This window comes from Microtus oregoni, unplaced genomic scaffold (genome assembly GCF_018167655.1).
Source record: "Microtus oregoni isolate MIOR12 unplaced genomic scaffold, Mior012 000003F_ref0000135, whole genome shotgun sequence".
Lineage (NCBI taxonomy): Eukaryota > Metazoa > Chordata > Mammalia > Rodentia > Cricetidae > Microtus > Microtus oregoni.
Genome location: NW_024543062.1, coordinates 67,190,995 through 67,263,083, shown reverse-complemented (window position 1 = coordinate 67,263,083; position 72,089 = coordinate 67,190,995).

Below are 72,089 nucleotides of genomic sequence, written 5' to 3'. Positions count from 1 at the left end.
GACAGCCCTGTTTCGGACTGCTGGATGTCGTCACTTCTTTCCGTTCTACTTCAGCAGTGTTCTGAAACAACTTTCAAAGGACGCATAGCGATCCAGAATTTGTGCTGCGACATCTTTTTGAGGACTCTTGGTGCACTTAGGCAACCACATCCCTCATGCGCAGAACTGGCACCCAATCCGAAACGCACGGTTTACCAACTGTAGAGAAAGCGGGACTAACTTGGCTTGGCAAAAGAACACAAGATGCCTAACATCTACACTCATTCCCACGAATTGCCGAGAACACTTAAATTGACCTCATAGGGGGCCGTTAAAGAGCGTTTCCATCCAGCTTGCCTCCCAGTCAATACCTCAGGAATATGAGGGCTGTTCCCTTGAGTTACAAAGTAACCCCTCAGTGAGACTAATTAGATTTTTTTCCCTAAAAAAACCCCACACAGGTTATTGATTTGAGAATTGAAAATAGTATTGATGTACAGTAGTTAGTCATACTTGAATAAGAATTAATTACAGAATTTTAACTAGGAAAAATAGGATGTATCTGCAAGAATTTTAAGATAAAGAGATTTATATGAGGTAAAACCTTTTAAAAATCCAGAGCTTCCAAAATCAAACATTATTGTACTAATTTTGTAAAATGCCTTAAAATTTAGATTGAATGCATTAATTAGTAGGCTGAAATATTGGTTTTTGTTACTGAAACTAAAGGCTACAATATTCTCCAGGTGACACGTATTCCTTTGAAGGTTTATAATTATTATAACTTGTATTAGAACTGAGTCTACATGTATTCCACCAATATTCATTCATTCAACAAACATTTATGAAACAACACTGGTGTGCGTGCCCCTGTACAAAGACACTTCTCAGTAAAAATGCTGCCATGAATTGAGAACACATAGAACCCTGGCATAAGACAGGCACTTCGCTCTTTCAACGCTGCCGTGAATGGAGAACACACGGAACCCTGGCATGGGACAGGCACTTCGCTCTTTCAACACTGCAGAGAATAGAGAAGACACAGAGCCCTGGAATGGGGCGGGCACTTCACTCTTTCAACGCTGCCGTGAATGGAGAACACACGGAACCCTGGCATGGGACAGGCACTTCGCTCTTTCAACACTGCAGAGAATAGAGAAGACACAGAGCCCTGGAATGGGGCGGGCACTTCGCTCTTTCAACGCTGCCGTGAATGGAGAACACACGGAACCCTGGCATGGGACGGGCACTTCACTCTTTCAACGCTGCCGTGAATGGAGAACACACGGAACCCTGGCATGGGAGGGGCCCTTCACTCTTTCTCGTACCCGACTTTGTTCCGATGTCATCTTCTTAGAAGCAAAGTGTTGGCGCCATCTCTACTTTTCAAATGAGCAGTAAGAGGATCCAGTAGTCTGAGCAAGAACTCCCAGCTAACGCAGACGGCTCAGAAACAGTTCTACTTGTCTTTCTCCCTTTCTTCCCAATTCCTCAAAAAGTAAAGACACTCAGATTCAGTGCTGAGCCCTGTGTCCTTTCCTCTCTCACAAATCCTGTCTGGTCTCTCTGATCATGGAGACCGAACCAAACACAAGAGAACAGCGTTGTTGGGACATTTGCCTATAAGTTGTAACAGCAAAAATATTCTCTAGCCTGAAATGTGGTTTTAGATCTATTTTCTAGTGAGGAAGACTGATAACGCTCCAAGCTGACATAGTTGCCTTGAAGGCATCTCAAGCTTCGGGTAACTTCTGTCTACATCTGTGGTCATCACCCTTCCTTCCTCTAAAGAATAGCACTTTCTTCTACTTGATCTAAAATATCTGAATCCGGGGACTTATTCTGGATGCCTTTACTTTCCTCATTGTGTTTGTATCTTGTTCACTAGCAAGCCGTGTGAGCTACATCACCAGAATGCTTTTCAAATCTATCTGCTCTCATCTGGTTCACGTTCTGGGTCCAAACTAGTACTGTATTTGTGGTGTTACTTTCTAGTTTTTCCCCCAACATCTTTAATTCAAGACTGAAAGGGAAACATCTTAGGGACTGAAAAAAAAGATGGTAGCCACTACAACCAGTTGAGAGTCCAGGAAAACAACATGAAGGATATTCAAATAATAGGTAAGTGTCACAGCTTCTGCTTCAACTTGGCACAACCCAGAGTCACCTTGAAGAGGGTACCTCAGTTGAGAAACTACCTAGATCAGATTGGCTTCTGGCCATATCTGTGAGATGTTTTCGTAATTCCTAGTTAATTTAGGAGACCCAGTCCACTGTGAGCAGTAGCATCCCCTAGGCAGATAGGACTGCGCTATATAAGAAGCTGAACAAGTCAGTAAGTAACACTCCTCCATGGTCTCTTCTTCACTTCCTCCCTCTGATATCCTGCCTTGATGTCCCGCCTTAATGTCCCTTGGGAAGAAACTGTTACTTGGCCATGTACGAGAATAAAAATCCTTTCCTCTACAAGTTATTTTAGTCATAATATTTATCACAGACACAGAAAAGAAACTAACAAAACAAGATAATACATAACGATGACAACTAAGAAAAATTTATGTTAAGAAAAGGCAATATATTTTCAGGGAAGAATAAAAGGAAAAAAAAACAGAATGAAACAGGAACTTCTGAGGTCTGAAGTGTTTCCCTTCCTGGTGTAAAGAGCTTAACTTGTATAATTAACTGTTGTTAAAAACAATTTAAGATTTGAATGGTGGTGGCACATACATTTAATCCCAGCACTTGGAAGACAGAGACAGGTGGATCTCTGTGATTTTGAGACCAGCCTGGTCTATAAAGCAAATTCCACAAGAGTCAGGACTGTTACACAGAGAATCCTGTCACGGAAAAAAAGAAGGAAAGAAAGAAAGAGAGAGAATTTAAGTCAACATTTTTAAACATGAGTCAGCTGACCTTAAAATTCTGTATGTCCATATGTTCAGCTCTCAAACCATCTACAAAGATTCTGTAAAAACAACTTTGTTTAACTCAGTTACTGGGCAGCTAAATTTCTTCTCATAGCATCCTATCAGCTTCCTCCCGGTTTGTGACAGCAGAGGACATATTCGCATACCACATTCTAGCTCAAAAGGGAGAGGTCTGTTTTCCTCATTGCAGGCGACACCAGCAAATTAGATTGCACATCATGGATTTATGAATGGTTATTCTCGTTACTCTTTAGACCAAAAAATAAATGACGCAAAACAGGGACCGCTCCCTTAGGCTTTGAATGTCATAGGTGACCATTCAGAAACAAGGCGGAACTAAGCACTCTCCCTCTTCACTGAAGACAGTCGTCTAACTGCTGCGGTTTCACCGGGAAGCATAATGTCCAAGGAAAATCGCCATATCAATCACTTTGAACACCACCTTCCTGTAAAGGCAATGGCCAAAAAGTAGAGACAGAAACTCCATGATAACTCCTTTATGTCTGGAGTCTAGCAAAAGTGCTGATTTTCCTCGGCTGAATAGGTAATCTCTCTCCCAACCAAGGCACTTTAGGCAAGGAAGAAAGCTTGCAGAGAAAATAATTGTCAATATATTAAGCATAACTGTCAATAGATTAGACATCAAGGAGAGGCAGCGGGACTTGCTTGTAAATTACAAAGATACAAAGTAATTAAATAAATCTTCTACCCACACCCATGCATACATCTTTCAGAGATATCAAGATACCTAGAGAAGCATTATTTTCTGGGATAAAAAGAACTACAAAGCGAGATAGCAAATGTGTTCTTGTAAACAATAAACGTGGTGCAAAGGACCCGTTTCTACCCAAGCTAAGAAATTATTTTTTTGAGCTTTTCTTGTGATGAAATCCATAAGCCAGGTGCTTGACCCCTAGGCCCCAAAGTGTGTTGTAGAGATTAGCAAAATATCGTGTGGGATGTAGCTTAAGCTCCTAAAAAAAAGTATAGATATGTAAATATATTGTTGTTAGAATTGATTAGATCGGCCTCAAAATTGAGAGCACTTGCAGCGAATTTTCAAGGAAAACTCCCAAATGAATATCTCAGGCCAGAGCGCATTTCTCTTGAAGCGTATGAATATTAGCCAACTCTGCACCTTAATGGCTTTTGAGTGCTCTGTTAGATTAATAAAGAAACCAGTTCTAGCTCACTGACTGAAGACTCACGAAGTACATTGTGAGCGTGTTGGGGGTTTTGCTGTGGGTGTGGCGAGATGCGCAGAGTTCCTGTAAGACCCAGGCTAGGTGCTTTTGAGGAAGAGTCTTCCAAAGCTGAGAGTGGTGACCTTAAACCTCAAGAGCAGTCCCAGTTTCCTGACTGAGAACAGCAACAGGCCAACAATCACTCAGTCAGAAATGAATTGCCAGCATAGACAGAACTGGAAGTGTTGGCGGTTTTCATACATTTACTGGCACGTGTGATTCCAAGTGGGTTATCTTCTTTAGGAGCCTCTAATCCAGAATTGAGGAAACAATGACTTTAGCAAAATCCTAGAAATCCTTTGTGCTGGCTAGTCTCATGCCAGCTTGACACAAGCTCGAGTTGTCTGGGGTGGGGGGACCTCAATTGAGAAAATGCTTCCATAAGATCCAACTGAAAGGCATTTTCTTAATTAGTAACTGATGAGAGAGGGCCCAGCCCATTGTGGACGTGGCCATTCCTGGGTTGTGACCCAGCGTTCTTTAAGTAGGCTGAGCAAGCCATAGAGAGCAAGCCAGTAAGCAGCATTCCTCCATAGCTGCTGCACCAGCTCCTGCCTCCAGGTTCCTGCCCAACTTGAGCTCCTGTCCTGACTTCCTTTGATGATGAACATCAATATGGAAGTGTGAGCCAAAAAACCCTTTCCTCCCCAAGTTGCTTTTTGGCTATGCTCTGTCATCCCAGCAACAGGCACTCTAAGACATGCTTCTCACTTTATTTATGTTATATGTGAGGGGCTACAGGGCAGGAAGTCATGGATTATTACTCAGTGGAAGTGTACCGTTTTCTTCCTTTTTGGTAGATCCATGCAAATGAAGTACTGCCACCATGATCTAGGCTTATAATGTTGTATTATTCTGAAGAGATCTCCAATGTCTGTTTATTGTATTTCAATGAAGGTTTTATTAGCATTTTCTTCTGATGGATGGGATGTCAGAGAATCATATAACCTGGCCTTAGAACCGCCTCATGAGTCAAATAAGATATTACCTGATTGATTAACGTCTTTTAAAAAATGAAGCAGATATAGCCATGCATGCTTGTAATCTCCTCACTTTGAGGCTGAGACACAAATGCCATGTTTCAGGCCAGCCTGGAACACATAGCAAGTTCTAAGCTAATCTGGGCTACATAATTCTCTTTCTCTTTGACATATTTTGTGTAAATTTCCTACCATACAGTAGATGACCAGAAAATGGCCAAACAGTATTCTAAACATCTGAGTTTAGATGGCCTGTGGAACGACTGTGTGTGCCATAGAAAACCGTGTGGTGGCTGCAGAGTGTCAACAAAGTAATCTAAACGGCTGGATGGGGTGGACTCGAGGGATATGATCTGCAGGAGCAAAGGGGTCTCACCTGCACAGATCAGTAAGAAGGAGCCTCTCTGGGAATCCACAGAATGGCTTGTGCATTAAACTGTCTACAGCACACTAATGCCTTGCTGTAAATAAGTCAGCTATTTATTTCTGAGCTCATTAGCTCATGGTTATGACCGCATGCACATATCCAAGCCAAGTAGACCAGAATACCGGGCATCAGTTATTTTTCTTCTTCCTGTTGTTAAGGGTAATGTCCTCTTAGGTATCATAACTGGCTCTTCAAATTCAGGGGGAAGGAAAGTAGTTGAAACAAGCTCTTATTCTATAGCTCAAGTTGACCTCCAAGTTATGGCAATTTTCCTGCCTCAGCTTCCTGACTACTGGGATTATGAATATATGCCACCACAGCAGGCTGCCAGATGTTTTCAGTTTTAAGAGAACATTATGAATAACTTTATGCCAACCAATTAGAGAATTGAATGTTCTGGAAAAAATTACAAAAAAAATCATCTCAAGAACAAATAGAAAACATAAGTATGCCAATAGCAAGAAACTGAATTAATAATTGAAATATTCCAACAAACTCAGGCTTCACTGAGAATTTTCTAGAACTGTATGAGGAAGAAACAGTACCAATGTCACATAGGCTCTTTAAAAAGCCAAGCTTTCCAACTCCTTGTGTTGGCATATGATTCTATCAGAGCATAAAGCTTGGGGCAGAGAAGCAAATCCACAGTGGTCTGGGGTGGCCTAGCACAGTGGTTGATAGCAAACAGGCATTGGAGATCTCTTCAGGATAATAAAACATCATAAGCCTAGATCAGGGCGGCAGTACTTCATTTGGAAGGATCTACTGAAAAGGAAGAACACTGTACACTGTAATACTTCAGGTGGAGTGCTTTTTTTTAACTATCTCTGCTTTACCAATTTCTATAACTTTCCTCTGACTTTATCACTATAATTTAATTTTGAAATAGAAAACCTCAAAGAATTATGGATCTGATACTCAAATGTTTGTCTTACACAAGCAGTTTCATTTCTTTGAGCGTGTTTGTTTATAAAAAGTAGACAATGATATCTATTCTAGTTCAGCTTTTTTACACAGCTGATGTTTTCAATTCTAATCCAAACAAATGTGGCCCTTATTTTCTCTGGTTCCCAAGTCTATTGTGTTCACTGTCCTACATCAGGTCTTGAGTCAGTGAGGCCAGACAGAGGATCTTTGGTCTGGGCGTTGCCTACAGAAGACATCATGTACAAAAGTTAGCTATATCTATTGGCTTCCTTTGTCTGTCTTTATTTGTAATTATGTGTAATGTTCATATATTTGGAATAAAAAGAACTTCCAAAAGTAATATGAAAATTCTATTCCCTAAATCATCCCCAAGGTGTAGTATCTATGCTCTCTCTCTCTCCCTCCTGCCCGTGTGTGTGTGTGTGTGTGTGTGTGTGTGTGTGTGTGTGTGTGTGCGTGTGCACAAGTGTATAGTATTTTTCTGGCCTAAATTCACTATAGTAGTTTGAATGAGATGTGCCCCATAGTTTCAGGCATTTGAATATTTGTCCCCATTTGATGACTCTGAGGAAACCTTTTCTCCTTGAAGGACCATTGACAGTTAATGGTGTCTGGGGGACAGAGTACCACTTTCTTGAGTAATATTGCTGTAGAATGACAGGCCTGCTTTGTTGGGGTTTCTGTCCTGCCTGGTCCCCACAGTCGTTAGATTCCAAAGAAAATCACACATAGAGTCTATATTAGGTTATAAACTGATTGGCCCATTAGCTCAGGCTTCGTATTAGATCTTATAATGTATATTAACCCATTATCCGTATCTATATTAGCCACATGGCTCAGTACCTTTTTCAGGGGGGCAGGTCACATCCTGCTTCTTCCATGGTCTGGGTGGGACTGGGAAAGAACTTCTTTCTTCCAAGAATACTCCTGTTCTCATTGCCCCGCCTATACTTCCTGCCTGGTAAATGGCCAATTAGCGTTTATTTAAACCATGATTGACAGAATATAGACAATTCTCCCATACCATATTGCCACTGTTAAGGTACCCCATACTTCATTAAGTGACCTTTCTCCCACATTCCAGGAGAAACTGTGTTGTGGAATATTAATTGAAGATGTGTTACATTCATTTAGGCTGTGGAATGTTTATTTAATGATACAAAGATATGCTGCATTCTTCTATGTTACATTTGTTTAACTCTGTGAAGCTGTATTACTTTACCTGTCTAAAACATCTGAGTGGTCTAATAAAGAGCTGAACGGCCAATAGCTAGGCAGGAGAGGAATAGATGGGGCTTCCAGGCAGAAAGAATAAATAGAAGGAGAAATCTAGGCTAAGGAAGTGAGAAAGGGAGGAGAGGAGCATGCAAGGAGCCAGTCACCCAACAACACAGCCAGACACAATAGGAAAGATGAACAGAAATTTTAAAAAAGGTAAAAGCCCAGAGACAAAGGGTAAACAAGATAAATTAATTTAAAAAAATACAGCAAATGATAAACCAAGCTAAAGCCATTGTCAACATTGACAAGAAAGTTCTCACTGACTCTGGGGTTCTTTACATATTCTAGATATTAATCCCTTGTTTATAAATAGCTGGCAAAGATTTTCTTCGATTCCTCAGTTCATTTTATCAATATATTAATTTATTAATTGTCCCTTTTGATCTATACAAACTTCTTAATTTCATGTGATCCCATTTGTCAAGACTTGCTGTTATTTCCTGAGCTACCAGAGTTCTTTTCAGAAGGTCATTGCCTAGACCTTCTTGAAATGTTTCTCCTGCATTTCCCTTGGGTATTTTCTTCAGTTTCTGGCCTCACATTAATGCCTTTGATCATTTTGAATTGATTTTGTATAGGGCAAAGGGTAAGATTCACATTTTTCAAAGTCTTTTACACGTGGCTATCTAGTTTATCAAGCACAATATTTATTACTATATATTTATCAATTAAGAATTACATACATTTATACAACGTATATTGATCATATTCACCCTTTTTCATCCTTCTAACTCCTTCCAGATCCACTCCCCATCTTCCCACCCCTCCAACATTCTGCCCTCTATTTTAACAAAGATTTTATTAGTCCTCTGACTGCTTCAAACAATGTGTTTTCATTATAATTACTCCCCATATCCTACTCTTCCCCTTCCATCACTTATCCAACTTTGTGTTTGTTTATTTGTTTGTTTTTCTAAAGCCACCAAGACCAATTTGTGCTGCCTAAATATTCTTGCCTAAAAATTCTGGACCACGGGACTGTGGTTGACTTACAAGGGCTCAAGTCTTTAGAAAACTGTTTCTCCCTCTCCCAGCAGTTAACAACTCTCAATAGCTCCATGACTAGAAGTAGGATGTTATGCCCAACTCCCATCTCCATGGTCTTGCTTAGACTTAGACACATCTTGTGTGTACAAACTACTGTGAGTTCTTATGAACAGCTGCCTTGCGATGTCCAGAAGATATTGTTTCCTCGTGGTCATCCACTGCCTCTGGCTCTTACACTCTTCCTGTCCCTCTTCTGCTATGATCTCTGAGCCTTGGGAGTTGTGGGGGACAGGGGGAATACAATATGTATTCTTTTAGAACTGAGCATTCTACAGTCTCTTACTCTCTGTACCTTGGCCTATTGTGTGTCTCTGTGTTCATCACCATCTCCTGAAATAGGAAACTTTTCAGATGAAAGCTAAAAGATGTGTTACTTATGGATATAATAATATGTCATTAGAAGTCAGTTTAAGACTACATCCTGTAGTCTGAGTCTACGCATTTGTTTCCTGACCACTCTGACCCAAATAATTACACAGAAACTGTATTAATTACAATACTGTTTGGCCAATAGCTTAGGCTTCTAATCAACTAACTCTTACATCTTAAATTAACCCATTTTATTAATCTGTGTATTGGCACAAGACTGTGGGTTATTGGTAAGGGTCCAGTGTCTGTCTCTTTCAGCAACTATATGGTATATCTCCTTGACTTTGCCTACTGTCTCTCTCTCTATCTCTCTCTTTGTTTAGATTTTCCATCTGCCTTTGCTCTGATAAGCCATTAGACAAAACAGCTTTATTCATTAACCAATGCTAATAAAACATATTCATAGCATACGAAGGGGAATCCACATCAACATCCAGCTGGCTGTGTCAGCACGTATCTTTAATCCCAGTACTCAGAAGGCAGAGTCAGGCAATTCTCTGGTCTACAGCCTGATCTACAGAGCAAATCACAGTACAGCCATAAATACACAGAGAAACCCTGTCTTGAAAAAACAAACGAACATAAACAACTATGACCATTTATCAGAACAATAGTAGTATATTTTCTCCTCAAGGGCCTATAAGCTGTCTAGCCACAGCTTCTTAGTACAATAATGGTGCCAGGTATGGGTTTCTCTCCAGAAGTTGACACTAAAGCCCTATTGCTGCAGACATCACACTCTCATCATAGAACATGGAGAAAGCAAAATATTGATCTGGAAGTATCATCCCTACTGGCTAGCTTTCATAGTGATGGAAGGTGATATGCATGCTACCATGAAGAAAAGGAACAATCAATCACTACCCCCAATTGAGAATCCTGTGAGCTGCTTGACAAGGCATTCCAACTGGTACAATAGTGGCATGAACATCACAGTAGTAACCAACTACTTTCTGATTGGATTTAAATTCTGATTTACATGATGAAACACAGCACAAATTTTCTGGTTAAATGTCATTTCTCTACAGCATGTCTTTGGCACTTTTTTACAGAATTAGCTAGCTGTTGGCACGTGGACTTGTTAGTGGATCCTGTATTTTATTTTACTGCTTGATGCATCTATTTTAATGCCAGTACCATGCTGGAAAAAGATTACTTTTTAAAATCCCCACTATTTTAATTGAATTTATTTTGTCCTTACAAGTGCATGTGTATGGGTTGCATGTGTGTGTGTGTGTGTGTGTGTGTGTGTGTGTATGCATGTGTGTTTCTGGTGACCAAATCCAGGACTGTGCATGTCAGGCAAAAGTTCTACCACTGAGTTATATTCTCAATGATCTGAAAACATTGAAAGCTTAAGAAATTAACAAAAGATGCCATGTAGCCATCCAAGAAGCAAGATGTGAGGTAACAAACCTCAAGCCTTGTGGTAAAATATAAAATAATAGAAACGGGTTAATTTTAAGATATAAGAGCTAGGTCGAAATAGTCCTGAGCCATTGGTCAAACAGTGTTGTAAAAGAAGAAGAAGAAGAAGAAGAAGAAGGAGAAGGAGAAGGAGAAGGAGAAGGAGAAGAAGGAGAGTTGTTAACAAAAATTCTATTTCTTTTTTACAGAACACAGCAAAGCTAGCTCTACATCCAGCAACTATAATCCAGCTGCAGCTCTGCAGAGCAGACTATTGCACAGCTTGCTTCAGCTTCTTTCATCAATATGCATCACTAATTCAGTTTCCTGTGTGTCCAGTTTGTATCTCTCCAGCTTCCTTATTGCCTTCTTTTGAACCTTCGAGACCCAACTCCTGATACAGCCAAGTTACGTCCTTTCATTGTATATTTAAAATTTGAGAATAATAAATAGAAAAATTCTCAATTATAGTTATACACAAATATATTTACATACTCACATATGCACATATGTGTACATGCATGACATATACACACTCCTTACTATTAACTATTTATAACCTTGTTATTTTGAGGAAAAGTTCAAGTTCTTATTTCAAAAATTAAGTTTAGCAGTGTCCCCAATCCTCATATGTAAAACCAGAAGAACTATAATTTATTCTCCACAAACTTTGACATTTTTCTCCCATTCTATTTTTTCAAATAATAGTTGTAAAGACATGCCCTGTTTCTAAGAAAGTAGAATAGTCTGGATTTAGGAAGTTGAAAAAACTTATTTTTTTAATCATTAGTTGGTCCTGCCGTTTTCATCTAGGGTTTCCCGCTTCTTTGATTTTATTTCATACTTCCCCAAAGGTTTTTCCATTAATATTAACAGCTTTTGGAATCTCATTACTCTGATTTATGCCTTTTCAATTTATTTAAGGTTGTGTCAATATTAAATTATCTGTCCCTTGTGAGCAACTTCAATAATGTTTAGATGCAAAATCCTCTTAAGCATTACCTAGCAGGCAAAAATCCATGTTGTTACTTACAATGCCCTCCTCCCTCGCCGAAGCAACTAATAATTAATGAGGGTTATGTTAAAAAATTCAGAGACAACCCAAAATAGTATGGCAAAAATATTATAAGTAATTCTGAAATTTTTGCTTAATTCAAAATGTTCTTGTGTAAAAGAGAATGGGGACTTTTTTTTAAAAAGGCAGATTCTAATGTCTAGAAGTTATAAATAAAATTAAGTTTGTCTTCAGAATAAAACTTCTATGTTAGGAGATTTCCATTTCAAAAAAGATGACACAAACATACACCAGTTTTCCCTATTTCCCAGCAATATGTACTAAAAAATCATAATACATAAGCTCCATGAGCGTGATCACAAGACAAGCAAAGCCAGATGTGGTTGCACACACAACCCACAGCTGAGTATTACTTTCATTATGAAAAATGAAATCTTTTCATGCTGACTGGGGACAAGAAGAGAAAACCCGTGGCCACAGTCGGACTCTCCGTAGCACTAGAGCTCTAAGACCCTGAAGTTCAGCCATAAACAGAAAAACAAAATAAAGCAAGTGAAAGAAAGAGCACCAGCGTTCCCTTTGCTGGGGATGTGATTTCCACACAGAAGGGTTCAGGAAATCTAGGATAACATTCCCAGAACCGATACCTGAGTTCAGCAAGGTTTCAAGATTCATGATGAATACAAATCTCAATGATTAGCAGTCGAGATGGCTCAGCAGATAAATGGCACTTGCTGCTAAACCTGACGATCTGAGTTCAAGACTCACGGAAGTGGAAGGGAGAGAACTGGCTTCTGAAAGTTGTCCTCTGACCTCTACCCTAACCCTAACCCTAACCACACACACACACACACACACACCTCACTGTAAACAAATAAATGTAATTTTAATTAAAGAAAAGTATATCTATACATTATCAATAGACACACGGACATTTAAATTAAAACTGCATAACCACTTTTCTCACTCCAAAAGATGAGCTATCTGGGGCTGAGGAGATGGCTTGGTTGGAAAAGTGTCTGCCAAACAAGTATGCAGTTCTCACTTCAAATCTTCAGCATTCATGTGAAAGCCAGGTATGGTGACATGCATCTATAATCCTGAGCAGAGGTGAGGAGCAGAGACAGATGCCCAGAGCTTGCTGTACAGCAAGTCTACTCAACTGGTCAGGGCTGAGGTCAATGAGAGCCATGTCTTAAGGTAGAAAGTCAGAGAAGAAGATATCTAGCTTCTACATGCATGAAAGTAGGTACATGGGCACACACATGCACACGCACGCACACACATGTGCGCGTGCGCGCAAACACACACACACACACACACACACACTGGGAGGGGGTGTTGCTAGGCAGACCTTGTAGCACATGCTTGTATCTCAGTATCCAGGAGGCAGATGCAAAGAGGATTATTGTATGTTTGAGACTAGCTTGCTCTACCTAGCATGTTCCAGACAAGACAAAACTATGCAACAAGTCCGTACCCTCCCCCAGAATAAAAGAAATAAGGAAACAAATGGCTAAAATAAAGACACTGTCCCCATGAAATGCCGCATGCAGAATACCTCCATGACTCCACCTTGCCAGTGGAAGTATGAATGGACACACTCAGGAACACATCTTACTGGTTTCTTAGACAACAACCGTGAAACTACAAAATGAGCCAGGAACTACACACTTAGCTATTTACACCACAGAAAAGTCAAAGCAAAAGTGCCGCTGCTTATTGCAGTTTCTTATGACAGAAAAAGAAAAGCAGGAAAAACAGGCACCGTAACATGAGGGAGTGGTCACATAGCTGCAGGACAGTCCCGCCTTGGCTCACCAGTCAGAATCAAAGGGAACAAGCAGCAGACACTACCCTGGATAAATCTTCTAAAAATTGCCATCAATAATAGAACACTCAATTCCAAAGTGTTACATACATGGGGGCAATTGCACTTATTTTTTGTTTATTAAGCTATATATTTTCTCCACTCCCATCCCTTCCTCCCCCTTCTGATTCTACCCTCTCCCATTATCCCATGCTCCCAGTTTACTCAGGAGATCTTGTCTTTTTCTACTTCCCATGTACATTAGATCCATGTATGTCTATCTTAGGGTCCTCATTGTTGTCTAGGTTCTCTGGGATTGTAAATTGTAGGCTGAGTTTTTTTGGGGGGAGTAGAGGTTTTGGGGAGATTTTGTTTTGTTTTGTTTTGGTTTTGGTTTTATGTCTAAAAGCCACTTATGAGCGAGTGCATATTTGTTCTTTTGGGTCTGGGTTACCTCACTCAATATGATGTTTTTTTAGATCCATCTATTTGCCCACAAATTTCAAGATGTCATTTTCCCTCCACCCCTGCTGTGTAGTACTCCATTATGTAAATGTACCACATCTTCTTTATCCATTCTTCAGTTGAGGAGCATTTAGGTTGTTTCCAGGTTCTGGCTGTTACGAATATTGCTGCTATGAACATAGATGAGCACATGTCCTTGTGGTATGATTGAGCATCCTTTGAGTATATACTCAAAAGTGGTATTGCTGGGTCTTGAGGAAGGTTGTTTCCTAATTCTCTGAGAAATCGCCACACTGTTATCCAAAGGGGCTGTACCAGTTTGCACTCCCACCAGCAATGCAGGAGTGTTCCCTTTACCCCACAAACTCTCCAACATAAGTTGTTATCAGTGTTTTTGATCTTGGCCATTCTGACAGGTATAAGATGGAATCTCAGAGTTGTTTTGATTTGCATTTCTCTAATGGCTAAAGATGTTGAGAATTTCCTTGAGTGTCTTTCAGAGGAATTTTAGATTCCTCTGTTGAGAGTTCTCTCTTTAGGTCTGTACCTCTTTTTATTATTGTATTATTTGTTCTTTTGATGACCAATTTCTTGAGTTCTTTGTATATTTTGAAGATAACTCTCTGTCCGATGTGAGGTTGGTGAAGATCTTTTCCCATTCTGTAGTCTGTCATTTTGTCTTGTTGACCGTGTCCTTTGCTTTACAGAAGCTTCTCAGTTTTAGTAGGTCCCATTTATTAATTGTTTCTCTAAGTGTCTGTGCTGCTGGGGTTATATTTAGGAAGTGGTTCCCTGTGTCAATGTGTTCAAGTGTACTTCCCACTTTCTCTTCTATGAGGTTCAGTGTGGTTGGTTTTATGTTGAGGTCTTTGATCCATTTGGCCTTGAGTTTTGTGTATGGTGATAGATATGGGTCTATTTTCATTCTTCTACATGTTGATATCCAGTTATAACAGCACTATTTGTTGAATATTTTTTCTTTTTTCCATTTTTTATTTTTTGCTTCATTGTCAAAAATCAGACGTTTGTAGGTGCAAGTAATTGCACTTATATGACAGTTTTGAAAACATAAAATTATAGAAATAGAGAGCAAATTAATGATTTATGGGAATTAAGGAGGGGTGGGAATGAATGGCAGTAAGTCTGGGCATAAAAATACAAAGGAAGAAGGAGCCTTTGCAGTGGTGGAAATGGAGCACCTTGAATCTATGAATGTCTGTTTTGGTTGAGACATCTTATTAGAGTTTTGCAAAATGTCTCCATTTGCAGAAACTGGATGAGGAATGCATTAACAGCACTAGAGAGATGACTCAGTAATTAAGATTTTTGAACTGCTCTTGCAGAGAATCAGAGTTTTGTCAACTATGTAGCTGACACTGGCCTTGAACCCCTGATTCCCTTGTCTCTTCTCACTAATGCTGGGGTTGCAAGTGTGGGCCACCATGGCCAGTTTAAAAGCTGTCTTGTAAAGTCTTTCTCCTTCCTCTCTTCTTTCTTTCCCTTCCCCCTCCCCTTTCTCCAATCACTCTTTAAGAACCACTGTTCTAAAGAGGACTCTAAGAGAGATATACATGCATCTAATCTACATGGGAAGTAGAAAAACACAAGATCTCCTGAGTAAATCGGAGCACAGGGATCATGGGAGAGGGTAGAAGGGAGCAGAAGGGAAGAGAGGAGAGAAAAATAAAAATAGCTCAATAAAAACAATTGAAAAACAAAAAGAACCACTGTTCTTCATCAAACAATTGAAAAACAAAAAGAACCACTGTTCTTCATCTTATCTGGGGCAAATACACAATTATAATTTTAAACGGAACAAGAAGGTGTCATGAAAGAATAATGGATCAAGATTTAAAATAGGAGGAATGAAGCCGGGAACTGAGAAAGCACTTCAGTGGAGAAAGAGAGGTGTGTAGAGAAAGAAAAAGCGTTCCGCCACACAGCAGCTTGGCCTGTACACATGAAGCCCTTGTGAGGGAGACCTGGAACATATGGCCTAGGATTCCCAAGCTGGTGCCCACTGTGGGCCATCTACCTCAGGAGAAATCCAGAGCACCAACAAAGGAAAAAGGAAAGGAAGGGGACAAGCTCTCCACTGCACTGATCCGTGGGGTGCTGTGTAAATACTTGAAACTCAATATTAAAGATATTGTAGGAAACCCCAAAAAGGAGAGGATGAATCAGAAAAGTTTTGTTTCCTGCTATAGTTTGCTGTCTGCCCATACCCAAAGGACACCTAGACAAACAGACATGTCCTGTGCCACCCGCTGCATCTGTCTCTACGTCGCTAGCATCTGAACATCATCCCAGTGATTATGACTCACCAAGTTCATCTTCCTGTTGCTGGCACTTCCTTTCTCAGACTCTTTTGGCTTCCTGCTTCCCCAAGCTTGGTTTTGGAGTTTTGGTTTGTTTTCTTTTTCTTTTGAGGCAAAGAGAACTTTTCAGGAATGTCCTTTGCCCCCTACACAACACAAGAATAATAACACAGAGTAAGTTGGCAAGAGAAATAGATCTTCCTTGGCTCTTGACCTTCTGCCCAGCCTTATTGTGAACCCCAAGTCAGCAACAAGTGTGTTTCCCTCCCATTCTATGTATTAATAAACACAAGGCATGCACGTCAATCAACAAGGTATCTGAGGGGAGAAGAAAGTAACCCCAAATCTTTTTATCTGCCCAGAAATTGTAACATAATCTACATTCATCATTTTCTGTGCTCAAATGAGCTATGTGTCCGCAGAGACCACTTGAAGCCTTTCTTGTCATGAACAGGTGGCTTATTTTGAGGATCTCTTGATTATGTTCAACACAAACATAAACAGGCGAGTAGAGGAAGCTTATCCCACGAGCTTCTAAAACAGATGTCAATTATATTGAAGTGTTCCAGAAGGGGCACTAACTTTGTTATTGACTCCGTAACAGCAACAGCCAGCTGCTGTAATTAGCCATCGATTTGACTAGTATGTAGATTTGTAGTCTGACGGAAAGGACTTGGATGCCACTCATAAGGAGTCTATACAGTGCTCATCTGTATGGTTCACAGCACTATGTGCTGGGGGGGGGGAGGATGCTTTCCAAAGTCAAATGCTATTCATACCCTAGGAGGTAGAAGTCGAAGGATCACAAATCTGAGGCTATTCTGGGCTATAAAACCAGACCCTATCTCAAGCAAACAAAAGTGTGTGTGTCTGTGTGTGTGTGTGTGTGTGTGTGCGCGCGCTAAGTAAGCCTCTTTCTTTATAAAGTTGGCCTGTCTCCACTATTTCATTCTTTTCTTTTCTTTTTTTTTTTTTTTTTTTTTTTGGTGTTTGAAGACAGAGTTTCTCTGTTTAGCTTTGGAGCCTATCCTGGAACTCACTTTGTAGACCAGGCTGGCTCAGACTCACAAAGATCCAGCTACCTCTGCCTCCTGAGTGCTGGGATTAAAGGCGTGCGCCACCACTGCCTGGCAGGTGTTTCTTTACAGTAACACAAAGCACCATCTAATAAAGATGCCTGGCACTCATTGCATTACTTTTTAGTGAGATGCTCAAATATTGAGCCCAAACTAAATACTAGAAAGCTTTTGAAAAAGGAAGAGATTGCACACAGAAAACATTTCGTACATATAGGAAAGACTTTTTAATTTACGTATATCTTTGTTGTTTTTGTTTTTGAGACAGTGTTGTAGGAGCTGCGGGCCTCTTCCCACAGCCCGGCTCCTGGCCGCCTGGCTAGATTATACCCCGAAATAACAACACACAAAATGTATTCATTTAGACACTGCATGGCCCATTTCTATTAATGTGTGTAGCACTGAGGTGCACTTACCGGGAAGATTCTAGCCTACATCCATCCTGGGTCAGAGCTTTATCATGTTTGCCCGGGAGACGGGAGCATGGCGTCTGAGCTCACTTCCTTTTCCTCCCAGCATTCTCTTCTGTTTACTCCACCCACCTATGTTCTAACCTATCAGGGCCAAGCAGTTTCTTTATTAGCCAATGACCTTCTTCCATGAAGACAGGGTCCCATTTGGTGGTTGTGGCTATCCTGGAGCTCACTAAGTAGACCAGGCTGGGCTCAAACTCACAGAACTATGCTGCCTCTGCCTCCCAAGTGCTGTGATTAAAGGCGTGCATCATCATACCCAGTCATTTATTTTTAATTAATTAAGGCTTTCTTTGACACTTTTGTACATGATTGTTCTCACTCCCTGTTATCTTCCTCCCATACTCCCACAACTTCCCCTTCTCCCTAAAAGACTCACTCTTTCCATCTTCATGGGTTTTTGTTTTGTTCTGGGACCCACTGGGTTTAACCAGGATCATCTCCCTGACCATGGGTGTGGAACTATCTGCTGGAGCCTAATGGGCTCCCCGGTGGGTACACAACTGAAGGCAATGACTTCTCATTACCCAGCATGCACTGAGAGCCAATAGTTCCTCAGTGAGGGACGGGACCCTGTGTCTCCTCCCCCACCTGGTAGGCTCAGTCTTCAGGCACAGTGCAGACAATCACAGCTGCTACCGGGTCACAACAGTAATGATAGCATCATGCCCAGAGGATAGCATATCGTGGCTGGGCAGACTTTCAGTACTGAAAATTGCTCGTCCCTACTTGGGCTTCCGTAAACAGTTGTACACTGCTCAGTAGACGCCACTACCCCTCTGACATGCATAGCCATGTCTCATCAGTCTGAGGGGAAATCCCCTGGGACTGTGTGTGGAAAGCTTTTCACCACTACAGTGAATTCCCTGAATCTAGGTACTCAGGAAGAAAAAAGGTTTATTTAGCTTATGGTTCAAGAGACTCGAAGTGCAAATGCATGGCAGGGCCTCTGTATCTGTGACTCTCTGCATCATTCATGGATGGCAAAGACAGACATCCAGGGACAGAGAGAAGGGGGGCCAAGTCAACTCGTTTACTATTTCCCACATGAACTCAAAGGGTTGCACCAGAATGCCTTACTCGCCCAGTGGCCTCAGGATATTCCACAGGTTGCACCTCCTTAGAGACCTGCCAGCTCTCCATTCAGGGAAGAGCACAGACCTAGGGCACGGCCGTGCTTAATAGTTACTACCAGCTCGTTACAGTCAGCGTGAGTCCTCAGCCCTGCATGGGTCCTCAGCCCTGCGTGGGGCCTCAGCCCTCCGTGGGGCCTCAGCCCTGCATGGGTCCTCAGCCCTGCCGTCACATCACAACCTAGGAGCCCTAAGTGGCCAGGCCTCACTCCTGTCACCTTCCTCTTGACTCTGCCACCTCTTGACTCAGCCACCATCTCTGAGCTGTGCCTGGTCCAAGGCTCCATCCTGAAGGTTCTGGAGCTTCTCGGGGACCTCATCCCTGAGGCTTACTGTGATACCAGTTCTGGCAGTGTGACCCTGCAGAGCATGGGCCGGCAGCACATCTCCTTGGTGCAGTTTGCCTTACACAATAAAGGCTTCCACATGCACCACTGCAATGGCAGCCTGGCCATGAGCGTAAACTTTATCCGCATATGCAGGTAGTGACGTCATTATGTAAAGGCTGACGGTAACACAGATGGATGCCTTGCACTAATGTTTGAAGCAGCAAATCAAGAGAAGGTTTTAGGCTATGAAATGAAGTCAATAGGTTTGTGTGGCCGCATCTTAGAGTCCCAGAAGAGTACAGCTGGCTGTGTGGTGTAGGTGTCTGCTGGTGAATCTGCACATATATGCCAAAACCTTAGCCATGCTGGAGATGTTGCGGCATCCTACGAGAAAGATAGAGTGAGGTTTTCTGCAATCAGGAAGCTTGGAAATGGAATCACTGAGTCATCACAAACAAGGAAGAGGAAGCTGTTACCATAGTGATGAACCAGTTCAACTAACATTTGAGCTGAGGTATCTGGATGTTTTCACGAAAGCCACTCCACAGTCTCCTACAGTAACACTCAGTATGTCTACAGATGTGCCCTTGCTGCAGTGAATAACACTCAGTATGTCTACAGATGTGCCCTTGCTGCAGTGAATAACACTCAGTATGTCTACAGATGTGCCCTTGCTGCAGTGAATAACACTCAGTATGTCTACAGATGTGCCCTTGCTGCAGAATATAAAATTACTGGCAAAGAACACTTTTATTGGACTTATTCTTTTTGTTGAAAATAGTTTTTTTCATAACAATAAATCTGATTATGGTTACCAAAGTACTATTTGACTCCCAAGATCAAAGATGGAGTCTTTGGGCTCTGATAGACTATGAGAAAATTAAGCCTTTGAGGGTTGCTCTTGACATGACAGAATTTTCTGGTCTTTTCTGTACTGAGTGAGCACATAGGCATCTTCTGTGAATAAGCTGGGTTTTTTTTCCTCTTTTCCCCGCAATTTGTTTAAAGGTAAAATCTAGTCTTATTTTTGTAACAAGTGGGTTTTGTTACAAAATAAAGTTTTAAGAAATGTTTTTCAATTTAAGTAACATCAACTGAATTTTGAAAGTCAAAGGGAAAAAAGAAAGAAATACAAAATTTTTAAAGGTCTACCACTTTTCAATAATTACTCTGAGAATGATTCCTAATACATAAACCTTTGGGAGGACACAGACCACATTCAAATCATAGCAGGTTGCTTCAAAAATGTTTGCAAAATGATGAGATGGAGCCTGGAGAAAGCCAAGGCCTTGTAAAGTTTCCCAAATGGGATGAGACCTGTGGTGGGGACAGACCTAAGACCTTCATTTCTTTGGCACTGTGGGAATCGCCTAAGCCAACCAGAGGAGATTCCTCGGTCATTTAGGAGCAACTGCTTTGATGGGCATTTCATTTTCCTCTCCTGATCTCACCAACACCTAACTCTGCTGCCGATTCCAGAGTGGCTCCTTCCTTTGATGTAATTCAGAACCACACAGAGAGACATCAGCAGGAAAGCCAGCCCAGGCCCCAATTTCTGGGGTGCCTGTGTTCCTGAAATATAAGAAGAAGGAAGGAGGAGAAGGAAGCGGCAAGGAAGAAGAGAAGAGGCTAACCCCTGCTTTGTTCTGCCTTGTTACCCTTAGCTGTGTGTTTTCAGAACTTTGTTCCAATTGCTCCTTGCCAATGCTACCTTTTCCTAACCAAGTCATAGGCACACTCACTATCTCTCCTTTTAAAATCAATTTATTTTTATTTTCTGTATGAGGATTTGCCTATGTGTATGTATGCACTGTATCCACGCAGAGAACAACAGGTCTCCTGGAACTGAAGTTATGGATGGTTTTCCTGCCATGTGGAACCGGGAATAGAACCTGCAAGAGCAGCAAGCACCCTAATCCCTGAGCCATCTCTCCAGTGCCCCCCCCCACTGTCCCTTTCAAAATTATGAAAGCACACACTGTGGGCTTCCTGATAGCCACAAGCCTTCCTACTCAACGAGGACATTAGCTCCTGTTTCTCTCTCTGAGCATCAAGCAACATATTTATAAATGCTGCCAGGCATAACCTGAGAGCCCTGTGGGTCATTTTGCACAGACTTTTTTTTTTTTAAATTGTCCCTCCAAACACTATGCTGTGCAGGAGGGTTAAAAATCCCCCAGGGAATTCTCTTCCTCTAACATATTTTCCAGAAGGAGTGCACAGCAGGACCCTTGATTTGATTTCCTGCTCCGGTGAAAAGCCTTCTGGTAAAAAGACATGTTTTGTTCTCATTTTTCACTTTTTAAATGAAGTTCACCTAAACTGCAGGTCTATACCGTCTCAGAAACAAAGTAACGGGCAGTGATCTATATCTCATTGTGTGTACTTATACACACACACATGATCTCCAAGAGAGAAATCCTCCCTCAGTTCAGACCGAATGACTGTACTGTGTCACAAAGTAGAGACTTCTCTCCTCACACGAGCAGAACCAAGGGCACTGCAGCAGAGATAGCGTGAAGAATCTTGACAATAGAGATTTGTTCCTTCCTTCCCACAGATCCATGTGGATTGTTTCTCACAGACCCTCCAAAGCAACAACTGGCCAGCAATACATCCATGCATGTGGGCAGACCAACAAATCTGCAGAACAACTGACCACAAGCAAATGGGGCCTCGGGGTCTCAAGGTCGATCCAAGACTTTGCCCGTTTTTGTTTTTCTACAGAAAATCATGGGGATGGGGGAATGTGGCGATTTCAAGCTTTAAACCCCAGCGCTTCTGGGTCTTGGCAGCCGTAACCAAGTGAAAACAAGGTCACAGCGCACTGGACCGAGGTGAGCCTTATTCCAGTGACCGGCATCCCATTCAGAGAAAAGACACAGACAAGGAACACCAAGGTTGTGGGCAACCTCAGAAGCTGAAACAGACACGGGGGCAGTTTCTCCTGGGTGTGGGGAGCACAGCCCTACTGACACCTTGACTCCAAACTTCGGGATCAGGGATTTCTGCTTCAGACCACACAGATTGTGAGAAATGGTAGGAGACGTTCTCTTTAGTGTGAAGCCGGTGTTACTTATAAAGGGTTGGGCATCTTTCTGGGACTCCATCACACCTTCAAAGCCTGGGCAGTAAACCAACACCTTTGTCCGCCATCCACTGCCCCTAAGGAATAAGATGTGTTTCGGGGGCCCGAGAAAATTACTGGACTCCAGAGATTCTTTGTTGCTTTGGTTTTGGTGTTGTTTAGGTCAGAGTTTCTCTCCACATCTCAGGCCAGCCTCGAACCTGCTGTGGAGCCTACATTAGCCTTAAACTCACAACAGCCCTCCTGCCTCTACCAGACAAGTGCCAGGATAAGAGGTGTGTGCCAGAACACCAGGCTAGGATTCTATTGAGGACTAGATGTGGAAGAAGGGACTAGTGCTGTTTGCTCTTTGAATTTCTACCATTCGGAGAGCCTGACTCAAGACAGGAAGAAGAAGGGACCTAACAGTACCTCTTCAAAGAAAACCCAGTGGTAAACAATCTCTACTATGTGTTTTTTTTTAACTTGGGTGTTATTATATACTGTGTCTAAAACACACCAACAGGCAGATCATTTTAAAATAACTTAATTTTTACTTTACGTGTCTTAAGTGTTTTGCCTACAGGCATATACGTCTGGTTCCCGCAGAGGCTAACAGAGGGAGCCTGCTCTTCTGAAAATAGAATTACAGATGACTGTGAGCCACCGTGCGCATTCTGAAAACAGAACCCAGGTCCTCTACAAGAGCAACAAGTGCTTTTAACCGCTGAGCCATCTCTGCAACCCCTAGGCCAGATTCTTGGGAGTCAGATTCTTAGATAATACCAGAGAGCCTGTGATGTGAGAAAGACCTCTTGCTAAGACGGCATCCTAAAGCTTCCCTAGGCAGCGGGGCTTTCCATTTCTTTTGTATTTCACACGGTGTAGTGCCAGCCAATGGGACAAACACTGTGTTATTCCACCTGTCTAAGGAACCCAGAGTGACTGAACTTGTGCAGAGAGGTGCAGAGAGTGAGCGCCAGCACCTGCAGGAGACTGGGTTCAAAAGTGAGTGTTTAGCCAATCCCAGAGAACCTAGACAACAATGAGGACCCTAGGAGAGACATACATGGATCTAATCTACGTGGGAAGTAGAAAAAAAACAAGATCTCCTGAGTAAATTGGGAGCATGGGGACCATAGGAGAAGGTAGAAGGGGAGGGGAGAGAAAGGGAAGGGAGCAGAGAAAAATACATAGGTCAATAAAAAACAATAAAAAAATTAAAAAAAAACAAAGAAGTGAGTGTTTAGCAGAGTGCTATGCTGGGGGATGAGGAAGCCCTGGAGATGAACCGTGGTGACAGCCATGGCAATGTGAATGTACTCGGTACCACTCAAGATGGTACATTAAAAAAAAAAATGGTTAAAGCAGCTGGTGAGACGACCCAGCTGTAAGTGCCCTTGCTGCTCTTGTGGAGGGCCTGGGTTCAGTTCCCAGCACTCACCTCGTGACTCACAACCATCTGTAACTAACTCCAGTTCCAGGGGATCTGATGCCCCCTCCGAACCTCCACAAGCACCAAACCCACAGATGGTGTTCAGACATACATGCAGGCAAAACACTCATATATGCAAATTTGTGCTTTGTTTTCGAAATAGGGTTTCTCTGTGTAGTCCTGGTTGTCCTGGAACTCACTGTATAGACCAGGCAGGCCTAGAACTCAGAGATCTGCCTGCCTCTGCCTCCTTAATACTGGGTTTAAAAGTATGCGTCAACCAGCCAACTTTATACAAATACTTTTAATTAATTAAAATTTGGCAAGATAACTTTTTGTCAATTTTTTGTTTGTTTGTTTGTTTGTTTGTTTGTTTGAGACAGGGTCTCTCTATGTAACCCTCACTGTCCTGGAACTCATTATGTAAACTCAAATTCACACAGATACACCTGCCTCTCCCTCTGCCTACTAAGTGCTGGAATTAGAAGCATGTACCACTATGACCAGCTCAAAGTGGTAGCTTCTATTTTACCACAATAAACAAAATAAGGAAAACACAGTCAGAATCTAGTAAATATAATTTAAGCAACAGTCTGGGGTAAAGTCTACAGAGTTTTAAACTATTACAACTCCAACTTCTATTTCTCTCATGGCCTAAATAATTATTAATAACTTCACAGGACTAAACAACAGAGTTCCAGAAAGCACCAAAGGTCTAGCTCCCATACCAGTCCAGTTCTCTCCCAACTTGTCAAACTTCTTAGAATAATAAATCTGGGAGTGCAGGGGGGTGGGCTGCATAGCACGGTGTGGGAAGGTTGCAGAGGCTAACGCAGGGCGTCAGGTGTCTGCCTTATTCGCTCTCTGCCTTGTGCCTAGAGGAGCTAGAAATTCAGTATTCCAACTATGCTGGCAGACCAGTGAACTCTCAGGAATTCATTCCTGTGTCTGCCAAGCAATGCTGGGGTTGCGAGCACATGCATCCATGCCCAGCTCTTCAGTGGGTGCTGGAGACTCAAATGCAGGTCCTCATGCTTGCAGAGAAGGGCTCTTACCCACTAAGTCATCACTCCAGTCCCAGTAAACACTATTGTTGTTCACTGTATTTTGGTTAGGATAACAAAGTAATTAATGGGTTTCCTTGTGACACTGTCTTGCATGTATGCCATTGTACATAGTTTCTGGACAGCCTTACCTTCTCCTAGGAATGGCCATTTTGCTGTGTTTTCTGACGATACTTTAAAATGTTTTGTGTGGCTGTCACAAACAGTGGGCTGAGATGAGTGCCAGCCATGTGTCTGGAATGTGAAGCAAAGTAGTCCCGTGGGCGTGCATGGACGTTTGGCGAATGGGTAATGAATGGCTTAAAGAAGAACACTGGCTATTCATGAACACCCAGCAAGGAGGCCATAAAAGCCGAGGAGAGAAGGTTAGGGCAGAACTAGGCTGGAGGCATCAGTAAGTGTTTGGAAAAGCTTTGAGTGGAATCTTGAGAGCTGGTAAGCGTGTGCCAAGAACTAGGAAAGTTCCTGTAGTAGCAAAGCAAGCGCCTTCAGGGCGTGGCCCCGGCTCCATTTCTCCACACACTCTTACTCATCTTCCAGTCATGGAAATGCTATTCTGGAAACCAGGATTCTCGGCTTGCCAGCATGTGGCTCACCAGAAAAGAACGCCATGATAATTCAGAACTCTGATATTATCACTCCGAGGCACATTATCTCCAAAGGTACTCAATGCACTCACAATGTCCTAACCGGAGACAGAAGCCTCGCCTCCCTACCTCATGTCACTCAGCCCTGTGGTTCATAGGACAAGCCCCACGTTCCTCCCTAGTCATCCCGTGGAGGACTTCTGTCCTAGAGTGGCATTCTAAGAATTCCCTCTCGCTTCTGAGACTAACCACATTCTGTGACCTCCCGCTCCCGGAATCCTGAGTAGCCACTGAAATTAAATAAACTGCTCTGAACCAATTTCTTGTAATATGCCAAGAACAGTGCTTACCTTTGAGCAAAAGCAGAAAAGGATCCCCTCCTTGCGGGGAGGGGGCAGACATTACTGAGAAGAGAAGCCTCAAGATTATGAAACAATTGGGAAACCATCATGACCCCTCCGAGAACTGCCACAAACCTTGGCAATCTGGTACATCACCTCGAAAAGATGACCCTCAGATTCGAGGACACCCTAACTGAACTGGTGTGAGAGATTCACTTTACAGTTTCAGTGACCCCCTCCCCCCAGGAAACATTAATATCCAAGAGAAAGAAAACGCTGTCGGAGAAAGCCTGACATCAAACTTTAGCTGAGACAAGAGGAAAACTTCAAGTTTCTCAGTCTTCTGCAGGAAGGAAGTCTAAACAGGATGCCTGTGAGGATGCTGGACACACTGCATCCAGGACTAGATGAGGCATGAAGTGTGTACCGGGTAGAAGACATAGCCTGCTCACAATTTAGAGTGACTGCTGAGTTCAAACTGTCTTTGCCTGCTCGGCGAACGTCAGGACCTCCCTTTGTCCTGCTTAGCAAGGATCAGAGCACTGTAAGAGTGTGTGGTGTCCCAGAAATACTCAGGTCCTATTGGCAATGAGAGACCACAGGAGCCTTGAATGAGCCGTACTACAGGCTTGTGTTCGCTACATGGCCTGACTCCCTTCCCATCCTTCAGCAGCGACTCGCTTTTCTGACTCCTAGTTCAGCCACGTAGTAGCCTGGCCACAGTGATCATCTGATGAGCATATAGATGCCCTTAGACTCTTCTTTGGGCAAGAGGCCAAGCAAAAGTTAGCAAAACCAAGCACATTACTAATGAAGATAAAGTGCCCACCCCACAGCCAGCGCATCAGGAATCTACAACGTGAGCAGAATACTTGGTAAGTCCGGGGAAACAGCGCCGACATGCACACCTGAAGAGAGGGCCCCACACAACCGGTCTCCACTGAAGGCCATTGAAACAGGAAATGACATAACCACACAGCGCCCTAACTTGGAGTGGTGTCTCCTTCATTCCAAAGGAACAACAATGCAGCGCCTTTGTTTTCCGAAAGGTGAAAAATCACGTGTTCTCTGACCTTTCAAACGCATGTGTGTTTTCCACTTGACTTAGTTTCTTCTTCAGAAAGTGGAGTCTGGAATGGCCAAAGAGAGGCACGATCAATGCACCCTACCTCGGCTGCTGTACCGGATGTGACCGCCTTCCCATCCAACACCCAGATTACTTAGTTGGGACTGCAGTCTAATTATCTGAAATTTGTAACTTCTAGAGCTAAGAAAAATGGCACGAATTAAAGAGGCATGAAATGAGGTTTAGAAGAATCTATAAATGAGTCTAATTGCCTAACGGTAAACAAACGGAAGGGCGAGTCCGGAATGACCGACAGTCTTAATGCCTTCCTTTTGCTTCCATCCTGAGGAAATTTTCTCTTTAATTCCCTACCTCCTGTCCTCAAAGGCAGAAGGAATGCCTTAATGCCCTCTGCGCTCTTCTCACTGAGAAAGAAGTTCATTGCCTTTTCTTAAGCCCCAAAGCGAGACAGATCATTTGTCTGCTTCTCTTTTATGTTTTCTTTTACACTCTAGTGCCTGTTGGGAAACAACATCCTGAGAAAAATGAACAACAGGGACTCTACACCTGACAATAAAAAGCAAAATCTTGGTTTCAAACATCCTACAATTGACTGCCACGTTCCCCTCCCCATCCCACTCCACTCCCACCCCCACCAAGGGCCAACAGCTGCCTGACTCATTCTGGAGTGTTTTGCCTTAGCCTTAGCACTGAGAGGTCTGATGTAAATAGGAAGTGATGAGGAAAATTAATTTGGGGAAAACACTTTTTTTTTTCAAGGCTGTAACAGGAAGAGATAGGAAGCCCCGGAAGATACTTGATAGATATTCAACTCAGTAGCAAGGAGGAAGTAGAACGCTGAAGCACTCGCCTAGTTATTTTGAGTTGTCAAACGGAAACGGGATACAACAGAGAAAGGACGCAGATAGGATGCGTTCTGTTGCATAGCAACGCAGAGGCTGGAAGCCACTGAACATAGCTGAAACCATCTGTCTCTATGAAAGACGGAGGAGAAACAGTTTAAAACAAAGAAGATAGAGAGCAGGTTAATAAAATGCTTGCAAAGCTTATACAGGTTGTTCCTTTTTTAAAAGGCTTATCTTGTACTAACATACAAATATTTATAATATTGAATGGCATTTCATAGAATTGATTTTAATGCATGCTGTTACTTCTACCTTGCCTTATATTTTGCTCTTTGCTTTTAATGAACCAGTCGCCTCAAGAAAGCTTTACAAATGGTTGAGTTGGTGTAATGTCTGTGGACTTTGGAAGACTTGATTCAAGCCTGAAAGTCGGTACCCAATAAAAACTACCAGTCTGTTAGCTTAAGGACAAATGAGGAGCCGGACGGTGGTGGCGCTCGCCTTTAATCCCAGCACTCGGGAGGCAGAGGCAGGCGGATCTCTGTGAGTTCGAGGCCAGCCTGGTCTACAAGAGCTAGTTCCGGGACAGGCACCAAAACTACAGAGAAATCCTGTCCCGAAAAAAAAAAAAAAAAAAAAAAAAAAGGACAAATGAGGAAAATGAGGGAAGAAGAACATTCGGTTCCCAGAAAGATAACCTTCTGTCCTGCCCTGTGAGTTTTCACGGAGGGCTTCCTGAGAAGGGGTTCCTGTCTCAGACCCCTGAGCGAGGAGAGAGGCGAGAGTGTTTTCATTCCTAGGAAGCCCCCAGCTCAAGAGGGAAGTGTACCCAGCGGATAAGTTAGGCTTTTGGAGACAGGAAACTCTCTTCAGAAATAGCGTTCCATTTCCTGCTGCCCAAGATTGTCAAACCTATGGCTGCTTTTGATTCCGTAGAAGCTCGAGAGCCTGCTTCCTGCCCTGCCCCCGCCCCCGCCCCCGAAATTTTCTGCTTTCATCACATCACAGACCATCACACAGCGCCTTCCCAGAGACCATGTTTCTGTTGTCTTTCCTCAGGGTAGAAGACACACCAGACGCATCTCGACCCCTCCCACGGAGAGCAAGATGTGAAGACGGAGGACTTCACCTTCCCATGGCACCACTAGGCTTTATGTCAGGGGAAATGGGGTCCCACCCAAGAGAAGAGCAACTTAGACACTTGGCTTTGGGAGTGCCTGAGGTGGAACGGTTCTAGTTGGAAGAAATACAGTACCTATAAGTTAGAAGGTCTCAAAAACTCTAAAAGAAGTGTAAGGCAATGCTGGCTTTGGGGAGGATGAAAAGAAGCTGTGCTAGCTTATCTTCACTACCATCTTTCTTTAGGTTTTTTTTTTTTTTTTTTTGGTCTGGATCATGGTTGCTTTTGGCTGGTGCTGAGGATTGAACCCAGGGCCCCAAAGATGCTAAACATGTTTTCCACCACTGAACTGTGCCCACAGCCCTACACAGTGTTTTTGTTTCTGGGCCTTAACTTTCTGCACAATGGCGCTATAAATACCATATACAGTAAAGAGCACACTCTGCAGTCAGCACACTGGGGCCACCCCAGGAATTTCTTCATTGTCAGTCCTTTGTCAGTTCTTGTCTGCAAAACGGAGGTAGTTATACCGAGCATATTATGGGATGGTGAGGATCTCAAAAGACAAGACAAAGTGTGGACTTAGTAAGCACACTTGTGCACAGTAAGCACACATAAATAATGATGAGCATTCTAGCAAACTAGTTCTAACTGATAAACTTCAAAGGTCTCCATCAAAATAAGAGAATCGAGAGTGATTAATATATGTAAAGGTCTCTGCAAAACGGTGAAAAATAATCTTCCTTGCTGAAATATCAATAACTTATGATTACATGAGAATCAATAACTCATGATTGCATGACTTGTGATTTTTTAAAGTGTATGAAGCTAAGCAGTGGTGATGCATACCCTTAATCACAGCACTCTGGAAGAAGAGGCAGGCAACCTCTGAGTTTCGGGTCAGCCTGGTCTACAAAGCAATTTCCAGGATAGCCAGGGCTATACAGAAAAACCCTATCTTTAAAAAAAAAATTTAAAAAAATGTATGAGCCAGGCATAGTGCATATTTACCTGTAACTCCTGCAGTCAAGAGACTGGGGGGTGGGGGTTGAGTTTGAGAACAGCCTGGACAACATAATGAAATATTTTAGAAAGAAAGAAACAAAGAAACAAAGAAAGAGTATATGTATGAGAGAGAGACGAAGAAGAGGAGGAGGAGGAGGAGGAAGAGGAGGAGGAGGAGGAGGAGGAGGAGGAGGAAGAAGAAGAAGAAGAAGAAGAAGAAGAAGAAGAAGAAGAAGAAGAAGAAGAAGTTGTTGTTTTTACATAAATTTACAGGAAATAACAACAACTGTGTATATGTGTTCGAAACTGGGTCTTTGGTTTCATCTGTATCATACCATAATGAAAAGTGATTCATTTTGATCAGGTTTTTCCCTTGATTTGAATATTAACCCAGAAGAGATCAATATCAAAATCACTCGCTGGGTCTCTCCCCACTCTCCTGACCTTTAAACTCCCCAGCAATTTCTTAAGCTTATGTGTATGACCTCTTATTTTTCCTCAGATTTATATTTATATTTTGTAAAACTTTCATAAAATGGGAAAATGGCCACAAGCGAATGTAGAGGTCCCAGTGTCTGGGCTGTTTGAGGAAGCAGAGCATGAAGGAGCATGTGTTGTAAGCTCTTCTGTCCATGCATGCTGAGAGAGTGGAAATCCCCGTAGGGAAAGTGAGAGACCAGGTACAAATTTCAACTCTACCTGAGAGCCCGGGGACTTCTGCTTAACCTCTCAGAGAGGACACATGAGTACCAACATAAAGGAGGTGTCCAACAAAGGTCTGTTTCCTTCCTTCTTCGCTTTAAGAAGAAACTTCCTGTGTCTTTATTTCTCTATTAGATCCTTAGATCCCAGTCACTGCTGTGACTTACATGGCTTGAGGACTGACCTGGCTGAAGTGATGTGTAGTTAGTAGGTTTTTTGCTGTTTTTTTTTTTTTCTCTTTGCTCTTTTGGGACCCACCACCGAGCTCCCAAACAAATATATAGACGTTTATTCCTGCTTATGAATGCCCGGCCTTAGCTTGGCTTGTTTCTAGTCAGCTTTTCTTAAATTATCCCGTCTATGTTTTGCCCCCAGGATTTTACCTTTTTCTTTTATATATACCTTTCTTTCCTACTCCGGGGCTGGTTATGTGGCTGGATGGCTGTACCTAGTATCCTCCTCCCCTTCTCTTCTTGTTCTCCTATTTATTCTCTCTGCCTGGCAGCCCCACCTATCTCTCTCCTGCCCAACTTTTGGCTGCTCAGCTCTTTATTAGACCAAACGGTGCTTTAGACAGGCAAAGTAACACAGCTTCACAGAGTTAAACAAATGAAACATAAAATAACGCAACACGTCTTTGCATCATTAAACAAATATTCCAACCCAGCAATACCACTTTTGGGGATATACCCAAAAAATGCTCAGCTGTGTTCATAGCTGCATTATTAGTCATAGACAGAACCTGGAAATAACCTAGATGCCCCTTAACCAAAGAAAGGATAAGGGAAATGTGGTACATTTACACATTGGAGTACTACACAGCAAATAATAATAATAGTAGTAATAATAATAACAATAACATCTTGAAATTTATGGGCAAATGCATGGATCTAGAAAACATCATATTGAGTGAGGTAACCCAGACCCAAAAAGACAAATGTCATATGTACTCAGTCATAAGTGGCTTTTAGACATAAAACAAAACAAAAAAAAACAGCCTACAATTCACAATTCCAGAAAACCTAGACAACAATGAGGACCCTAAGAGAGACTACATGGATCTAATGTACATGGGAAGTAGAAAAAGACAAGATCTTCTGAGTAAATTGGGAGCATGGGGATCATGGGAGAGGGTACGAGGGGAGGGGGAGGAAAGGAAAGAAGTAGAGAAAAATATATAGCTCAATGAAAACAGTATTAAAAATAAAATAACAAATATTCCACAGCATAGACAAATGTTGCACATCTTAAACTAATATTCCACAATAGTGATGAGAAATGAAAAAAGGACAGATGCAGTTAAAGGAGCTGGGATCTGGAAGACTGCCCACTCTGATGGAGACGCAGCAACAGTGGCTTGGACCATCAGCACATCTATTACACAATACGAGGGAGGAGGTCTGCAGAGAAACCGTATCAGATTGCATTCTTCTGGGAGGAGGAAGCCAAGGTTGGCAGTTTTGGCAAACACTGGTTTGAGCAAAAAGTCATCCACTTATAAATATCCATACTGGGACAAGGGGGAGGCTTTGCCAGTACTCTGAACCTAATGTGGATAAAGTTTTGCCACTCCCGTACATCTAAAGCATCATGGCTTTGACATGGCCATGCTCTTGTCAACGATACACATTCACTCAGGACTTCACCCACTCCCCACGACGCTGTTTTCTCGCTTTCAGGCAACAAAAAGAAAGCAATGGCGCAAGCTTGTGGTGACTGTCTACCCTGAACAGAGAAGGAGAACAAGCCATGTGAAGCCTCTAGAGGATCTGGGGAAGAGTTTACAAAGGCTGTGCAGCATCTCCAAGTGTATAACGATCCTATGTATCATACACTGCACAGCCTCTGAGCTGGAGTCCGCCAACCTTGCAGGAACCTGGCTCAACCTCTGAGTGACAGCCCCTGCAAACTGCCTACTCACCAATCACCACACTTTTCTTGGCCTTCTAAGAAAAAAGCAGGGACCAGATTTGGGTCGCTTGAATAAAAAAATGAGGTGGACATTTGTGTTTGGTACTGCCCATTGGTGGTCTTGTTTTTTTTTAATATGAATCATGCCGAAGATGATCCAAACTGTTGGGGACTCTACGCAGTTCTGGCTCTAAGCAGTCTGGAAAAAGGATGCTTAACCTGTAGCAATATTTTGGTGAATATCTCCATGACAGGCTGCTGTCACCAATACGAAAGAGGAAACAAGTACAAGAACATGGTTCACAGCACCCAGCTGGCTCTGAAGCCTGCCTCTGCCCTGGCCCGGTTCTGTCTGTGCAATGGTTTAGGTGTGCACCCTAGAATTCCTGTGTTAGAAATTTAGCCATGAAGTCATACATTTGTGTTTGTGTTATCTGGGGCTTATTCCTGAGGGGAAATGACTAGGGTTGTCTGACATCATGACAGTAGAGCCCTATAATTTTAATGGCTTAAATTTAATTTTAGTGGCTTTTATGAAAGATTTAGGGGCTAAAGGGGTGGCTCTGAGGGTAAAGCATCCACTGGACAAGAATGAGGACCTGAGTTCAGATCCCCAGTACCCACATAGAAGCTGGATGTGGCTTCTATGTAATACAACCTATTACTGCAGCCAGAGACAGGAAGATCCTTGGGTCCTATTGGCTGCACAGTTTAACCAAAAGGTGATCTCCAGGTGCAGTGGGAGACTCTGTTACAGAATAATAACAATAAGAATAGAGAAGCAATTGAGGAAGTCACGGGAGGTCACCTTCTAGCCTCTACATCTACATCTATGCAATATTCACACACATGTATACATGGTGCACACACATACGTAAGTATACATGCTTTTATATTTATTAAATCCGATTGGTAGACATTTTATTGTTTTCTTTTATTAACAATATGGAAATTACTATCATTGTGGTTAAATCTTTGTATATCTTCATGAATATTTCACTGGGCTAACTTCCCAGGAGTAGAATCTGGTGCTAAACGAACCCTGGGGATAAGCTATTTAAATCCCCATCAACGCTTTATGACTGTAATTTGGCAACATCTTTATGTTGGGTTTTACCATCTTTGGATAAAATATCTGAGTAATTCATCATTTTAATTTATTTTAAGGAAGGCTTTGGGAGAAAAAAAACCCTCTGGCTTCTGACTCTGCCCTTTGGGTCCAGCTTATCTTTTCTGATTGTTTATTAACAAAGTAATCAGTCTTTTTTTTTTATTTTTGTAATGTACACGTAGACCACACACATCTGGCAGCCACGCAGGCTGAAAAAGAATCATGTTCCTCTGGAACTGGAGTGATGCACAGGCAGGAGCTGGCATATGCTGGGAACTGAGCTCAGGCCCATGGCAAAGCACAGAATACAAATGCTGCCATCTCTCCAGTCTCAGGCAGTCAAAGTAACCACTGCCAAACCAGTCTCTAAGGTCACTGACTCCTCAGAGGCCTCACAGAAAGTATGCTGAGGGCCCAGACGCTCTGTGCTGACTTTTGCCTGGGAGAAAACTTCATTGTTATTTATTTTAATGAGTGTGTGCACGTGCGAGTGTACACACAAACATGCCTGTGTGTGCATGAAGCACTTATGATATACAAGAGCTGATTCGAAGCATCTTACACTCCCACATGAAGAAACATGATCATGACCTTATTTTTAATATAGGGAAGCTGAGGCACAGAGCTGGGTTTCTTGGTGCATCTGCTGGAGCCCGGGGAAGGGCATTCTGACTAAACTGAAAGACGGTGTGTGGTTCGGGGCTGCAGCTGTATCTGCTCACACTGTTCACTAATGTGTGTGCACACTTCCTATTGCATATTCCTGAGGAAGACAAACCGCTTGTTCTGGGCTTGGGGGTCCATATCATCTCTTGTTCATCTCATGACCATGTAAGGCTTCTGGAAACTGAACAGCCCTAATCTGAAAATTCCAAATCTGAAACATTTTAAGCTATTTTCATAGGATGCGACAAGTGGGAAATTTCATGAAATCTTGCTTCGTGCAAAAAAATTACAAAAGATTTTAATGGGATTGTGGGTATGAGATGTAGCAGAAACAAATGGAGCTTCTCATCTTCAAGGTATCCTATTACATACATGTAAGGAACCCAGAATGTGAAAATGCCAACACCTGAAACATATCTGGCCCCAAGTTCGACAAAGGACATTCACCCTCTCTCATTATCCCTGCTCTTGGGCTGGATGAGTGAGTTCAGACAGAAATTCTGTGAATGGTTTAAGATGCTAGGTAACTATGGGCAACTGCCCAGCCTCCACCAATCACACTTACTCCGGAGGCAGATTCCATGAACAACAAGAGCCCTTGCGCTTGGTACTTCTAACCAAAGCCCTAAAACTATAGTTCTGCTGTAGTGAATGTTGAGTCCGGAAGTTCAGAGAAGTCGGTCATCCATCCAGGTTAGACAGAGATCACCTGCATCTCTCTGAGTCTACAGGGGCCAATGCAGATGTTACCTGGATCTGATTTTCAAGCTGCATTCTTCTTAGTTGGGTATAAGTGGAGACTGCTCTTTGTTCCCAGTCGCCAAGACCTGAATAATCACACAGAAACTGTATTAATTGCAACACTATTTAGTTTATTAGCTCAGGCTTCTTATTAACTAACTCTTACATCTTAACTCATTTCTATAATCTGTGTATCACCAAAAGGCTGTGACCTACCGGTAAGGTTCCAGGGCATCTGTCTCCTTCTGCAGCTACATGGCATCTCCTTGACTCTGCCTACTCTCTCATCATATCTCTTCCAGCCTGGCTATATTCTGCCCTCCCGTAGCCCAAAGCAGCTTTATTCATTAATGAACAAAAGTAACACATCAACTGGGCAGTCATTTGATTTATCTTGTCAATGTAAACATGATGGATTCTTAACAAGGGTGATTTTTATTTTAACTTCCCATCCATAATCAATTTAAAAGTCTATGTCTCCTATGACGTCTTCCTTGCTCCGCCTTCCCTAGCCACCTGTCCGCCCCACCATCCCTCAAGTGCTCTTATATTTCTTTATTGACTTTCACCTCTTTCTCACTAAGACACACACTGCTCTACTCCTTCTTCCATTCTGTGTATAATGAGCTGTGTTTTACCTGCTGATGGGCATAGAAGGCATCAACATTATCATGATGGCAGCTTGCCAGTGTCATTCTGCAGATGTTCAAGTAAATGTGTCTATTAACTAAATCCTGGAAGTGGAAGAGCCTGGTCATAGACTGTGCTCGTCATGATTTAGGAAGACATCACATTGCCCACCCACCCCACCCCACCTCACTCATACTAATGAAATGCCTGGGTGTTTCTCCAGGCGCTTACCACTACCTGTCGGGAAATTAGTTTACATATGGGGAGGGGTATGCCTTGGTGGGGGTGTGCTTTCTCATGCACATGCAGAGGGAAAGAAAGGTGGGCTCAGTAGACTTTAAATTTTTTCTATCTCATATTATAACTGGGGTTGGACATCAATTCCCTGGGCCTAAAATAACATACGACTGTCACTTTTATTCACTCCGCAGTCATTTTTGAGGGCTTGCTGTGTGTGGAGCCATGGGATGGATACAAAGTAAAGGGTAGGGTTGGCCACCTCCAGACAGCTGTGCTAATTAACACACTAGACAAAAAAAAAAAAACAGGAAAGACAGGTCTGTGGAGAAAGTGACTAAGGGCTGAGATCTCCCTCAGCGAATTTGATCAGGGGAAAGAGTGAGGTCTCAGACATGAGGCGGAGGTAATAAGACAGGGCAGAGCCCTACAGAAGGCCTGAAGAGTTGAGCATTCTTAGCACACATCTGCAATCCCAACACTCAGGAGGCTGAGGTGGGAGGATTGTAAGTTTGAGTCGATCCTGGTCTACACAATAATAAATAATAAATAAATAATAAATGAAGCAAGCAACATCTACTTGAGGAACAGAATAATCTATCCGTGATGGTGAAGGGAATGAGGGGAAGAGCCACATGAGCTGGGCACAAGCCAGAGCATGGTGGACACTGGGGCTTGGGTAGGAGTGTGGGGCTTTTGGGGGATTTCAACTCAGACTACACGGAGAAATCCTGTTTGGAAAAAATAAAACAAAAAAATCCTTTTTTCTAAAATGTCCAAGTTTTTGTCAAGTTGACAACAACGAACCAGGACAATTGACTCAACCAGACACCCATTCATGACTATAAAATATATTCTTCCTTTCTTAACTATACTCAAGATATCATTTTAATATCACTATTGCAATGTAAGACATTCCTACTTTTAAAAGTCTTACAATATTTAAAAATTCAAACACTCGGGCCTAGAGAGATGGCTCAGTGGTTAAGAGTACTTGTTGCTCTTGCAGAGGACCTGGGTTTTATTCTCAGGTCCTCACAACCTGATAGCTCACAACCATCTGTAACTCCAGTACCAGGGGATCCAATGCTCTTTCCTAAACCCCACAGGCCCAAAGCACACACGATGCACACACATATATACACTCAAGCAAGACACACATAAATAAGGCAATGCAAACATGTTCAGATAACTCTTGATAGTGTAAAAATCCAAGGAAGCCAGACTTCCAAACAGTAACTTTGGAGAGTGCTTGCTATACAATCTAGAGGTTTTCAGATGTGAGACTACGGCAAGCACTTGTCAAACAGGCTTACAGTCCTGGGTTTGATTCCTGGCATCATAAGAGGAACAATTTTTTTTACAAGTATCCACATTATAATTTCCAAAAATCATGTCACTGACAAAATTTAACCTAAACATATTTCACTTTGTACAGAAATTGTAATAACATTAAATACATCCAATATTTTACAGCATATGTAAACATTTAGAAAGAGCCAATTTCTAGTCTTTTAGTTGGTACCATGTAGCAGTTACAAAAATAAACTCTTTGATATCACTTTGATGTCAAGAAATTCTCCGTCTTGAGTCCCAACCTCACACACATTGCTGTAATTACAGGTGTCTTCACGGGATAGACAATCGGTAATGTGTTATACTTTGTCGTTGACAGTAGAGAGAGCTAAGAACCAGAGCACGTTCTGGTCACATCCCTTGGCTGTGTGCTCAGGAAGCAATTCTAAGAGAGCATGCAGCACCAAGACTGCCAGCTGTGTGAAGCAAGATGGTGGTCACATGCATGCAGTTGTCTATAGCCACAGACAACTGACATGTAAGGGACATAGGAACCACCTGACCATATGCCCACACAGACGGTGAGACAATGAGGAAAATAGCTACCAAATATTTCCTAAAAGAAAAAAGAAAACTTGCTAGGGTCAAGCCCTTTTACGTGCTGGCCACAAATCCAGAGCTACACCCTCATCACTGTACTTGCCAAGACCATGTGCAGAAATCACAAGCAAGTGGTCCCTTGTGGAGAGTTGTTGGGGGCCTTCACAAGCGGACATGTATGATGAGCTGAGGCTATTATGAAGCACTTTGCTCTGTGACAAGCCAGCTTTTACACAATGAATGAGCAAGGGGCTCAGGTGGATTCATAAATATAGCCAATCCTGGGGGCCCATCCATTGCTCCACCACTACAGTCATCAATTAGGTTTTGTTTTGTTTCATTAATTCTGGGGTTTGAACCAGGGTATTGTGTATGCTAAGCAAGCCCTCTATCATTGAGCTAGACCCCTAAGGATACATTTCAAAATCTAAGGCTTAGGGATCCATTTTGTTACATGATTATGTGAGATATTGGTACACACACAAAAAAAATCTGTTAAACAAAGTACGAGATGACTTAGTAAGACAAGGAGGTTGCTGTGCAAACCTGGTGACTTGAGTTTATCCCCAGAATCTATGAAAAAGTGGAAGGAGAGATGCCGCATGATTCCCACACATACACTGTGGCCTTCATGTCCACGTATACCCATATACAGTCAAATTATAATAATAACAATAATAATAAATTATGTAGAGGAGAGTTGGGCACACATTTGCATAGTGAAAGGCAACTGTTAGCTGCTGGGAAGGGCTGAGACAGTGTTCTCTAAGAGTGTAACCCCTGAGAAGTTGATCACACTTCTGTAGAAGACCACACATCCAGGAATATTGGACAGCACACATTGATCTTAATTTTTTTTTCTTAATGAACACAGAGTTTTTAAGGCAGAGAAGGGTGGGTGGATCTGGGAAGACCAAAATACGTACGTAACTTGAAACTTTGAAAGAAATCATAATAATAACAGTTTTTCTTAGAATTAGCACAACTGTATTCAGGGCTTGTTTGCTGGCTTGTTGGTTTGTTTTTCTGAAATCAAACAAAAAAGCTTAGATTTGTGGAATGACCTCAGTGAAACTTATGATTACCCATAACCAGATCTTCATGTGCAGAGGACGCCGAGCAGTCGAGCATTCTCTTCAGGTGGGTACAGCTCCAGAGGAAAGGCTGGCCGGTGACTTGGCGGCAGTGGCAATGAAACCACATGGCTCAAAACCTGACGGTTCATCCACAGAGGTTACAACCAATCAGGTGGTAAGGAAACCTCATGAGGGTTGGGGCAGGGTTCTGTTCTTGTCTTTGCAGAAAAATACTCATCTTCAAAAAGTCTAGAGACCCTGGGCATCTAGATGTCTAAAGAGGAAAAGATAATTATCCAGATGGGATCACCAAGCAAAGAGAATTATCACTGTGAGGACAGGTCATCTAAGGGTGAGAATCTCTGAATACTAAATAAAGTAATAATCATGACTCACTTAAAAATCAAAGCTGGCTTTGGAGTTGAACACTGGCTCTGTCCTTCTCTCAATCCAAGCATGTTGTTAAAATAAAAATTCAGAGTTTCTGTCTCATGTCAGGAGCCATCATATGGGACAGAAAGAAAAAAGAATTTAGAAAAAAAATTTTTACTTTTCTTTTTTTTTTATTGAGAAAAGGAGAAAGAAAAAAAAACAAGTTTCCACCTCCTCCCAGCCTCCCATTTCCCTCCCCCTCCTCCCACCCTTCTCCCCCTCCTCCCACCATTCTCTCCCTCCCCCCACTCCTTTCCCCCTCCCTCTCCAGTCCAAAGAGCAGTCAGGGTTTTCTGCCCTGTGGTAAGTCCTAGGTCCTCACCCCTCCATCCATATCTAGGAAGGTGAACATCCAAACTGGCTAGGCTCCCACCAAGCCAGCACATTAAGCAGGATCAAAACCCCGTGCCATTGTCCTTTGCGTCTCATCAGCCCTCATTGCTCGCCATGTTCAGAGTGTCCAGTTTTATCCCATGCTTTTTCGGTCACAGTCCAGCTGGCCTTGGTGAGCTCCCAATAGATCAGCTCCACTGTCTCAGTGGGTGGGTGCACCCCTCGTGGTCCCGACTTCTTTGCTCATGTTCTCCCTCCTTCTGCTTCTCATTGGGACCTTGGGAGCTCAGTCCAGTGCTCCAGTGTGGGTCTCTGTCTCTATCTCCATCCATCACCAGATGAAGGTTCTATGATGATATGCAAGATATTCGTCATTATTGCTCTAGGATAGGGTCATTTCAGGTTCCCTATCCTCTGCTGCCCCAGGAACTAACTGGGGACCTCGGCTTGGGCACCTGGGTGCCCCTCTAGGGTCAGGTCTCTTGCCAACCCTAAAGTGGCTCCCTTAACTAAGAATTGTGGTTCCGTGCTCCCCTGCCCAACCTTCCCTTATCCCAATCCTCCTGTTTCCCCAAGGCCCCCCCTCCTTCCCTTCTAACTTTTCTCTCCCCATCTCCCCTTACCCACATCCCACCCCACCCCCAAGATCCCAATTTTCTCCCCGGCAATTTTGTCTACTTCCCTTAGCCAAGAGGATAACTATATGTTTTCCCTTGGGATCACCTTCTTACTTAGCTTCTTTAGATTCACCTATTGTAGACTCCGTGACCCTTATTTATGGCTAGAAACCAATTATGAGTGAGTACATCCCATGTTCATCTTTTTGGGTCTGGGATACTTCACTCAGGATAGTGTTTTCTATTTCCATCCATTTGCATGCAAAATTTTTTGTCTCTATCGCACCTTTCATTGAATATATATGTCTGTATATCTCTATATAAATAATGTTTAAGCTTTCCACAAGCTTTCCACAATGAACAATGAATTTTCCTGCAGTAATCTTTGAAGTTTCCAGGAAGAAGATGGGGCCCCACAACAACAACTCCACCTGGTTGATATGGCATCATGATGCTGATAGCACTACTATAAGACCTATTTTGGGTACCAGCTGCTCAAGATGTTTCCAACTTGGTTAGCTGAAATTGTGTACTTTTTTACAATGTTCTGACCAGAACTCCAAATAGGAACCTCAGAAAAAACCTACTGAATACTCAAGAGACTATTTTCAATTATACCAGACAGAAATCTCGGAACTTAACCATCATTTTACAGGATCCCATAGAAAGAACATCACCCCCAGGACAGCTGGAAGTAATTCTAGAAGACAGCGTTCCCTCTCCCAATAAAGTTTATCCTTGGTGTTAGGGACATCATTTAGGGGTTGATTATAATTATTATGGGGTTGCAAGTTGGGGAGAAAATTATGTAAGTTCAGTGATCTCTTTGGAACAAAAAAGAGAAAGTTGGATGTGGATGGGGAAAATAGGTTAGTATGAGCTTACACTAATAATAACAGTGAGTAATGGAGTGAATACTTGTGAGCTATTATTTATAGACAATTTACATTGGTATAGATTCCTGTATATTGATACAAACTTAAATTATATTGAATATGTTCCTATTTTCATCTATAATATTTGTATGTCAAGGCAAAGTTATTTTGTTATATTGTATACATTCATGCTTCTACCTCTGTTTAACACATTTTGTATATTGATAGTTTTAGGATATATTTATTATACTGCAATATATATTTCTACTTCTGATCAAGATCCTTATACAGTCTTTACATTTTGAGATCATTGTCCTCATTTGTTGCACAGTTGTTTAAAGATTGTTTAATATTCTAACATGAAGGGCTGGAGAGATGGCTCAGCGGTTAAGAACATTGCCTGCTCTTCCAGAGGTCCTGAGTTCAATTCCCAGCAACCACATGGTGGCTCACAACCATCTGTAATGAGGTCTGGTGCCCTCTTCTGGCCTTCAGGCATACACGCAGAAAGAATATTGTATACATAATAAATAAATAAATTTAAAAAAAAATATTCTAACATGAAGTCTTAGTCTTTAAGTTAGATAGGTATAGGGCTGGATAGATGACTCTGCCATTAAAGGCTAGGCTCACAACCAAAAATATAAGAATTCAGTTCCCAGCACCCACAGCTGTCTCTCCAGCCAAAAAAATAAAAAAGTTATATAGGTATTAAGATTCATAGGTCAATAGTCATCCATGTTTGTCATACTTATAGTTAGACTAATTAGGTTCTTTAGATACTTAGAGATTGTATACTGCATAGATAGGTAATCTTCAAAGAGCTGTAGAATATGGCATTTAAATAACTTAGGGTTCTGTTGACATGAGACAGGATTGCTCCTGGCAGCACCAATCTATTACTGAGAGAATATTGAGCACCAAAGACACTCCACTTGGTGTTTATTTTCTTCTTGGCAAAACTGGCCTTTGGGTAAGGAACTGCCTATGCATCGACCACTGACCAGACAGGACAAGCAGGATACAAGAAAAAAAGACTGTCAAATCTTGTCAAGACAGGGTAAAATGATTTTGAAATTTTTCCTGCCTCTGAAAATGGTCTGTCAGTTACTCTAGGCCTTAGCTAAAGTTGGTTGCTCCAATGTTGCAAATGAGACTTTGGTTGATTGCCCAGGTAGCCAGTTGTCTCTGTCATTTGTTGCACATTTTGGAAGTTGCTTGATTGCACTTCCTGCTTACTCAAGTAATATCATTTCCCTTCTCTGTTCTTCACTGGGATTGAAGACTAGATAGTTGTAGTTACTTTCCTCTCATGACTTGGCCAAGTTATTTATTACACAAGACTTAAACTCATTAAGATAGATAATTATTGAAACATTTATCATGTTTCCTGCTTGATATTGTTTATGTTGGTTGTAATTCTAATTTTTATACCTGATAGTTGTTCCTATTGTATATAATTTTGTATTAGGCTTAGAACTTTCTTATTTAAACAAAAGGGGGAGGTGCTGTAGAAATTCCTACAGCCAGTAGCCTTTAAGTTACCCACCCACTTGGGCGTGGCCTCTTATACTATATATGCTGATGTAAAGTACATCTGGTTTCTCAGCTTCAGGATTTTATTGCTGTTCCTCTTTTGACCAGAGAACTGTAATTTGTGAGTCTACCCCTAAATAAATAACCCTCTATTATTCTCAATTCTGAGCTAGAGTGGTCTTCAAAAACCAGGAGCAGCTGAGATGTCAAAATAGAGGACTGAGTCTAGGCCACCATGACAACTTTCAGAATACGTGATGCAGACTATAATATGACGTTATAGAAATAATTAAACATTGTATTTGCATTTAATTTTGGTATCCCTAGAACTTATTCTTTAGCAGTTTCATTTGCCTTGGTCTCAGCTCCACTCTTTGCATTTCCCCAAAATCTATGTGGTGCTCCTCTGCTCCATGGGGAGGAAGCTGTGTTTGCATCACATGATACAACCTGAGAGAGAAAAATGGCATGAAATATTGGCTCTGGCTTTTTCTGGTTGGGGTAAATTCCTTCCTTCTTTGTCCATGTTTTTGATTCCTAATTTCTTCAAATATTTCTTTATATATTGATACTACCTACAAAACCAAGCAGTTAAATGTTCCTTCTTGCAAAAGCAGCAATAAAGTACAAATGTCTTTAAACTGCAGACTGGACAATTCTGCTTTTGCTATTTTGTTGTAGAAGTGTGTATGAACCTGAGAAGGGAACTAGCCACATTCCTACTCTGGGTTCACTTAGGGATTTTGCAGTGGCTTTTAAAATAGCCATGATTTTGCAACACATAGTGTGTGCCGTGGGGTCTCCCAACTGAGATTGAGTATTTAATAATCAACAACCTAGCTATTGCAAACAAGAGGAGATTGACATCTACCCTGGTCCAAAGGCTGACTTAGGACATTGGACAATTGCAGCCTGGGACAAAAGGCAGGGGTTTGAGAGGCTTTGGTTGAAATTGAAGTCAATTAGCAACTCTCAGATGGAATCTCCCCATGTGACTGATTACAACAGACAATTTACTGTGAAAATTTCATTTTATTTTCAAAATAACACTTCTAAAACATATGAAAAAAACAGTTGTGCTAGCTATATCACAAAACAGATAAAAAATAAAATCCATCTGAGATAATCATTAAAAGTACAAAAAGGAAAAAAATACATTTCTTGTCTTAGAGAAAAAATAATCTTTTTAGTAGAACCAAAAAAATCACTAAGATTGTAAGAAAAACTAGAAACTGTAAATATTTCTTGCAGTCAAGACAGTGATGATGCAAATAAACAAAAAGTGGAGAGGACCTGAGATAGGGAGGGCCATGTTGTTTATTTGCTTGAGACATTTGTTTTTAGGATTTATTTTATATGTTTTAATTGTATGTGATCGTGTGCGCGTGCGTGCATATGTGTGTGTGTGTGTGTGTGTGTGTGTGTGTGTGTGGTGCACATGCACATGCGCACTCATGCCTGTGTCTGTCTGTCTGTCTGTCTATGTACACATGAGTGTAGGTGAAGTCCTAACAAGAGATATAAGAGTCCCCTGGAGCTGGAGTTCCAGGTGATTGTGAGCCACTTGGTGTGGGTGCTGGGAATCAAACTTTGGTCCTCTACAAGAGCAGTAAGTACTCTTAACTCCTGAACTATCTCTCCAGGCTAGTTTCTCATAGTAACTGCCTCACATTGGAAACAGTCCTGATAGTCCTCAGCTGGTGATGGTTAAATCAATTGTTGTACATATATATGATAGAATACTACTCACCAATACACAGGAATGAACTGTTAATACACACAACAGCCTTATGGATTATAAGGCAATGATGTTAAATGAACTAATTATAAATGATCACATGCTGTGTGATTCCACTAATATAGCACCCCTGAGATGCAACAAATATTGAAAAATAAGCTGGTGGTTGACAGAAGGATTGTTAATGGGAAGCAAAGAGGGAAGGCAGGTTTGTCTGGGGGCATCATGGGTCCCCGTGGTTATGGGGTGTTCTGAAGCCTAACTGTATTATCAATGTCCTGGCTGTGATGGGTGATACCCATGGCTGCATGGGATTGCTCGGTGTACTTCTGAGAATTGCATGTGAATCCACAGTTACTTCAATAGAGAAACGTCCTTTAGAATCTTGACGTTTTACTGAAACTGTCAGTGTTAAGCTGCACACTGTGATTAATTTAAAAAGAAATAACCACCTTCTTACATGAACTTCTGAAGAGTATTTAACTAACAACTATCAAAATTATAGTCAACACTCAAGATACAGAGGTAGGTGGATCTCAATCAGTTGATGGCTACTCTGGTCTGCACAGTGAGTCTCAGGATAGCCAGAGCTACATGGTGAGACCTTTTATCACACACACACACAAAAAAAAAAGTGATAAGCATGTTTTAGTATTAAGAGCAATTTGATCTTTGATCATCGCAATAAAAAGTAAACAAATACATGTATTTTAAAGCTAATTTTTGTTTATGAATTTAAAAACCACACACACACCAGACAGAAACCAACCAAACAAACAAACAAAAAAACCAAAGCTCTATAGAGCAGATGACAACCACTCCTGCTGTGCTGGATGTGGGCAGACCCTGGTCCTAGCCATGTGCTCCGCATAGATGACTCCCTTTGACGTCCTGCACATGGTGAGTGTCTCTCTTGCTGAGTGAGCCTGTTCAAAGTGCCTACTCTGAACCTTCCTACTCTAGTCAGCTTAAGTCCAGTGTCACAGTGGGGGCTTCTGCTCAGACGTTAGATGTAAAGTGGAAACAGTGGCTATGTTAGTCCAAGTGGCCCAGACACCCTGGCAGTCACCTGTGCCGCTCTCTGCCCAGACACCCTGGCAGTCACCTGTTCCGCTCTCTGCCCAGACACCCTGGCAGTCACCTGTTCCGCTCTCTGCCCAGACACCCTGGCAGTCACCTGTGCCGCTCTCTGCCCAGATACCCTGGCAATCACCTGTGCCGGTCTCTGGAGAGGACTTTGAGATGGTAATCTTTCTCCTCCTTTCCTATTATTCTTAGGTTTTGTCTTTTCATAGTGTCTCGGATTTTCTGGACGTTTTGTGTTGCGATGTTTTTAGATTTAACATTTCCTTTGACTGATGTATCGATTTCTTCTACTGTATCTTCTATACTTGAGAGTCTCTCTTCCATTCTCTTGTGTTCTGTTGGTGACGCTTGCATCTGTAGTTCCTGTTCACTTACCTAGATTTTCCATATACAGGACTCCTTCCATTTGTGTTTTCTTTGTTGCTTTTATTTCTATTTTCAGGTATTGAATATTTTTATCAATTTCCTTCACCTGTTCTGTTTGTGTTTTTGTTCACTTTCTTTAAGGGATTTATTAATTTCCTCCCATTGTTTGTGCTTTTCCTGGATTTCTTTATGGGATTTATTCATTTTCTCTTTAAGTACCTCTATTATTTTCATAAAGTTGGTTTTCTTGGTTTGGTTTGGTTTGGTTATGGTTTTTTGAGACTGGATTTCTCTTTGTAACCTTGGCTGTCCTGGAACTTACTCTGTAGACCAGGTTGGACTTAAACTCAGCGATCCACTTGCCTCTGCCTCCCAAGTGTTGGGTTTGAAGGTTATTTCCTTGTGTTTCCGTTGTGCTGGAATATTCAGGGCTTGCTATAGTAGGATAGCTGGGCTCCAGGGGTGACATATCACCCCAACTATTGTTGTGTTCTTTTGTGAGTCTTTATGTATCTGTATTTGGGGTGGGGGCAGTAATTATAGGTTAGGGGCCAATTTCTAAATTTATCTTTGTTGGCTGGGCTTCCCGGCTCCCTTGGTTTCTGTTTCCTCTCTGGTCTTCTGACCTGAGTGGCCTGTGGTTTGGGTGACTGACAAGCCCTCAGGGCCAGTACTGGGGTTTTGATGGCCTGCATGACCTCTGAGGTTTTGGGTGCCTGCAACGCCTCTGAAGTTCTGGGAACTGGCATGGCCTCTGGGGTTCCAGGTACCACTGTGGCCTCTAGTAGATCAGGGAGCTTCTGTTAGAGCTGTGGGCCAGGATATGGTAATACAGGGAAGAGTGCTGTTAGGAAAAGCAGTGGGCAAGGTCTTACTTGGGGTTCCAACACTGCTGACGCTTCTGGTAAAGCAGGGACCCTCTGCCTTAAAGGGATTTATATTACCAGTTATTAGGCCTATATCTGTGTTTGTGTGGGGTCATGTGTATGGCAGTGCAGTTACCTATGGAGGCCAGGACAGGGACAGGGTGTTGGATCCCTTGGAGCTGGAATTACCATCAGTTGTATAAACTGAGAACACAACCATGCCAAGGTATAGTTTGAAGGGAGCAGGTAAAAGCACCTTGGCCTAAGTACTGCGATTTTGACTTCAGACTCCATTTTACCTGTGGGGTGAAATAAAGTTCAGATTCCCAAGCCCTGGAGGAGCTGAGTACTTGCCAATGGCTGACCACCTCCTCCCTAAACCATGGATATAATCATTGTGCATCTTTAGTTATCTAGAAACATCATGGCTGTTCCTAACAGCATAAGGAACAAATGAATCTGATTGGTTGGAGTGACAGGCTTGCATTGTACATTAGTTAACAATGACAGAACATTCGAGGAAGCCCCTAATCTCTAAATCCTGATTGGTGAAAACTGCAACTGTAACCTGGCAACAATGTTTGTGATTGATGTGCTTTTAAACGGCAACTTCTACACCTGCTTGGAGCTGTGAGGAGAAACAGGCTCCCAAGTCCCTGTCCTGTAGCCTTGATTGATCTGTGACCCGCTTCGGAAGTGATTTGATAAAATCTTCAGAACCCGTGTCTCTCTCCTTCCTCATGGTGCATAGTGGGCTAGCTGTAACATGTTGAGGGGAAGGTTTTTATTGTAGATATGAGGGAGGGCACAGTCAGACTCATCTGGAAGAGTTCAGAGCAGGGAAAGAAGGTAGCAGATTGAACATGCCAGCAGAGTGGACTTGGCCATAAGAGGAGAGAGAGGTGGAAAATGAGAGAGGAAGAGAAGGAGACGAGCAAGAGATGGGGGCCAAGAAAGCGTGTTGCTGAAATAGCAGTGTTCTATGGGAATGAGAAACAGGAGAAGGGAAGCCCATGAACTGAAAAAATTTAAGGTTGGAGTGGGCTAAAAAGAACCAGGATTCCAGCATGGACTCTGTACAGACCCTTGAGATACCAAGGCATGTGTTGTGGGAGACCTCTTGTTTGTTCCCGGCTGCTCAGCCCCAAAACAACCACATAGAAACTGTGTTAATTAAATCATTGATGGCCTATTAGCTCTAACTTCTTACCAGTTAGCTCTTACATCTTAATTTAACCCATTTCTATTATTTTATATTTTACCATGAAGTTTGTGGCTTACTGGCAAGGTTCCACCTGGCAGCTCCTGTCTTTCCCCTCTGGCAGCTACATGGTGACTCTCCACTCTGCCTTCTTTCTGCCAGCTTTCAGTTTAGTTTTCCCTGCCTGGCTCTACTCTACCCTATCACAAGCAAAGGCAGTTCCTTTAGTCATTAACCAATAAAAGCAACACATATACAGAAGGACTCCCCACACCAGGCATGTGCTTTGATATGCTAATTGGCACCAGAGAGAACCATTTATCCCTTCTGACAATGCTAAGGAAATGGGACTTTGGCAAAGGGAAATGGGTGGCAGGATTTGGGGCTGTCAAGTTTCCTTTGGACCTGACAGCATAACAGTTGTGAGCTGTCTGTTGTGAGTGTTTGGAACCAAAAATTTCCTTTGATGCAAAATAACTCCAAATATCAGTAATGAAAAAAAAAAAAGCAAAATCTCTCTCCAGTACTGTCTTCCCAGGAGATCAAATCCTTTTGCGTCTTATTTTCTTTAGCTTTATAGGAAATGCTTAAGAGTGGCATGAATGGACCATCTCTATAAACAGCCTTGCAGTGGCTGCTCACATTGGTATACAATTCCTGAAGCATAACCACAAACACCCTTGCATGAAGGGAACACAGGAAGGCGGGACAGTTTATAGTTGACAGCTTCGGGGCTGATAAGATGTCTCAGCACAGAAAGTCACTTGCTGCTAAGTCTACAACTGAATTCCAGTCTTAGAACCAACATGGTGGATGGAGAGGGTGGGTTGTCCTCTACCTAGACATACACATACCTCCCCTCCCACACACATAAAAAAATGACAAAAGTTGACAGTTTTTTACTTCATTTTATCTAAATTTAGAGCCCCTCTCTCAAAATACTGCCTTCTCCTTAGAAGGGGGTTAACCTCATCTTTTTCCTCCTCCCTTCTTTCTCTTTTTGAGATAAGGTTCTTCGTATAAACCAAGCTAATCAATCTAATGGAGCCCTCTGTTTCTGCTTTCCACCCCCAAAACAGGGTTTCTTTGTGTAGCCCTTGCTGTCCTGGAACTCTCTCTGTAGACCAGGCTAGCCTCAAACTCACAGAGATCTGCCTGCCTCTGCCTCCTTAGTGCTAGGATTAAAGGTGTGCGCCACCACTGCCTGGCTGCTTCTGCCTCTTGACTGCAAGACTACAAGTGTATGTTAACTTTATCCAGCTGTGACAAAGCACCATGACCAAGGTAACTTATAAAGAAGAACATTTAATTGGGCTTACAGTTTCAGAGGGGTAGAGTCCAAAATGACAGAGTTTTACTCAAAATGGCCTGGTAACATGAATAGCCAAGAGTTCACCTCTTGATCTAAAAGGAAACAGAGAGAGGACTCACTGGGAATGGCACAATTCTTTTGAAACCTCAAAGCAAGACCACATCTCCTAATCCTTCTCAAACTATTCCTCCAACTGAGGATCAAGTATTCAAGCCTGTGAGTCTGTCGGGAGGGGACAATCTCATTCAAATGAACACAGTTACCAAATACAGTGGGCTGGATAGTTTTTTATGTCAACTTGAAACAAGCTAAAGTCATCTGAAAGAAGGGAACCTCAGATGAGAAGATGCCTCCATATGCCAAGCAGTGGTGGTGCATACCTTTATTCCCAGCACTCAAGAGGCAGAGGCAGGCAAAGGCCAGCCTGGTCAACAGAGGGAGTTCCAGGATGGCCAGGGCAGTTACACAGCAAAACCCTGTCTCAAAAACTGAAAAGAAAATGCCTCATAAGACCAGGCTGTTGGCAGGCCTTTGGGGCATTTCTTAATTAGTGATTGATGGGAGGGGCCCAACCCATTGTGGGTGGTGCCATCCCTTAGCTGGTGGTCCTAGGTTCTATAAGAAAGTAGACTGAGCAAGCCATGGCAAACCACTAAATAGCACTCTTCCCTGGCCCCTGCATCAGCTCCTGCCTTCAGGTTCCTGTTGTAAGGAGTCTTTTCCTACCCGGCCATCCAGTTCACAAATGACACAAAGACTTCTTATTAATTATAAAAGCTCATCCTAGGAGCCAGGCGATGGTGGCACACGCCTTTAATCCCAGCACTCGGGAGGCAGAGGCAGGCGGATCTCTGTGAGTTCAAGACCAGTCTGGTCTACAGAGCTAGTTCCAGGATAGGCTCCAAAGCCACAGAGAAACCCTGTCTTGAAAAACTAAAAAAAATAAAAAAGAAAGAAAGAAAGAAAGAAAGAAAGAAAGCTCAGCCTATAGCTTAGGCTTGTTCCGAAGTAGCTCTTATAACTTAAGCTATCACATTCATACCAATCTATGCTTTATCATGTTACACTTCCTCTCTTCCGTCTTGCACGTCCTGTTTTCACTCTGTGTCTCCTAGAATCTCCAGAGTGCCTAGATTTCTCCTCCTCTTCCTTTCTCTCCCCAGAAATCCCACCTATGCCTGCTGCCTAGCTATTGGCTATCCAGATTTTTATTACACCAATAATAGCAATACATCTTCACACAGTGTACCAAAATCCCACAACATCCTGTCCTGCTTGAGTTCCTGTCCTGACTTCCTTTGATAATGAACTGTCATGAGGAAGCATAAGCTGAATAAATCCAAGTTGCTTTGGTCATGATGTTCCATCATAGCAATAGAAATCCTAAGACAAGTTGGTATCAGGATTGTGGAACTTGGTGCAAGAAAAGTCAATGAATATTCAATGTTTGGCGAACTGTTCTGTAGGAACTTAGAAGATAAGAATATTGAAGCCAATGCAGAAAATGGAGCTGTGATTAACAAGAGAACAACACCATTGAAGTGATATTTTGGCTTTGATGCCAGTTAACTGGAGCTAAGAAATGAGTGGTGATTAAGAAGAGATTGGTAGGAGACAGAAATATTTAATAATTAAATAAATAATAAAATAAATAAAAATAAAATAAAAAAGAAGAGATTGGTATCACTGAGGTGAAATCTCCTGTGAGAGGTTTCCTCAGCGTCAGGACACAGAAGTTGAGTTCCAGAAGCAGCTGAGACCTGCTACCTTACTCATGCTGACAGCAGAATGTGATAGCATAAGAGTCATACAGGCGGTACTGTTTTTTAAGGCATGAAGGAGTCATGAAAGAAGCTGAGGCTTGGCACTGTGGGAGGCCAGGAGAGGCCACTGGTGAAGGTGCAGTCTCAGGAACAGTTGAAGGCTCAGGATTAAAGGGGTCATGCAGAGAAGTTCAGGCTTGGCACCATGAAGAAAGCCTAAGAGAGGTTATTGATGAAAACCCACCCCAGTTTCAGCAGAAGACTCCAGCATTTTGGAGATCCCAGTACCATGGGATGACCACCAAGAACAGCAACCACAGGGGAGTGGAGCCAAGAAGAGCCTAGAAGACAAGCTGTATGCGTTGTAGAGGGGAGAGCCAGAGAAATAACTGGGGTGGTTTGAAGGTAAATGGCCCCCAAAGGGAATTAGAAGGTGTGGACTTGTTAGAGTAGGAATCACATTGTTGGAGGAAGTGTATCACTGTGGGGATGGGCTTTGAGGTCTCTTATGCTCAAGCTACTCCCAATGTGAAAGACCACTTCCTGCTGACCGAAAGATGTAGAACTCTCAAGTCCCTCTCCAGCACCATGTCTGCCTGCATGCCACCATGTCTCACCATGATGACAATGGATTGAACCTCTGAACTGTAAGTCACCACCTCCATTAAATGTCTTCCTTTATAAGGGTTTCTGTAATCATGATGTCTCTTCACAGCAATGGAATCCCAAGGAGGTGACCCAAGCCCCTTACAGGAGTGCAGAAGATTGTGAGTGAATCATAAACATTGGACTTTGAGTTATTTATACTTTTGCTTAAGTTCTTGTCCTGGTTTCCTTTGATGATAAACTATGGAAGCCTATGCTTAATAAACTCTTTCCTCCCAAGTTGCTTTTGTCAAGGTATTTCATTGCAGCAATGGAAACTCTAAGATATGTGGCTAGAAGAATTTTCTTGTACTCTCCACATTCTAGAGATCCAGAATCCCACTGAGACTGTGGATCAGAGAACCTTAGTTCTCTGTGTCATCATTTTCATGACATTGCTATGCAGTCTGGAGCTTAGAGCTCCTCTTTGCTGTCATACCACATATACTGATTAACATCGTAGATACAGTACACCCTCATAAATATACTGAAAATATGAAAATATCCTATTTCTAGTTTGTGAAGGAAACAAAGCATTGAAATAATTCATAGTTTCCATCCAAATGAGTGCTGCTTATTAACCATGGGGCAGAACAGCGTCAGCATGGGTGGCAGTTCACATTTGTTCTCTACAGAACTATTTGTCACTGTGACTTTTCATCTGTATCTTAGAACTAACTAAGCACCAGGGAATACTAATGACAAGGTAGCTGTTGATTAATTGGAATCATTTAGAGTTACTTCAGTCTATAATCATTTATATTTTAAATATCACCCATAAATGTAAGAACCTCCTTTGTAACATGTAATTGGACTTTTCTTTCCCACCCACCTGTTCCCAAAACAACATGGAGACTTAATATAAATATCAATTAATGCTTTGCCAATAGCTCAGGCTTGTTAATAGCTAACCCTTACATTTAAATTAACCCGTATTTCTTGCCTATGCTGTGTCACGTGGCTTGTTACCTTTTTTCAGTATGGCCTGCACATCTACTTCTCTCTGTATTTGGCTTCAGACCCTCAGACTCTGCCCTCCTTCTTCCCAGCATCCACCTAGTCTGGCTCTCCCTCCCTGTCTCTTTCTGCCCAGCAACAGGCCTATTAGTTCTTCATTAACCAATGAGAGTAGTATGTATTCGCAGTGTACAGAAGGATTATTCCACAGCAGTAATAAGCTTTCTCGGTTCACGTCTCTTAGTTGTGATGCAAAGGCCCATGACATTGTGGTGAGTTCAGCTATTCTAATCTCACTTCATAATGCTCTCTGACCTGTATGACCATCACCTTAAGAAAAACTGAACCATCTATGGGTGACTGAGGACCTTGCAACAACTCTTGAACATCTGATACGTCTTCTTACCTAGTTTTCAGTGTCAACTACTTTTATTTCCCTTGGGAATTGACAGGTCAAAAGTCAAGAATTATCTCCAATGTCAATATCTAAGATCTCCATTTTATCAGCCTTGACTACATTTAGTCTTAAAATGCATTATGATAACTTGTTGGATAAAGCTTGAAACCCCTTCCTCTTCTATTTTATTTTTAAATACTTAGAGTATTTGACATGAAGGAACTGTAAGATGCTTGCTGAGAACATTAGCCTAATGACTGGCCCTGTCACGCTGTTACAGTACAGTGTTTGTTTATGGCACAATGTCTTATATTTTCTCTGCTAAAGGGAGAGTTTATAGCGAGTGAATGAGCTTCATGATTTATTCCTGGTTTATTCTTTCCTTTTGTGAGTTGACTCTATGTCATCAGACTGGATTCAAAGGGCTAGAAGTCCACTGGAAATTACCATGTACCGTCTGTGAGCACTGAAGCCATGGTTTTACAGCTGGGCATCGCTTTTAAAGCAATGAAGAAATGAAGCAGCTCCAGTCCTGCAGAGTTCAAAGTCTAGGTTAGGAAACGAACACAGATGGGTGACAATGTAAAGAAAAGAGTTCTGTAAAGGAGCTCTGGGGTCATGGGGTACAGGTCAGAAGTCATCAGCTCTGCCCTGGAGGAGTTCTTCCCATCTAAAAGGATATGGAGCTGGACTTGTGGGGTGACCTGGAGTTAACCAGAAAAATGTAGAAGGTTGTGTCCTTTGATTGAAGAGCTCATGGCCACACTCTCTTGACCTTCCTTTGTATTTTCTTCTGAGCATGTGCTGTGGCCTCTCCTCCCGTCCACTGCTGCCTGACACATTAAGTAAATAGCAATCTAAGACAGACCTACGCCTGTATACGGTCTTCTGCTCCACCATGGGTGGGTTAAGTTGAACTCTACAATATTTATAGACCATGTTCCACAGGAATTTACTCAAACAAATCAGAATGACTTTGCTACTTCTTGTGGATGCAGAGGGGAAGGATGAAGCCTTAAGAGAGCTGAGCAACAACCTGCAGACTTTGAGGGAGGACAGGAGTCTATCATAGCTCTACCCCCAAGATCTGCAGATATTATTTTCTATGTTATCTAGGTCAGGTAGCATCTTAAGAAGTGACACATGAAAAGAGTAATTATCTCTATGAACCCAAGTCCTTATTATTCTGAACATAGCGACCATCTGTGTCCATGGCCAACCACTCAGCAAAAATGTTCAAAGTTCAAGCTTAGGCCACAGTTGCGGGGAAGTCACAGTGACAACACTTGAACCAGCTAGTAACATCGTGTCTACAGTTAAAAACAGAAAGAAATGAGTACTCAGGAAGAAATGAATACACGCATGCTCCCTTGCTCCCTCTCTCGTGCTCCGTTTGATTTCTCTGCTTATACAGAGCAGGGTCTTGCCCCCTGTCTAGGGAATGGTGCTGCCCACTCTGAGCTGGATCTTCCCACGTCAAATTATCTGAAGACAGTCTCCACAGACACGTGCACAGGCAAATTTGTTCTAGACCATCCCTCATGGAGATGCTCTTCACAGAGCCCTCCATATTGGGTCAAGCTAACAGGGCTAACCATCACAGGTATTACCTCACATTCTGCAAACCAGGCCAGATAATTGGGCTATCTGCAACTTCTTCTCCCTCACAAGTTAACATTCAATCTATAATTGAGTTATATTTATTTAATCTTTAAAATGATTCTCCACTTTCCTTTGTAAAGTATTTCATTCTATAATTCATATTATGTAAAAAAAAAAAAACTATGGAGTTTCTGAACCTGGGGGACAATGGGTACCATTCTTAAAATCTGGTTTGGGCTGATTTTCGTTTGTTTTTTGCTTCTTTGTTTGGAGATGTGAGACTTATGTGAACTTGCTAAATATCAAGGGCGAGTTTTGAACTTCTGATCCACCTCCCAAGGGTGGGACTATAGGAATCTGTTGCCACACTTGCCTGTAAAATGTGTTTGAAAAATCATGTTGGTTCAGTTTCCTCACTAAATCTATCTCAGGTTAACTCTGCTTTCCGGGGTCTCTTGCTATCCTCATTTTACTCAAGAAGGCATCAGGGCATGGAGGAAAGCCGACATCACATGTGACAGTAGGGGCTATTAAAAGGCCAAGTTATGGCTGCTCCAACTACCTCCAGCTACAGGCAATTAAGGGCCCATTGGACCTGGAGAGCTCTACTGCACTTCCGGGTTTTTCCAGCTCCCACCGCAGACAGAAAATTCTGAAGAACAAGGAGGGGACTTTGCTCTGAAGGTTGGGTCAAGAAGAACTGCGGACTTCCGCTGCAATTACCTAGGGAGCAGGACTCTGTCATAAACAGGGAACTCTGATGGTGTCCAAAATGAGTCAATAGCTGTCGAGAGACAACTGGAATTGGAGGGGGTTGGGGTGCAGCAATGAGTAAGGTAGGAGCAATGGAAAGTCCCAGGAATCTACAAGGGTGGCCCTAGCTAGTGGTGGACACAGAGCCTGAACTGGCTATCTTCTGTCTCCAGGCAAGGCTTCCAGCGGAGGGACTAGGACACTAACTTAACCACAAAACCTTTGACCTACAGTTTGTCCTGCCTTCAAGGTGTGCTGAGGTAAAGGTGGCACAGAAATTGTGGAAGTGGACAACCGATGAACGGTCCATCTTTAGACCCATGCCACTGAGAGGGAGCTCACCCCTAACACTGCCAAGAGTACCAGGAACCAGGATAGAACCAAATACAAGCAGCAAAAAAGAAAAGTCAATGAAATGATTCATAATAATACTCCGCTATACGCATGGACTGGAGCCTAGCATCATCGCCATCAGAGAGGCTTCAACCAGAACCAGCATCTGATAGGAGCAGATGCAGAGACCCGCAGCCAAACATTAGGTGGAGCTCAAAGAATCCTGTGAAAGAAGAGGGGGAAGGACTGTTGGAGCCAGAGGGGCCAAGGACACCCAAGAAACCCCACAGAATCAACTAACCTGGGCTCAGAGGTGCTCACAGCGACTAAAACAACAATCAGGAAGACTCCATGGGACTGACCTAGGCCCTCTTTATATATGTTATTGCATAGGTTGGTGTTCTTATGGGACTCCTAACAGTGGGAGCCAGGACTGTCTCTGATACTTTTACCTGCTTTTGAGACCCTTCTTCTTCTACTGGTTACCTAGTCGGGCCGTAATATGAGAGGGGTACCTACTCTTACTGCAACTTGATATGCTATGATTGGTTGATATCCCTGCGAGGTCTGTTCATTTCTAGAGGGAAAAGAAGGGGGGGGGCAGGTCTGGGGGAAAGGGGAGGGAGGGACTCAGAGGAAAGGAGGGAGGGAAAAATGGTCAGGTAATATATGAGAGAAGACTAAAAGGCAATCCTTTAAAAGGAAGAAATAAAGATGCTCTCTACAGGGGCTAGAGAGATGGCTCAGAGGTTAAGAGCACTGACTCCTCTTCCGGAGGTCCTGAGTTCAATTCCCAGCAACCCACATGGTGGCTCACAACCATCTGTAATGAGATCTGGTGCCCTCTTCTGGCCTGCAGGCATACATGGAGGCTGAACACTGTGTACATGACAGATAATAAATCTTTTTTTAAAAAAAAAAAGAAAAAGAAAAAATTTCCGCCTCCTCCCAGCCTCCCATTTCCCTCCCCCTCCTCCCACTCCTCTCCCCCTACCCCCACTTCTCTCCCCCTACCCCCACTTCTCTCCCCCTCCCTCTCCAGTTTGAAGAGCAGTCAGGGTTCCCTGCCCTGTGGAAAGTCCAAAGTCCTCCCCCCTCCATCCTGGTCTAGGAAGGTGAACATCCAAACAGGCTAGGCTCCCACAAAGCCAGAACATGAAGTAGGATCAAAACCCAGTGCCATTGTCCTTGGCTTCTCAGGAGCTCTCATTGTCTGCCATATTCAGAGAGTCCGGTTTTATCCCATGCTTTTTCAGTCACAGTCCAGCTGGCCTTGGTGAGCTCCCAATAGATCAGCTCCACTGTCTCAGTGGGTGGGTGCACCCCTCGCGGTCCTGACTTCCTTGCTCATGTTCTCCCTCCTTCCGCTCCTCATTGGGACCTTGGGAGCTCAGTCCAGTGCTCCAGTGTGGGTCTCTGTCTCTATCTCCATCCATCACCAGATGAAGGTTCTATGGTGATATGCAAGATATTCATCAGTATGGCTATAGGATAGGGTCATTTCAGGTTCCCTATCCTCAGCTGGGGTGGGGTGGGAGGGGGGTAAGTAGAGATGGGGAGAGAAAAGTGAGAAGGGGAGGATGGGGGGAACTTGGGGAAACGGGATGATTGGGATAAAGGAAGGTTGGCTAGGGGAGCAGGGAAGCACATATCTTAATTAAGGGAGCCATCTTAGGGTTGGCAGGAGACTTGGACCTAGAGGGGCTCCCAGGTGCCCAGGGTGATGTCCCCAGTTAGATAAATAAATCTTAAAAAAAAATAAAAAGATGCTCTCTGCACCCACTGTGGGGTGCTGCCTGATTTGTTCATTCTCCCGAGATTTCTCTGGCTTACAGTTGTCTTTATTGCCATTGTTGTGATAGTCTTTATCCATGCGACTAGATTTGGGGTCACCTTGTATACCCTTCTTTGGAAATATTTTTGAGGACATTTCCAGAGAAATTTAATCGAGCACGTTGGCACCATTGCGTGGGCAGAATCCCCAAACAGAGTAAGAAAGATGAAAGGAAAAAGCCAGGTGAGCATCAACATTTCCTTTTCCTTGCTTCCTGTCAGTCAAGATGTGAGGAGTTCCTGCCTCACACTCCTGCCATGAAGCTCCCCCCTCCATGCCTTCCCATAATGGTAGGAACTTCCCTTTCCATCAAATGAATCAAAATAGGCCCCTTCCCCCAAGCTGCTTTCTGCCAGCTACCTTCAATACGTTGGCCTCTCTGCAGAAACTCTGCCCATGTCTGCATTTGACATTGTGGACTTCCCATCACTTGGTTCTCATGTTACCCATCCTTTCCCTTCAATTCCTTTCCCTTCAATTAGTTGGCCACTCTGCAGACACTCTGCCCACGTCTGCGTTTGACATGATGGACGCCCCCCCCCCATCACTCGGTTCTGCTCTCCCTCTCACTGATTTTGATTTCCTGTGTTTCCTTCCCTCTGCCCTCTCATTTCTGTGCCTTCTTAACTTGAGGTCAACTTGAGTAGCAACGGATAATGAGTTTTAAATGTCAAATGTTCTAAGAAAAGGAGACCTTTAAGGATGTATTTTGATTCAAACTCTTTTTTTTCTTGTTATATTTCTAAAATAAATAAAAAAGATACAGTTTCAAGGAGACAAATCCATTTCCATCCACCAAATAAATAAATAAATAAAATTCTCTAATTTCATACAAAGGTCACCCAGCTACAGGAATAATAGGGAAATGAAAACATGTTTTTGAGAATATGTCAAATATATCCAATTTTCTACATTTTTCTATGATCTTTAATTCCTTATGATTGTCGTTTAATAGCAATATTTTACCACATTTTCTAGAGTCCTTTCAATTAGAAAGACATTAATCAACCACCATCTATATTTCTGACATTGCCTGAAACACATGCAATATACATGATTACATATATGACCTCAGAATTCTCTGTCTACTGAGAAAAAGAGATGTGTGAGACACAGTGGCGAACACCGTTAATCCCAATACTTGGAAGGCAGAGACATACACATCTCTTGTGAATTCTAGGTCAGTCTGGTCTGCATGGCAAGTGTGAGGCCACTGAGGGCTATGTAGTGAGACCTTTCTTTCTTTAAAAAAAGGAGGGGGGCCAAAAAAAAACAAAAAACAAAAAACAAAAAAGGCCGGGCGGTGGTGGCGCACGCCTTTAATCCCAGCACTCGGGAGGCAGAGGCAGACAGATCTCTGTGAGTTCGAGACCAGCCTGGTCTACAGAGCTAGTTCCAGGACAGGCTCCAAAGCCACAGAGAAACCCTGTCTCGAAAAATCAAAAAAAAAAAAAAAGGAGGGCGGTAATCACAAGAATTCTGGGAAGAGGAAAGGCTCAATCTGCAGTCATCACCCAGGCACAGAGGAAGCAAGATGAGAATGCCTCACTGATAAAAGGTACCAAGTCACATGGCTAACACACACAAGAATTATGTGTTAATTTAAGATGTAAGAGTTAGTTAATAAGAAGCCTAAGCTAATAGGCCAACCAATTTACAATTAATGTAGACCTCTGTGTGTTTCTTTGGGACTAAACAACTGTGGGACTGGGTGGGGTGGAAATTCATGATGCTTGTGGGTGGAAGATATGAAAACGTGTCCCAAAACTGCTGAGATTTTACACTAGGAAGTGTTGTAAAATATTTTTGTTCATTTGACTTTTTGAGGAACCCACCACCCAGTTCTCAAATAAATCCCACATGGAGGTTTATACTAAGTTATTAATGCCCAGCCTTAGTTTGGCTTGTTTCTGGCCAGCTTTTCATATCTATGTTATCCCAACTACCTTTGCCTCTGGGTTTTTCCCTTTCTCTATCTCTGTGTGCCTTTCTTTGCTTCTCTCTCCCTGGCTTGCTGTGTAGCTGGGTGGCTGGCCTCTGGTCTCGCTCCTTGTTCTCTTTTGTTCCCTGTGTGCCCTCCTTCTATTTATACTCTCTGCCTGCCAGCCCCGCCTATCCATGTTCCTGCCTTACTATTGGCCATTCAACTCTTTATGAGGACCATCAGGTGTTCTAGACAGGCAAAGAATCACAGTTTCACAGTTAATCAAATAAAGCATAAATAAAAGCAACACACCTTAAAATAATATTCCCCAATAAGGAAACATTGAACCTACACTAGAACTTCATTAAGGGACCTATTTGAGTCAGTGGCATTAAACCATTTACTAAAATTCAGAGAACATGGTGGGTAGTAGTGAGCATGTCTTTGATTCAAGCACTCAGAAGGCAGAGGCAGGTAGATCTCTGTGAGTTTAAAGCCAGCCTGGCCTACAAAGCAAGTACCAGAACAGCCAGAGCTGTTACACAGAGAAACCCTGTCTTGGAGGAGAAAAAAGTCAAAGAAAGTTACAAAGATCCAGGAAATGCTATGGAGCTTAGCACATCTATGGCTGTAAGCACCCACCAAGAGTGCTGGGGTCTTAGCACATCTGTGGCTATAGGCATCCACCAAGAGTGTTGGGGTATATTCATATCGATAAGAGGTGCTCTTCACACATGTCTTTTTTTGTGTGTGCGTCACTGCCCTAGAGACAGTTGAGCCTGGGAGAATGGAGTGATAAATGCATCAGACAATTTATACTCCTAGGCTTAAGTGAGGTTACCTAAATAACATTCTCATGAGTTCAAGCTATATACAATCATGAGGACAAGACACACATGGCAATAAACATGTTTTTTTTTTGAAGCATATGTAGGCAGAGTTTTTCTGTCCTACCAGTCAGCTCTGTCCTGCCAGCTGGCTCCCCAGATAACCACACAGAGACTTATTATTAATTTTAAATGCTCAGCCAATAGCTTAGGCTCATTACTAACTAGCTCTTTTGAGTTTGAAGACAGGGTTTCTCTATGAAACAGCCCTAGCTGTCCTGGAACTCTGTAGACCAGGCTGGCCTCAAACTCATAGAGACCCACCTGCATCTGCCTCCCGAGTGCTGGTATTAAAGTCGTAAACCACTGCCGCCCAACACTAACTAGCTCTTTTAACTTAAATTAACCCATATTTCTTATCTTCGCTCTACCACGTGGTGGTACCTTTTTTCAGCACAGCATATTCATCTCCTGCTTCCTCTGTGTTGACTGGTGATCCCCCTCCTCCTTCCCTGCACCCTCTTTTTTGTTCACAAGTCCTGTGGGACCTCTAGCTGCCTAGCTATTGACCATTTAGCCCTTTATTAACCCAATTGGAAGGCACCTCAGCAAAGACACATCTTCACAGTGTACAAAAAGATTGTTCCATAACAAGCATATAAAGGATAATTTAAACACTTTATTAAATAACAACAAGCAATAATGAGTAATCTGAAGTAAGATCACTCCCACTTGCTAACCCTGGGGGGAGCACAAAAACACATTCTAAGAAGGAATCTGTGCTTTGGAGAAACTGAGTTCACAAGACTCTTGTGTTGTTTTTTTTTTTTGAGGTTTCTTCACAAGCACTCAGAGCTCTCTTCACATGATTCCATTCTTGGATCATGTTCCAACAGGTGGGAATGCAATGCTTTCTTTATTGCTGCAAAATGCTTCTTTATTGCTATATAGACTTTAAAATATTTATAGCACATCACATCATCTTAAGAGATCCCAAAATTACATTTCTAAGTAGAAGACTGGGAAAAGTTATTTCTAGCATGATTCATGTGACATACACTTTTTAAATAATTATAAAGATTGGTTTAAATCTTTTTTTTAATCTTTTTTTTCCTTTGGTTTTTCATGACAGGATTTCATTGTAGCTTTGGAGCCTGTTCTAGAACTAGCTCTTGTAGACTAGGCTGGTCTTGAACTCACAGGGATCCACCTGCCTCTGCTTCCCATGTGCTGGGATTAAAGGCATATGACACCACTGCTCAACTCAGCTTAAATCTTCATAATGCATATGTGAGAAAAATTATTGTAATTTTATTATTAAAGTATTGAAGAGACTATTATTTAAAATATTCACAGAGGGCTGGAGAGATGGCTCAGTGGTCAAGAGCACTGGGTTTTCAGGAGCCATCTTTGTGGGGTGACTTCTGCCAAGATCTCAGCCACAGTGGATTCATATGTTCCAGGGTAAGGGTGTGAGAATTGGAAACGTTAGGTAGGAGGAAGAGCGATAAGAAAGAGACACAGGGTAGTATCAGGAGGGCCACTCAGCAAAATTCTAAATACTGAATTCCTCAGTTCTGAGTTTTGAGTTCACCCATGTTAAATTTTCCACACACCAATACGATCCAAATGGGGGAAGCACGCGAAAGACCGCTTTAACATGACACAAAGGACAACTATAACAGATACGTGCTACAATACTTGAGACATCAAGTCATTATTTCCTGAGCCAAGCATTTGGTGTTTGGGCAGTGAGCACACCCTAGACCAAGTATCCTGAAGACAGCCAATCCCCAAGTTAAAAAAAAAATAGGAAGATTTGAAGAAAATAGGAAGCAGAAGTATACTTGAATTCTCCGACCTTTGGTCAGGGTGGAACAGATCTATGTCTATAGGCCATTTCAATGTCCAAAACCCCAAGTAACCACATCTTAGGTCAGGCCACAGTTGCTGTCAATGACTTTGAGCAAGCGAAATAAGCTCAAACTCTCTGACCTTCAGACAAGGTGGAATAGGCTCACAGTTTTGGTTCTCCACACTGGCTGCTCTTCCAAAGGTCTTGAGTTCAATTCCCAGCAACCTCGTGGTGGGTCACAACCATCTGTAATGAAGACTGGCACCCTCTTCTGGCCTGCAGGCAGACATGCAGGCAGAACACTATACATAATAAATAAATCTTTAAAAAAAATCTTCATCCAAAAATTCACTCACCTGTGACAGCTGATATTAAATCTTACAGCCAGCTATGAGCGTATGCTTAAGTTTCTCATTGAGAATTTTGGGAGCAGGACTGGGGATATGCCGTGGTGGCAAAGGTGCAAAGCTCTGGGTTCAAACCTCAACACTGCAAGAGGAAAAATAAATGTAAGGCCAAGCATCACATGGGTATGTAATCCCTGCACTCAGGAGGCTGAAGTAGGAGGACCACAAGCTTGAGGTCGAATCAAAGAATGTAATAGACTATCCAAGAAAAAACAGCCTTTATCTCAAAAAGGAAAAACTATGAAAATAATTTGCTTATTTTGTGCCTTCTTTTCTGCTCATAATAACCTAACAAAAAATAATGCCTTCCTCCAGCCTCTGTTTATATACATACCTTCACACTGTCTGAGGTTCATATCAGTGTGTGGATTATGAAATGGAAAAAAAATCAGACAATGGTTCATGCTGATAAAATTCGAACAAAGTATTTGCAGAAAATACACAAATGAGAGGCTTCGGATAGAATATAAATGTCTTTCTCAAAACATCCCATGGGAAGAGCATATTCTGTCGCAGAGATTTAGGGATTTAAAAATACCCTGAACGTCACAGAGCACCACCGCAGATCCCTGGACACAGAACCAGCCGCGAGGATTAAGGACCAGACGTCCCAGGGGACGTTGGAAACGGTCTAACAGAAAGGGAGACACTGAAAGAGGCAGGCTGGAAGCAGCTCCTCACTGCGGATCTGGGCAGAACACATCTACACCGAAGGAAGACGGGCTGCAAGAGCGCGATTTTACATGCAGCTCACAGCCAAGAAGGCTCCACAAACTCACAGGAGCAAAGCCCAGGCCAGAGAGAGGGGGGAGCTTCAGCTCTCAGTCTACATAATATTTTGTGACTTCAGGATCAAGTAAATAAATAATGGGCCATAAAGGACTGTTTGGGACCATTTAAGATGACTGCTTTCTTCAGCTGATGGGTAGTGGACCCTGCATGAAGATGGGACCTGACAAGCGGATGGGTAGGAGATGGCACAGAGCGCCAAGCTGTTCGTAGGAAGGCATCGGGCAAGAGAGAAGCAAATGCAAGAAGGCATGCACCCGAACTCCCCAAAGCCTGCTCCATTAATGCCTGTTTCAAAATGCCCAGAGCATTTCTCTGAAGTAGCAAGGATAGGCAGAGTTACCTAATGAGGCTGTTAAATTCATTAGCTGTGTGCTTGATCTACATCAGTTTCAAATGGGCACTGAGCATGGACCAGGATGCTAAGTCTGTCAGAGGCCATAATCAGTAGTGAGGCAGGCGATTCGTCCTGGAACACAGCAGCAGGGTGGAGGCTCCTCAGAAACCCATCCAGTGAAGATGTGGATGGATTAATGACAGTCATTTGCATCTGTAGCTCTGTGAGCTATGATAATAATAGGATGTAATGAAACCTGTGCCTGAGGCTATACGCTGATGACCTGAGGGGCTGAGCCAAGAGTCTCTCCACCTGTGTGCAGGGATTTTACAGATTCGAAAGAGCGTTAGAGAATTTGGGATGGTGCTTGTAACTTAGAGAAAGTTCTTGAGGGTAAATGAGCTACACTGGTCTATCTGTGACCACAGACACCTTCGCAGACCATCTGCTCCTCTACAAACATGGCACGGCACTTCTTTGTATCAAATACTGCCTACATAGTGTGTTCCAGAACAGCCAGAGCTACACAGGGAGACCCCACCTCAAAACAATAATAATAAAAAGACAAAAAAAATCTAATCACAATTGGATCTTAATTTATAAGGCTGCATAAAAATATCCACATGGGGACTGAAGAGATGTCTCAATGGTGAAGATCGAACATTGCACTTGCAAAGCACCTACGTTTGGCTCCCAACACCACACAGGCTAGTTCACATCTACCTGTAACTCCGACTCCAGAGGATCCTCTGGCCTCCAAGGACACCTGAATTCATATGCACGTGAATACACACACACACCACATAATTTAAAAATAAAATAAATCACTCAGCAACAGTAGCACTGGAGTTTAATCCCAGCACTCAGGAGGCAGAAGCAGATGAATCTCTGTGAGCTCCAGCACAGCCTGGTCTACACAGTGAGAGCCTGTCTGAAAGAAAATAATAATAAATCATTAAAGGATATGTGTATCGAGGATAGATGATTTCAGAGTTTTGTGTTGTTTTCCTCTGTTTGAGGTTTCATTTGTTGTTTTGGTTCTTTGGGACTGAATTGGGACTGAGGCCACCTGCCTCAGCCTCTGGAGCGCAGGGATTACAGGTGTAAACCTTCACACTTGGTTCAGGTCTATTTTGTTATACTAGTTTTTTTTTATTTTATTTTGGGTTTTTAGTTTTCTCTTTTATTTTGTTTTGGGGAGTTAGTTTTTATTGTTTGGTTTTTGTTGGGGTTTTTTGTTGTCTTGGTTTGAGTTTGTTTGTTCATTTGGGGAAGGGGTTACCCCTAAAGACAATCATACTCATGATCTACTCCCCCTTTCTCTGTGTAACAGCCCTGGTTCTCCTGGAATTCACTCTGTAGACCAGCCTGGCCTCCAACTCACAGAGATCCCCCTGCCTCTGCCTCCCGAGTGCTGGGATTAAAGGCGTGCGCCACCACAGCCAGGCATATCCTTGATTTTGTTTCTGCTAAGAGCAGAGTGGTAACAATTTCTCATATTTTAGGATGCTGACATATTTGCTAGTCATTTGTCAGGAACGGAGATTTCTTGGTGTTAATGATTTCTTAATGATAAACTATAAGCTGGACAAAGAGAGCAACTATAAGAGGCAGTCATGAATGACTGTCCTCTGGAACCAAACTGCAATCACCCACTTGGGGAGTTCAGCTGCTCCCCCTTGCAAAAGGATTATCCCAGATTGGCTCGTTACCTGTTTACACCCCCTCAAGGAGGGTTGGGGAGGGTCACAAGACCCTCACTAGTGTTTCCAGCCACTCCCTACCACCTACCATGCAACTCGGCCTTCATTGTACGGCCTTCATTGTACGTGGACCGCGGGAGGAGCTAGGGTAAGCAGGCCTGGAAAGCCCCATCTTGGCTGGGTAAAGGCTTTCCAGGTGCAGTCTGCTGGGACAAAGCATCCACACCATGGTAAGTGACCACTCAGCTGTGCTGTGAGGAGACCCAATAGACTCAGGGTTCCCCACTGTGACCTCTGGAGAAGAGTGCCTATTTGTGTATTTGTGCCGGGACCTTAGCGAAGTAGATGTTGCCTATGTGTCGTCCCCCACACTCCAGTAAAGAAATTTTAATCCAGAGGCTTCAAAGATGGGCAGAATCTGCGAATAAATATAAATACTATCAATCATTTGGCAAAAGTATTATTACATATCAACATTTCAAAATATTAATCTTTTACTTCTCTGGAAAGGCAGAGTCAGATAACTTTTTAGCAGTTTGACTGTATTTTGTCAAGCAAATTCTCGTAATTGCTAGGTCAGTAGCAAATTTGATTCTTGAGTTCTTCAGAGCAAGATTTGGGGAGAAGCTGAAGGTGAAATGCTTGCTTATTAGGAGCAGACGAAGGCTTGCTCGCTCCTATTTCATTCAGTTAAGAATTGGCTCCTAGACAGACGGTGGTGGCGCACGCCTTTAATCCCAGCACTGGTGGGCGGGGGAGGCAGAGGCAGGTGGATCTCCATGAGTTTGAGGCCAGCCTGGACTACAAGAACTAGTCCCAGGAGGGCCAGAGCAACACAGAGAAACCCTGTCTCAAAAAATAAAACAAAACTCTGGCTCCTACGTCTGTTCTCACTCCTCTCCTTCCCTGTTCTCACTGATCCTTATGTCTGGTTTTTGCTGCTGGTTTTTGTTTTATCGGGTTTGTTTGTTTCTTTGGTTGGTTGGTTGGTTGGTTTTGGTTTTTCAAAACAGGGTTTCTCTATGTAACAGCGCTAGTTGTCCTAGAAGTTGCTGTGTTTTCTATACTCAGCAAATATCCAAACAATGACTGACACACAGTGAAGACCTGATGCAACGGGATCCCAGTGCTCAGAAAGTCAGTGATGGCAGTCGCCCAAGGCAGCCAGGACTCAAACCCGGGAGAACAAGACCGTTTGCTTCTACTCAATTCTAACACTGTTCACTTCACACATAGGTTCCTGCGAAAGAGTTTCCATATAGTGGAGAAGAAGGATACAGAGAAGTAATATAGACTCTTGTGATCCATGATAAAGAATCTGGGTTAGGGGTCAGTGAGATGTCTCAGTGGGTGAGGGCACTTGGCACAAACCATGATGGCCTGAGTTTGATTCCCAGAGCCCACCTGGAGGAAGGAAAAAACAGACCCCCAAATTTGTCTTCTAACCTCTATATGTATGCACATCCACACACATATACACAAAATAAGTAAGTGTAAGGGAACTCAGATTTTTATTATAAATACAATGGCAAACATATTTGCAATTATGCTCCATAATAAACACTCATATCTAAAAAGCAAACAAGAAAGATTGTGTATCTTGCCAGCTTGGAACAATGGTGTTGAAAAGAGACTGCCCCAGAAGCCCCTTGTCATACTTGTGAATTGAAGTTGCCAGAAAAAAAAAAAGGTCACACTTCTGTAGAAAATTCTGCAAGACTGATTGATTAGCTGATTGATCGATTGACTAGAACTTTGCAATCAAAGAGAGTAGATCCACAGCCAGATTATCTTGGATTTTCATTAGTTCCCTTGGTAGCTGTCCTAGTCACTGTTCTATGCTGTGAAGAGACACCATGACCAAGGCAACTCTTAGGAAATAAAGCATTTAATTGGGAACTTACAGTCTCAGAGGTTTAGTCCATGATTATCATGGCAGGGAGCAGGGCAGCAGGCATGGCTCTGAAACGGTAGCTGGAAGCTACTTCCTGGTCTGCCGGCCTGGAGAGAAAAAGAGAAACGCCTTAAAGCCTACCCCCAGTGACACACATCTTCAAAAGGAACACACCTCCCAATCTCTCTAATCCTATCAAAGAGTTTTACTCTCTAGTGAATATATATACACTAGAATATATATGAATATATGAGCCTGTGGGGCCATTCTCCTTCAAACCACCACGTTCTGCTCACTGCACCCCATAGGCTTGTGGCCAGAACCTAATGCAAAAATGCATTCAGTCCAACTTCAAAAGTCCCCATAGTCCGCAACAGTCTCAGCATTGTTTAAAAGTTCAAAGTTCGTCAGGTGGTGGTGGTGGCCAACACCTTTATTCCCAGCACTCAGGAGGCAGAGGCATGTTTGAGTTTGAGGTCAACCTGGTCTACAAAGTGAGTTCCAGGACAGCCAGAGCTACACAGAGAAACCCTCAAAATGTTCAAAGTCTCATCTGAGACTCATGGCAAGATTTTAACCCCTCTGTAAAACCAAAATCAAAAGGATCACATACTCCAACATACAAAGGCACAGAATATTGTAATTATTTAATTTTTAACTCTTTGGCTCTTTGCTCTTTGAGTCTTTTGGGGACCCACCACTCAGCTGCCAAATAAGTCACACACACACACATGGAGACTTATTCTTACTTAGGAATGCCCGGCCTTAGCTTGGCTTGTTTCTAGCCAGCATTTCTTTACTTAAATTATCCTATCTACCTTTCATCTCTGGGCTTTTCCTTTTTTTTTTTTTTCTGTTTTTCTTACTTTCACTCTTCCATGGCTGACTGTGTGAGTGAGTGGCCGGCCCTGGAGTCCCCCTCCTCCCCTCATTCCTTGATCCTCTTCTCCACAGATTTCTCCTCCTACTTATTCTCTCTACCTGCCAGCCCCGCCTATCCTTTCTCCTGCCATCCAGCTCTTTATTAGCCCAAGGAGGTGTTTTAGACAGGCACAGTAACACAGCTTCACAGAGTTTTAAACAGAGCAACATAAAAGAATGCAATACATCTTTGCATCATTAAATAGATATTCCACACCATAAGGAAATGTAGCACATCTTAAAATAATATTCCATATCAGAATATACATTACCATTCCAAAGAAGGAGGAAAGGACATGCAGTGAGAAATACTGGACTGGAGCAAGACTGAAAACCTGCTGGCCACTGGAGCACCGGACTGAGCTCCCAAAGTCCCAGTGAGGAGCAGAAGGAGGGAGAACATGAGCAAAGAAGTCGGGACCACGAGGCGTGCACCCACCCACTGAGACAGTGGAGCTGATCTATTGGGAGCTCACCAAGGCCAGCTGGACTGTGACTGAAAAAGCATGGGATAAAACCAGACTCTCTGAACATGGCGAACAATGAGGGCTGCTGAGAAGCCAAGGACAATGGCACTGGGTTTTGATCCTACTTAATGTTCTGGCTTTGTGGGAGCCCAGCCAGTTTGGATGTTCACCTTCCTAGATATGGACGGAGGTGGGAGGTCCTAGGTCTTACCACAGGGCAGAAAACCCTGACTGCTCTTTGGACTGGAGAGGGAGGGGGAAAGGAGTGGGGGGAGGGGGAGAAGGGTGGGAGGAGGGGGCGTAGGGGGGGAGGAGGGGGAGGGAAATGGGAGGCTGGGAGGAGGTGGAAACTTTTTTTTTCTCCTTTTCTCAATAAAAAAAAAAAAAGAAAAAAAAAACCTGCTGGCCAAACTCCAAATTGTGCGTTTTTATAGCTGATGCCTAAGCCCAAAACCCCTGAGTGAAGGGTTGGCCACATTCCCCCGAAGAAGGACCTTGATAAAATACCTAAAAGTTTTACTGTTAGCCTTTGTCCAGTCCTTCCACATGAGACCTACTACCCTTTACTAACTATACACTGGGGCAAAGGTCACAATCAGAATTTCTGGGGTGTATTGGATACTGATTTTGAATTAGTGCTGATTATGGGCGTTCCCAAGTAACATTTTGCCTTCCAGTTAAAGTAGCACTTACGAAGGTCAGGTGGCTAATGCCATTCCCATTGCTGTGATAAGACATCGTGACCAAGGGAAGTTGTAGAAGATTACATGGGGGTAGGGGTGCGCATGGAGAGATGTCGCAACAATTAAGATTCCTTGCTGCTCTTGAAGAGGACCAGAGTTCAGTTCCCAGCACTCACATTGAGTGACTCCCAATCACCTGTAACATCCAGCTTCAGGGATCCAATGACTGTTTCTAATCTCTACAGGAACCCACACATACACATAATTAAAAACAAAATAAATCTTCAAAAAAGAGTTTACTTGGAGCTTGTGGTTTCAGAGGGTAACTCCATGAGCATCATGGCAGGGAGCATGGCGTCAGGCAGGCAGGCATGGTGCTGGAGCAGTAGCCAAGAGTCTACATCTGATCCACAAGCATTAGGCCAGGAGTGTTAACTGGAACAATGCGAAGGCAGAAGCCACCTTCCACAGAACAATGCTTTTCTTTTGAAATCTCAAAACCCACCTCTGTGGCAGGCTTTCTCTAGGCTGCCAACCAGCTCCCAAATCATGACGTGGAGACTTATTAGTTATGAATTCTCGGCCTTATCTTAGGCTTGTCCCACTAGCTCTTAGAACCTAATTTAACCTGCTTTTCTTCATCCACATTTTGTGTTTCTTTCGTTCTGTATGTCCTACGTTTCCTGCTTCTTCCATGTCTTGGTGGCTGCCTGGCCTGGCCCTGGGTATCTCCTTCTCTTTCTCCTTCATTCTCTCTTCTCTTCTCCCTCATTCTCATTCTCTTCTCTTAAACCTAGATTCTTCCTCCTACTTATTTTCTCTGCCTGCCAGCTCTACCTATCCCTCTACTGTAGTGATATTTTATTTATTTTTTAATAAATAGAGCTTTCCTGAGGATCAGAAAAGAAAAACAGCCACACTGACCAACCTTCCAGAAATGACACCTGTAGGCAGAGACTGCTCGTTCATTTCGTGGCTGCCCAGACCCGAATAATCACACAAAAGCTATATTAATTACAACACTGTTTGGCCAACAGCTCAGGCACATTTCTAGCTAGCTCTTATATCTTAAATTAACCCATTTTATTATTTTGTATTTTACCACGAGGCTCATGGTTTGTTACTCCTTGCTTCTTGGGCAGCTACATGACATCTGCCTCCTTTGGCAGCTACATGGTATCTCCTTGACTCTGCCTATTGTCTCTCTATATCTGTTCCAGCCTGGCTTTACTCAGCTAAGCCATTGGCCAAAACAGCTTTATTCATTAACCAGTAAAAGAAATACATATACAGAAGGACATTTCTTTAAGGACATCAGACACACACCTTTAATCCCAGTAGCCACACTAACTTGTCATAGAAACCAGGCGGTAGTTGTGCCCGCCCTTAATCCCAGAGCTAGAAAGGATTATAAAACAGGAGGAGACAGCTCTCAGTCTCAATCTCATTCTGAGATTCCTGGAGGCAGGATCACCATTTCGGACTGAGGTAGAGGTAAGAGCCAGTGGCTGGCTGTTTTGCTTTTCTGACCTTCAGGTTGAACCCCAATTTCTGTCTCTGAGTTTTTATTAATCATGCTTCACTCTATGACCTAGCTATTGGCTGTTCAACTTTTTATTAAGACCAATCAAGTGCCTTAGGCAGGCAAAGCAACACATCTTTACATCATTAAACAAATGCAGCATAAACAAATGTAACACACTTTTACATGGTTAAAGTAATGTTCCGCAACATAAACAAATGTAACACATCTTTACATAGTTAAAGTAATATTCCGCAACATAAACCAGTGTAACACATCTTTACATAGTTAAAGTAATAGTCCACAACATAAACAAATGTAACACATCTTTACATAGTTAAAGTAATAGTCCACAACATAAAGAAATGTAACCCACTTTCACATAGTTAGAGTGATATTCCTCAACACACCCTCGGTGACACTCCTCCTCCAACAAGTCACATCTCCCAGTCTTCCTCAAACAGTTTCACCAACTGGGGACAAAGCGTTCAAACATGTGAGCCTATGGGAGCCATTGTAGGGATAGGTCCCGCCCCTTGGGGGGGCGTGTTCGCCTCAGGCTAATGTCTGCCTATAAATTTGGCGAGCGTGCTCCCAGCCGCTGCTTCTGCTTTCCTGGTCTCCGCAGGAACTGTGGTTCTGTAAGTCTATTTCTACATTAAAGCTATAGATATATATATTTTTACAATCTGTCTGCATTTGTTTACACCGTTACAAGCCATTCTCACTCACACCGCCACAGAGGCATATATTACCTTTAGAAAACAATTTCAAAGCCTAGAATGGTAGTACGCGCCTTTAATCGCCAGCACTTACAAGGCAGAGGCAGGTGGGTCTCTGGGAATTCAAGGCCAGTCTGGTCTACACAGAGTTCCAGATCAGTCAAAGCTACATAGTAACTCACTCTCTCTCAAAAAAAAAAAAAAAATTCCACATGCACAAAGACATCCCTACACACATGAACATGTATATACACCACACACACAAGAAAAATTTAAATAGTGTGCCCTAAAGTACCATTTTTGCATCTTTTATTTTTGCTTCATATTTACAAAAGCATTCTAAGCTATTAAAATCGTAATTTTACAAGAATAACGCAGAATCATTTTTGTCTGAGCCTGGGACAGACAACATAGGAACATCCTCATTAAAAGCCTCTAGCAGCAAAGGAAGTGATGGACTTGAGCGACCATAAACACGGAGGAAAGACATTAAAGCAAATGAGGAAGAAACGCTGCCCTCCTAGACATCATCTTAATCAGCCTGCCTGTGATTGACTCCACTTTATTTCCTCCTGTAAATATGATCTATGGAGACCTTGCTCTGCTCTTGGCAGAGGGGATAATATTTCCATCAGACAAGCTTCAGAGATCGCTGAAGCCAAAG